At 40.9% G+C, this 72089-nt stretch overlaps 3 protein-coding genes and 2 non-coding genes across 5 annotated transcripts; 4 read left to right on the forward strand and 1 right to left on the reverse strand.

Annotated features, from left to right (window-relative positions):
- The first annotated feature begins 2104 nt into the window (after positions 1 to 2104).
- LOC142302891 (olfactory receptor 1f45-like) lies at positions 2105 to 13855 on the forward strand. Its single transcript, XM_075343997.1, has 4 exons — positions 2105 to 2206; positions 5373 to 6177; positions 13359 to 13603; positions 13847 to 13855. The coding sequence occupies exons 1-4, from the start codon at positions 2105 to 2107 to the stop codon at positions 13853 to 13855; spliced, it is 1161 nt and encodes a 386-aa protein (XP_075200112.1).
- A 10300-nt stretch (positions 13856 to 24155) lies between these two features.
- On the reverse strand, positions 24156 to 29592 carry LOC142302892 (olfactory receptor 11L1-like). Its single transcript, XM_075343998.1, has 2 exons — positions 29587 to 29592; positions 24156 to 25079 (listed from the first exon to the last, which is right to left on the reverse strand). The coding sequence occupies exons 1-2, from the start codon at positions 29590 to 29592 to the stop codon at positions 24156 to 24158; spliced, it is 930 nt and encodes a 309-aa protein (XP_075200113.1).
- Positions 29593 to 38226: 8634 nt separating this feature from the next.
- On the forward strand, positions 38227 to 56186 carry LOC142302893 (olfactory receptor 1496-like). The gene is made up of 3 exons (XM_075343999.1): positions 38227 to 38359; positions 48130 to 48251; positions 55251 to 56186. Exons 1-3 carry the CDS (start codon positions 38227 to 38229, stop codon positions 56184 to 56186), a joined length of 1191 nt encoding a protein of 396 aa, XP_075200114.1.
- TRNAS-UGA (transfer RNA serine (anticodon UGA)) lies at positions 39266 to 39348 on the forward strand. The gene has a single exon. It is a non-coding gene; the product is annotated as a tRNA-Ser (tRNA).
- Positions 41776 to 41857, forward strand: TRNAL-CAA (transfer RNA leucine (anticodon CAA)). The gene has a single exon. It is a non-coding gene; the product is annotated as a tRNA-Leu (tRNA).
- Positions 56187 to 72089: the final 15903 nt, after the last annotated feature.

The raw sequence follows: 72089 nt of genomic DNA on the forward strand, positions 1-72089 counted from the left end.
ACCCAGTGGTCACTGATGAGTGGGTTTGGGACTTTTGTGCGCTCTACTAGAAACAGTCACATGGACAATACTGATGAAGGTGGAAAAAAAGGACTATTGCCTGCAGGCAGCCTGCAACAAAGGGGTTTTTACCCTCATCCAGTACCCGAATGAGCAAAATGGAGTCTGACCTTTAGGCCTCCAATAAAGGACTGTGAAGCAATGTTTTTATATATATATATATGTATATATAGTCAGCTAAAGTTATGGTTGAGGATGACCATATTCAAGTGGAGCGGCATGTAGAAAGTGATTGCATTATCCCAACCTCTACTGTGTTTTATGCCTTGTGTATTATACATTAGTTGAATCCTATAGAGAATGTGTTAAAAAAGTGCAGTTACTCAATGCAGCAGAGCCGGGACTGTGTAGTGGCCGACGCCACCTAGCAATTGTGAATCCAATACAAACTTTATGGTTATGTAATGAGTAATATATTGCTAATATAATAATGACATGTAGTGAGGAGTATTAGCCTGATAAGCTGAAAGTGTAGGTTTTACAGATGAAGCATTGTTAGATACGTCCTGGTACAAAGGGAGCTCAGAGCAAAGGTCGGAAGAGTGACAGATTGCCAGTGGGTTTGTTATAGAAATGAGCATTGCGGAGTGCTAGTTCTGCAGTTGGGTTCAGGTGAGGAGGATGTGGCTATATAGTCAAGCCAGGCAGTGAACTTAGAGGTATTCTGGTAAGGTTCAGAGCCTGCAGCTCACCCTGATGGCTTGGAAGGTCAAAGCGACTAGAGAACCATTGGGACAGAGTCGAACAAATGTGTCAATAGTGGGGGAAAGGAGGCATGGGTGCCCGGCAGCTTGTGGACTTGTTCCAAGATAGCACGGATAGGGAGAGAGTACCCCAAAGAATCATACAGCAGAACCGTAGGAGTGAGGCCATGTCTGTCATAACAGTGAGTAGGAAAATAAACTGTTTAAGTTCTGGTTGCCAACATAACTCCTGTGTTAGCTGTTTCACTACTGCGTCTACAAGCGGGACAGGCGGTGAGGTGATGGATACCAGCCTGAAGAGAACAGTAAGTGCCATACACCCTGCAAGAAAAGATACACACACAGACTTTTTCTGGCGTAGGAGTGCAGAAACTCCATGGCTCAGCATCTGCACCTTCCTACATTTGCACAATATTTTCATATGAGTGACACACTATACTAAGGGAGATGCTGATGCTCCAAGCAGTGTAGCTTCAGAGTGCAATTAGCAGACAAACCGCCAGAGGGCAGTAGAATAGTCAGTAAACCAGGTCTGCAGCAGGAGGTATTGTCAATAGAACAGGTATATTCAAATTGTGGTCAGGTGATAGCCGAGGGTCGAAAGCCGGGAAGGCAAATATGCAACAGAGGGGAGAGACGGAGCCGAAGTTAGGAATAAGGATACAGGTCAGATGCCGGGCAGTCCAAGTACAAACAAGGGAGGAAGACAAACAGTTCATTACCAGGATAAGACAGACAGGGAAGAGTACACAGTAGACAGAAACGGGTAGTCAGGAAATGGAACAGACAGATGAATGGAGGAGAGTACGGATCAAAACAAGGTAGCTGGGAGGCAGGACAGATCACGTAACTCACCAGAGTCAGTAACACATGCTGCAGAGCATAAACTATTACTGGCGCTGAACCGAAAGTTTAGACCAGGATATAGTGTCCCGGAAAGTCAGGCAGGAAGAAGTTAACTCCTGACTTGACCAGGCTGGAGCTGGGTGAAATAATCAAACCACAGCTGTCGATAAAGACCTGGATCATGACAATGAGATATCATATACATAAAAAGCATAGAGCAGGTTGGTCCGAAAGTTATATAAACATTTTATCTGTATAGTATTGTTGAAATTGAGGCTGTTTTGGATGCTACATAAAACTATCTTGATGTGTTTTATTGTATTTATGAGAAAGCTATATGGCTGCAGTAACGTCAATGTAGTAATTCAGTTCATCTAGATTAGTGAATATGTCTAAATGAATAGTAAAAAGTGCAGATAACTTGCTTAGACAAATTAAACTATGGTCAAATAGATAATGGCAGACAGCCACTGCATTATTGAAGGAAGTGCAATATGGCGTATAATGATGGAATTTCATTTATTCAGTTAGTAAGCATTCTCTATATAAAAGAGGAAAACCTTAGTAAACAGGTCTCCTCACAACCAGCTTTTGAGGTATGTCACTTGGACATTAAAGAACAATAAAGAAATACAAAATAAGCAATAAAGAAATTACTAACTAAAGAAATGAACAATAAAGAAATGTAAAAACAAAAATATACAAAAATAAAAGCATAAATACATTTCATATGTTAACAACATTTTTTTGGTTCTTCATGTAAAACTATATAAACAAATGACGTCATTTTTCTCTCTAAATCAAATTATTAAAATGTATTAATTTTATTTTTATATGTAAGAGAACAAAGGTGACCCTGGAGACAATGGCAACAAATCTCCTAAGACTTGCGACACACCTTACCTCGTGTGATACTATCTATATAAATTTCTGCGGCAGCTCATTCACCTGCCTGACGGCCTCAGAACACGGCGATTATGCTGTTCAACATTTCAGTCATTTCCCATTGGAGCAATTCTTCACAAAAGATTCATTGAGATTAATATAAACTCTTAAAAACCAAACAATATCTAATGTAAGTATTCTAACGAAACTTGTGAATCATTGGATGCTAAATTCTACTTACGATTTGTCTCAAAATGTCTGAAATAAAACGTTTTCATCTACAAAACATATAATAATTTGATCCAAGAATTTTTTGGTTAATAAAGAATTTCAAAAAGAAAATGTGATCACTAAAAATTAACAATTTTCAATTTTTATCTTTCACAATGTAAGAAATGTAATTTTATATATTTGAGTTTTCTTTGTGCTATTGTTCATTATCGAGGAAACAGAATAAGTTTTAAATTTTGAAAGAAAGAGTATAAATTATGCAGCGACAATGATGTGTTTTATGTTTGCTTGTTTAGGTATAATTTATGTTGTGACAAGGCTGTACTTTGTTTTATTTTCTTTCTAGATTTGTTGGATCAGTTCTGTTTCGGAACCAAATATAAATGATTAACAATGGATTCAAAACTGAAGGATTTTAAGGTACAAAGAATTGTAAAAAAAACTGATGCTTTTTCCTTTTTTATTGTAGTTCTGATGTGTTTTTTTTTCTTTTAATATCCAAGAAAGGGTTTTTATCTAGCGTATCACTTCAATAGGCGGTCTTGTTGATTAAAAATTAACTTTTATTTCAAAAAGGATAAAAAGCCATCTTACGTTTGTCTGACAGACAAAAAATATTCTTTTAGATTTATATCTCAGACTACGTATTTCGACATGCTAGAGTCTTCATCATGGTCTTTAGACCATTTTAGACCATGATAAAAATGTCTAGTACGTCGAAACACGTAGTCTGAGATATACATCTCAAACAAAAGTTTTTGTCTGTCAGACATACGTAAGATGGCTTTTTATCCTTTTTGAAATAAAAGTTAATATTTAATCTACAAGACCGCCTACTGGAGTGATAGGCTGGATAAAAAACTCTTTCTTGGATATTAACCATTGAGTGTGCTTCCACTCTCCTTTTCAGTGCTGAGTCCTCCGCAGTCTGCAGCCATTTTATCAGACATTGGGGTAAGTTGGCTTTTGTTTTTTCTTTTTGTGTTTTACTTTTAATGTTACATTAGGAAATTAACTTTTAAATAAGATGGGCGAATAGTGAAATATTCTTGTTAGGATTATGCATACTGAATACCTATTACTATTCCAATAGTTGTCATGAATAGCAAACCTAGTGCAAGGCAATGAGGTACCCAAGCATTTTTCTTGAAGATTTCCCAGACAAATGCTCAGGTTCCCCATTTACTTGCATTAGATTTGCTATTTGTGACGAAGACTGGAATAATACTACAAATAACCAAAACCCGAACATTTTTCTAATTGCCCACCACTACTTATAAAGCCTACTCAATTAAGGTCTTTGTTACTTTGGCCTTTTATTCTGTTTTTGTTATAAAATAATTCATTATTAGCAGTTTTTTTTTCTTTTTTTCAATTAAAGTTGCTGGGATTTTTTATTATCATTTAAATACATGTAAAATTATTTTATTAGAATTATTTTGCTTATATGATAATACAATAGTTTGCTTAAAAATGTATTTCATTTCTACAAGAGTGACTCAAAATTATCGTTAATAGTGTTGAGCGAACCTGGACTGGAAAAATCCGGATCCGCGCGGTTTCAGCAGTTGATCCGGGTCCGACCTGACTCTCTCCTTCTCCCTTTACCTCTCCCTCTCCTTCCTTGTAAACCCGCCACTGATCCGCCGGATCCGGATTATTAGCAATCCGCTCAACTCTAATCGTTAATTGTTAGAGGAGTAAATGTGATTTGACTTGATGAATAGACTCGTGATGTGCCGTTTATTTGTGGAATTTGTAAGGGCTCAATCATCATGATTAGTCCTATGACCACAAGAATAAAAAACAAACATATGATTTAAAGGGTTATTCAGATCCGAAAGATCCGATGCAAATATGTAGTAGGTGTAATAATAATATTTATTCACTTTTATAGCACTGTTATTCCATAGCGCTTTACATAGATTGGCAACACTGTCCATATTTTGGCAAACAATCTAAATTCCCTAGCAGTATGTTTTTGAAGTGTGGGAGGAAACCCACGTAAAAATGGGAAGAACGTTCAAACTCATTGCAGATGTTGCCCCTGGTGGGATTTGAACCCAGGACCCCAGCGCTGCAAGACTGCAGTGCTAACCACTGAGCCACCACAAGACTCCAGTGCTAACCACTGAGCCACCGTGCTGAAACACCCAATCCTGGTATGTAGTAGGTGTACTAATATTATCAAATACCTCAATTTAGAAATGTAGTATAGTTCTCCTCATTAGCCATGTGCAGTGCATTGCAGCTTAGGGAGCCATAGTTACAACCATGAGCAACTAACTAGCAAACTGTCACTATATTAGTGGATGTAACCATGTATACCTAAGGTGCAATGCCCTGCACATAAGGTAAGAGACCTGGTCACATCAGAAGAGCTAGACGACATTTCTAATTGGTGTTATTGTTATTACCCCTCCTATATACTGGGATGGGCTCTTCAAGTTGGGAAAACCCCTTTAAGCCCACTCTATTAATAATTTTTGCCATTTATTAAAGTCAGGCAAACATACATGTTTCCACAATACAAATTAAGGTATATTATATAACCTACATAATGATGATAATGATGCCTAAAACATTCGTTTGAATAATTTGAGTGCCAATTAATTATATCGTAACCGCTATTTCTTCTACACACAGGACAATAATCTGACTATCGTTACAGAATTTTTCCTTTCAGGATTTCAAGTCAGCAAAAGTTTAAGAATTTTCTTGTTCAGCATATTGCTTGTGATTTACTGGGTGTCAATATGTGGGAACTTCCTGATCATAACCCTGGTGTCCACCAGCAAGAACCTCCACACCCCTATGTACTTCTTCATCTCACAACTGTCCATCACCGACATCATGGTGATCACAGATATTTTACCCAAGATACTCCACGTACAAATAAATAATGGGGCGACCATTACTTTTGCTGACTGTATCACTCAGTTTTATTTTTTAGGTGTCTCAGAAACAGTTGAATGTTTTCTTCTTGGTTTGATGTCCTATGACCGATATGTGGCCATCTGTAATCCCCTTCGTTACTCATCCATCATGACAATTGCATATTGTAAATTATGGACCGTCATCTGTTGGGTGATTGCAATTGCAATAGTTCTGATTTACATTTTATCTACAGCAAGCTTAAAATTTTGTGCCCCAAATATCATTGACCATGTCTTCTGTGACATTCTCCCCTTACTAGAACTTGCCTGTACTGACGCCTACACAGTTCACGTAGAGATTTATTTAATATGTATTCCAATTGTCTTAGTTCCAACAGTAGTCATTGTAACATCTTATACTTATATCACTAGGGAAATCTTGAGGATCTCATCCAGTATCGGTAGACAGAAAGCCTTCTCCACCTGTAGTGCCCATCTTGCTGTGGTCTCCATATTCTACTGGACAATGTCCAGTGTTTACATTTTCCCATCAAAAGGTCGTACACTCACCACAAGTAAGATCCTATCTCTGCTATATACTGTGTTTACTCCTTTGATCAACCCCATTATATACAGTCTGAGAAATAAAGATATTATAAAAGCCATAAAACAAGCCATACATAAGTGAATAGAGTAGTAAATTATCAATAATAATACATATATCACTGAGACTATGCCTGAATTTGCTCAATTGTTGTGCTTTACTTTATTATGCAATATTGAATTAAAAATTATATAATTGGAAGATTGATCATGATAGACCTTTGTCTTTTTTTTCAACTTTAAGTTATACAAAATGGTTTCATAATGGTGAGCAGAGCAGGTTCCAAGTGCACGGAAATATATTTTCACATAGTTACAATAAAGCTGCTTTTCTTGCACTCTAGCAATATCAGATCTGGTCTCCAAGTATTAAAGATTGACTGAGACACTAAGGCGGGCTTTGCACGTTGCGACATCGCAAGCCGATGCTGCGATGTCGCACGCAATAGTCCCCGCCCCTGTCGCAGGTACGATATCTTGTGATAGCTGGCGTAGCGAACATATCGCTACGCCAGCTTCACATGCACTCACTTGCCCTGCGACCGTCGCTCTGTCCAGCGACCCGCCTCCTTCCTAAGGGGGTGGGTCAGGCGGCGTCATAGCGACGTCACACAGCAGGCACCAATAGCGGTGGAGGGGCGGAGATGAGCAGGATGTAAACATCCCGCCCACCTCCTTCCTTCTGCATAGCCGGCGGCGGCAGGTAAGCTGATGTTCCTCGCTCCTGCGGCGTTATACACAGCGATGTGTGCAGCCGCAGGAGCGAGGAACTACATCGTACCTGTCGCTGCAGCATAATTATCGAAAAGTCAGAGCCTGCAACGATGATACGATAACGACGCTTTTGCGCTCGTTAGTCGTATCATCTAGCATTTACACACTACGATCTCGAAAGTGACGCCAGAAGTGCGTCACTTTTGATTTGACCCCACCGACATCGCATGTGCGATGTTGCAACGTGCAAAGCCGCCCTAAGGATTGACAAGAAATGGATTATTGCCATACATGTATATTCTGTTCCTATCTACATAGTGTTCAATGAGTGATGTATAGGAAATAGAAGCATCGGAAATGTTGATGCTTCAATGGGTCGCGGTGGTCACGGAATTGCTAGGTGTCTTCTCAGCTCTGGGATGTAGCAAAATTAGGTCAGCTCTGCCCGTAGTTTGTGCCGTAGATTGGGGATCCTATACATACACTGCTAATTAATTGAAGAATTAATTAAATTAGTTATTTATTATACAATCTGAAGAGAAAAAACTTTAACAAAAAAATCACAATATCAGGTGGAGATCAAAGAAGAAAAAAAGTCCGATCAGTAAGACCTTATTATGCGGTTTGTTAAGGAGTTAGTAAACAGAAATATAGTATGTGTTTGTGTAAATTCGATGAGTTATATTTAATTAAATACTAATTTGTGTTTATTATCTAATGGAACATCACAGTAAAAAAGGCAACACTTACCAATCCCTGATGACAAAGATAGTGTATTTCATTGTCTCACAGGCCTCAGTGGTATATGGTGGAAGAAGCAAAAGGTCCAAAATTTAGATAAAATAACCACTCACACTGGCCTTTCATTGGGGGTTGGTTAGTATATGTAGATGTGTATGATAAGGTTTGTATAGTTTGCTCATCACACAGATACAAATAGTGCACAGTGCCTGGCTTACTGGCTATTGGTCAACCCCATACTATTAGATCCCACAGCCCTGTAGTATATTATTACTATGACCAGGAATTGGTAAGTATGGCTGCCTTTTTTCTGTGGTTTTTTGGAGTTTAGATTTTGTCAGGCTGCCAGCAGGGGGAGCTGGAGTCCTGCAGGGAAAGACACTACACAGAGTTGATTGAGCAAGGAGGGGAACTCCCAGTGTGTGCTAATGCAGTGTCTGCTAGCATCAGCCGGACAGCTGAAGCTGTGGAGCATGCGGGGGATGGTCAGCCGGGTTATACACAGTACGGGCAGCAGGAAGACCAGAGGAACTAGCAGTGGAGGAGTCGAGATCATGCCAAGGTCAGTACCAGAGGAAACAACCGAGTGGGTAGGTAGGAGAGGAGGAAACAACCGGGGGCTATTGTACGAAGGAAGGAGGTGTGACAGAGGAATGGCAGAATGACTAGGGGACAGAACACAGACAGAGGCTTAGGGCACAGAGAGGGAACGGATCAGGATCACAGTTACACTCACAGGCAAAGCAGCGCTAAGCTTATAGCCGGCGCTGGTTCAACGGAGATGTTGGCTTTTAAGGCATCCAGGCTCCGGAAGTGAGGCCCGGGAGAAGGCTCCGCCCCCTAGCCATGTGGCCGGGGAGGCAAACCATGACAGATTCACGGGTGTACTTATAAAGTGATGGACAACCCTCCAGATATAATAGTATGGGCATTATTAATAAGTTTTAAGTTAGTATAGTGCACTACACATATCTGTGTTAAGGGCTGGACAAGGGCTTAAAATCTGTCCTGACACTTTGCCTGGCTCTTCCTTATTACCCTGGTGTGGTGGTAATTGGAGATAATATTTTTTGGGTTGATGTGAACTGTGAATTGACAGCTGGCATCAAGCCCAGGGGTTAGTAATGTTAAGGGGTATATCAGACACGCCCATTACTAACCCAGCAAGGGCAGAGTACAAAAGAAACTCACGCACTGGAAATAATGGTTTATTTAAGTAAAGACCGTGTCACAGTCTCTCACTGGAGGTATAAACAATGTGGTCGGATGCTGTAGGTGAAAAAACAACAGGAAGCAACCCTCCCAGGGAAAATGCTCTGTTTATGACTGGCTGTATGAGATGGAGAGACAAATAGCCCAAAATTTGACATCCATTATACCCACTACTCAAGTACTGCGCTCGTCAGATAGTTCAACCTGCTAGACTCAAGTAAAGAGCACTCAAGCGCTTTTTTCTCGTTCATCATTAATATACACAGAAAGGTTAATTCTTATCTATGTAATAAGAAGATGACAGCTGTCCGGACCTGCATTCCATCTCAAAACCGCTCCGTAGTAATATCTGGAGAATAAGATAATCCTCATTCACAAAGTGAGGCGCTATGTGCCCCCCCATGATCTCAGGGTATTCTTCTAAAAGAGGTGCTCAAACTGTTTGAAATTTGCTGAATTTGGCTGTGCATAGCCTTTTTAAAAGTTACCCACAAATGTCACAGCTGGAGCTAAAATTTAGGGCAGTCTCAGCAACACTTTTGGTATTTTCACCTTGCAGCTGTTCGCTTGTCTGGTCTACAGAGTCACCTTGACCTTCTCACTGACCTCCTCATATGCGAGGTACCAACAAGATTGAGTTCCACATTACATATACTGGGGAGACTGTGGCTATTGGGCAATCTTAGATGTGAGGGCCAAATGGAAAACGAGGCTGTCTAGGTGCCTTTTTAAAAATTGGGTGCTTTGTAGTGTATCTAGTGCAATCTTAGCCATAAAAGTCAACAGGGAAAAGAGGCTGTTTAAGGCCAGTTTTAAAAATAGTCTGCTCTGTGGTGGATCTCCTGCAATTTTGGCTGTGAGGGTCAACAGGGAAAATAGGATATTTAGGGGCACTTTTAAAAATTGGGTGTACTGTAAGGGATCTAGGACAATCCTAGCTGTGTTGCTCTGGGGGAATTCTGCCAATCTTGTCTGTTTTGGTGAACTTTGAAAGCAATCTCTGTAAGAAACTTTTTGAAAATTCTTGTCTGTGGCGGAACTTGCACCGACTGTCAGTTTGATCCAAATTCCAATAACCAACTTTTTAATTGCTACCGCTATAGTGTAAGGCACTGGAGCTTAAATTTTTATTCTGTGGGGGAACTGTGAAACAGTCAGTGAAATAATCAAATGGGCATTCTTTTTGGATACAGAACATGTAATACTGTCAACTTTTTGGGGTGTAAAAAATGTGGAGACTATCAAATAGGGGGGGAGATTGTGGGCTACTGTTAGTGGTGGAGGGGGAAAGGACATGGTCAAACTTTGTCTGCATTGTGACCAAATTAAACACCTTCCTCTGATGCATGCAGGGGACAGGTTGCTCCTTAGAATGCCACAACATCCAGCACCACCATCTGATGTTCCCTGTATTAGCAGGAGGCATCGATTCAACAACAAGTATGTATTCACATGTCTCCACGTGCTGAGTGATGTGTCTTACAAATTTATTTCCAGTTCCTTCACTTTGGCTTCCATCAGCTCCCGTCTTAAAGATGGCCCCAGTGCAGACAACAAACAAAATAGAAATAAAGTCATATTTCAATATAACTTTCTGTATTATTCAGGCACGGCTGCCTGCTTTGAACAATATTTTGTTTTCAAAAACACTAAGACAACAACATTTAAGATACATCTAAAGGCAAAGTAGCTGAGATTGGCAGAAGCAAGGCTACCTGGCGGAGCTCAAGCTCAATCCTGAATCCAACTATGAGCTTTTTAACTGCAGCAGCTATAGTGTATGAAACAGGACTTGAAAATTATGCTCTTTGGGGGAAACTTGAAAAAAAACCCCTCTTTAGAGGTGTTTTTTTTATTGTTGTTCTCTGTCGGAACTCTTCCAATCTTGACTGCATGGGAGAACAAGGAATACAGGCTGCATAGGGGCCTTTTCTTAATCTTGTTGCTCTGCTGGGGAACTCTGGCAATCCTGATTGTGTGGGTAAGCTTGGAATAAAGACTTTATAGGGGCCTCACCTTAAACTTGTTGCTCTGTCTGAGAACTCTGCCAATCTTCACTGCGTGGATAAACTCTGAAAACAAGCTATGTATGGATCTTTTGTTAAATTTGTTGCTCTATGGGAAAAATCTGACAATCTTGACTTTGTGGGTGAATTCCGAGAACAGGCTCTATATATATATATACATATATATATATATATATATATATATATATATATACAGCCAAGGACACCCCTATTAATGTTAACCTTTTTTCTTTATAACAATTTGGGTTTTTGCTATTTCAGTGTCATATATCTAATAACTGATGGACTGAGTAATATTTCTGGATTGAAATGAGGTTTATTGTACTAACAGAAAATGTGCAATCCGCATTTAAACAAAATTTGACTTGTGCAAAAGTATGGGCACCTCAACATAAAAGTGACATTAATATTTTGTAGATCCTCCTTTTGCAGAAATCCCAGCCTCTAGTGGCTTCCTGTAGCTTTTAATGAGTTCCTGGATCCTGGATGAAGGTATATTTGACCATTCCTGTTTACAAAACATTTCCAGTTCAGGTAAGTTTGATGGTCGCCGAGCATGGACAGCCGCTTCACATCATCCCACAGATGTTCAATGATATTCAGGTCTGGAGACTGGGATGGCCATTCCAAAACATTGTAATTGTTCCTCTGCATGAATGCCTGAGTAGATTAGGAGCGGTGTTTTGGATCATTGTCTTGCTAAAATAAACATCCAAAAATTCATAAACCCTATTAAAACTTAACATTTATTATTACTCGATATTTAAAAATTAATCACCACATTGCATGAATATGTGCACAGAGGAAAGAGGGAAAAATCCCTACAATATCCACTCCCTCCTGTGCTCTACCTAGCCGCGGAGGTTGGCACCCTAAATTCTGCGCAGCGGCGCCCCCGCTCTTCGACGGCTATCCCTACTATGGCCCTGTGAGTCCCTAGCCAAGACAATAAAGTGCAGTGCAAAAAATCAATTAAAGTGCAGTGCAGACCATAAAGTGATAATGTGCCAATATGGAACTCACAGTCACCCTCTAGATACACGAGGGTGTCAGCCTTCCCACAATGATTATATTCTAATAGCAGGAATATAACACTTAGCTTGTGCTGCCTCTCAAGCTGCCTCAACGCGTTTCCCCATTTTCTGGTTCATCAGGAGGCCTCCTGAATAAGCTGAGCAGCAGCACTCAATGCCAAGCAGCAGCTGCAAAAGCAATCAAGATTCTAGGGTGTATAAAAAGAGAGATTAGATCCTGCGATCCCAACGTATTATTACCCCTCTATAAATCACTTGTAAGGCCACATCTGGAATACGGGATCCAGTTTTAGGCTCCATATTTTAAAAAGGAAATTCAGAAGTTAGAGTCGGTTCAAAGGCGGCAACTAGATTATTACAAGGAATAGAAATCCTCCCATATGATGACAGGTTGAAAAAGTTAGATATATTTAGCTTAGAAAAAAGACGTCTCAGAGGAGATCTCATTTATATGTATAAATACATGTGTGGTCAATATAAAGGACTGGCACATGACTTATTTCTTCCAAAGGCAATACTAAGGACCAGGGGGCACTCACTGCGAGTGGAAGAAAAGCGATTCCAACAGCTAAATAGGAAAGGGTTCTTTACAGTTAGAGCAGTCAGACTGTGGAATACCGACCACAAGAGGTAGTAATGGCAGATACTATAACAGCTTTCAAAAAAGGGCTGGATGATTTCCTCAGTACACAACATTGCTGGTTATAAATGACTTAGTGACCAAATGTAAAACTGGTGGAGGAAGGTTGAACTAGATGGACCTAGGTCTTTTTTCAACCTTAGTAACTATGTAACTATGTAACTATGAATAATCTTTGTTTTCAGATCATTTGAGAGCTGTGTTGAGGAGCCCATGATGCCACTCTTCATAGGAGATTCAAATAGGAATTTAGTGCTTTAGTAAGTCAGTAAAAAGTAGTTAGGAGTGTTCAAATCAAGAAATTGATAAGGGTGCCCATACTTTTGCACCAGTCAAATTTTGTTTAAATGCGGATTGCCCATTTTCTGCTAGTACAATAAACCTCATTTCAATCCAGAAATATTACTGAGTCCATCAGTTATTAGATATATGACACTGAAATAGCTCTTGCAAAAACCCAAATTGTTATAAGGAAAACAGGTCAACATTAATAGGGGTGCCCAAACTTTTTCATATGACTGTATATATATATATATATATATATATATATATACAGTATAATCCATTTGTTAAACTTGTTGCTCTGTAGGGGAACTCTTCCTATCTTGGCTGTATGAGTGAATTGTAAATAACGGCTATATAGAGGACTTTTGTTAAACTTGTTGATCTGTGGGAGAGCTCTTAAATCTTGGTTGTGTGGGTAAACTAAAAATACAGGCGATATGGAGGCCTTTGGTAAAAACATGTTGCTTTAGGGAGAAACTTTTCTAATCTTTGCTGTGTAGGTGATCTTGGAAATCTGGCTATAGAGAGGCCTTTTGTTAAACTTGATCCTTCGTGGTTGAACACCTCCAATATTGGCTTTGAGGGTGAACCAGGGATAAAATATTTGGAAGTACCTTTTGTTAAACTGTTCCATTCTTGGCTGTGTGGGCTCCCACAGTACCAAGTGTGTCTAGAAGTGAATGCGCTGTCGGTTTGCCAGATTTCGGGACACAGCACCATAGCAGTCCAGCAATCTGGTAGTCAGGTCAGTCACTCCTTTTCTCAGCCAGGCTACCCTGTTGTTTTCAGTTTGACCCAGAGGCTGTAGTGATCGGTTGCATTTTCTATCACTTCAGACTCTGAATGTAGCAGAGCCAGGATTGAGGGACGTTGTGTGAATTAAGTCGGAATTTCAGGGCTGTTTTGGATATTAATTTAGGGGAGTAAAAAGGTTTGTGAATATTTTATTTCAATTAAAGCATTCTGTTTATTTCTTTTTGTCTTACAGGTTATTTAATGAGAAAAAAAAAAAAAGGGGGAAAAAAAAAGAAAAAAAAGGAGCCAGCACGATCTGAAATTGGCATGCATCATATAAAAAGTGAAAATTCACAGATTTATTCCAACTGTACTATAATAAAAAAATGAGATTTTTAGCAAATAATTGATCAATTTTTTGAGCCACCCCTGCCAACGTCACGGTAAATCTCAATAGGGGGGTCCTACTCTATATTCTGTATTTCATGTGCCATGCGGCCTCCTAGATAAAGTTAAAAGCAGAACCATAATGGAGCACACATACCTGTAACCTGTATATAGCCGCTTCCATGTTGCAAAAAAGGCAATTGTGGATAGAGACCAGCCCAGGTCCCAGCATGTGGAGCAAGCTCTACACATACCAGGACTATATCAGAACTGATCCTCCCAGTGCCAAACAGCAACCATTGATAAAGGCGGACCAGATCCAAGATGGTGCTTAATTAGCAATGCCTGTGGAAAGGGGTGAGGTAACTGAATCTGAACAGCTACCAACAGGAGGAATACATTGCAAACCAAAATCAGGCGTGCATGGTATAGTGATGGTCAGTCACCAGAATTGTAGCATAACTACGGTCAAAACAGAGAAAAAAAAGGAGCCAGCACGATCTGAAATTGGCATGCATCATATAAGAAGTGAAAATTCACAGATTTATTCCAACTGTACTATAATAAAAAAATGAGATTTTTATCAAATAATTGATCAATTTTTTGAGCCACCCCTGCCAACGTCACGGCAAATCTCAATAGGGGGGTCCTACTCTATTCTGTATTTCATGTGCCATGCGGCCTCCTAGATAAAGTTAAAAGCAGATATATATACAGGTTACAGGTATGTGTGCTCCATTATGGTTCTGCTTTTAACTTTATCTAGGAGGCCGCATGGCACATGAAATACAGAATATAGAGTAGGACCCCCCTATTGAGATTTGCCGTGACGTTGGCAGGGGTGGCTCAAAGAATTGATCAATTATTTGCTAAAAATCTCATTTATATTACAGTACAGTTGGAATAAATCTGTGAATTTGAACTTTTTATATGATGCATGCCATTTTCAGATGGTGCTGGCTCCCCTCTCTCTCTGTTTGGTTGTAGTTATGCTACAAATGTCTGGTGGCTGGTCACCACCATGCTATGCACGCCTGATCTTGGTTTGCAATATATTCCTCCTGTTGGTAGCTGTACACATTCAGTTGCCTCACCCTTTCCACAGGCATTGCTAATTAAGCACCATACTTGGATCTGGTCCGCCTTTATCAATGGTTGCTCTCTGGCACTGGGAGGGTCAGTTCTGATATAGTCCTGGTATGTGTAGAGCTTGCTCCACATGCTGGGACCTGGGCTGGTCTCTATCCACAAGTGCCTTTTTTGCAACATGGAAGCGGCTATATACAGGTTACAGGTATGTGTGCTCCATTATGGTTCTGCTTTTAACTTTATCTAGGAGGCCGCATGGCACATGAAATACAGAATATAGAGTAGGACCCCCCTATTGAGATTTCCCGTGACGTTGGCAGGGGAGGCTCAAAGAATTGATCAATTATTTGCTAAAAATCTCATTTATATTACAGTACAGTTGGAATAAATCTGCGAATTTGCACTTTTTATATGATGCATGCCATTTTCAGATCGTGCTGGCTCCCCTCTCTCCAGGTTATTTAATGAGAAGTTTCTCCCAAACTCCTTCCCATTACTAACCCATGGCATAATTCAGGTTTTGACAAATCAATCACAGCTGACATCAACCCCATATATTACCCAGATTGACACTGCACAAGGGCAATTGGGAAGAGCCACGTAAAGCTCTAGAATTGGTGCATCTAATGGATGTGCAAATTCTGGGAGGCTGTAGATGCTGTTTCTAGGCTGGGTAGAGCCAATAACCATGTCTCTGTCCACCCTGATAATACCAGCACCCATTGCTGGTTATCAAAAATGTAGAGGACCCCATGCCTTTATTTAAATATATTTATTTAAATGATTTTAAAAAAGATGTGCAATCTCTATTTTTGTTTACCTACTACGGTTAAGAAGATTGCTGGTGGTTGCAGCCTGTGGATTCTGCTTTACCTGAGATGGTTATCAAAAAAGGGTGGGAGTCCACATCATGTTTTTTTTTAAATGGTGTGCTGGCCAATCACAGCCATGCCAAAGCTTGATATGGTTGTGATAAGACCCAAAGTGCCCACACCAAAAAAGTTTGCTGATTGGCTGTTCTGTAACCTTTCAATGAGCTTTATTCCGATGACAAACCTGAAGATGAACCAGACACAAGGTAAAAGTCTGTGTTCGCGTCCAAGACACCAAGCCCAAACTTTACAGTTCAAGTTCTCTCATCTCCACTGATAGGTACATCTGCTTGTGAACTGAAAATACTGACAGGTTCCCTGTTCTCAAAATGAACAATGTCCGACTCAGGCCAGATATCTCAACCACACCGGGTAACAGCAGCTGAACATAAAACCAAATTAAATGTTTTTTTTGTTTTTTGATTTTTTTTCTAGTGCATTCACAAGCACCCCTTCCCACCCTCAAAAAAATTGTATACAGTTCATGTTTTCATATTTTTTTCCCTCCTCCTCCCTTTCCTACATTACTTCAACAGGTTAATCATGCAAACATCTCTCTCAGTTCTAAAGCCTGCTTTTCATGTAACAATTTGTCATGCGATCGCACCCGCTCCCATCGTTTTTGCGGCACGGGCAATTTGTTGCCAGTGTCGCACAAACTCCTAACCCCCCGTCACATGTACTTACCTTCCAAACGACCTCGCTGTGGGTGGCGAACATCCACTTCCTGAAGGGGGAGGGACATTCGGCGTCACAGCAACGTCACACAGCGGCTAGCCAATAGAAGTGGAGGGGCGGAGATGAGCGGGATGTAAACATAACGCCCACCTCCTTCCTTCCGCCTTGCTGGCGGAACGCAGGTAAGCTGTGTTCATTGCTCCCGGGGTGTCACAAGGAGCAATGTGTGCTGCCTCGGGAACAATGAACAACCGGATGTTCGATTTTTTGAAAATGAGCGACGTGTCAACGATGAACGAGAAGGTGAGTATTTCTGCTCGTTCACCGTCGCACGTAGCTGTCACACGCTACGATATCACTAACGAGGCCGGATGTGCGTCACTTACGACGTGACCCCGCCGACATCTCGTTAGATATATATCGTAGCGTGTAAAGCCCGCTTTAGAGGGCCATCAGGAGGTTCTCACTTTTAATTATTAGAGGGCCATGATTCAGCCCTCACTCATACATTTTGAAGGCCATCATGTGCAACCAAACATTAAGTTAAGGGAACCATCATTTCTGCTCAGGCCTATTTCACGAGCTTTATTTTTTTAACAATTCTGTGGAAGTGAAAAGTAGCAATGTCTGACTTTCACTTGTCATTTTCATAGATCTTTAATTTAATATTACTATTGTCAGATTCAGGTTATGTGACCATTTTGTTTTTTTCTTCACTAAATGAGGGGGACCAACAATTTTGACCACGTGTGTATGTGTTATTAGTCTAATTTGACAACTGTGAATGTGATATTTGCTGTCAGCTGTTAGTGGACTGCTGCCCAATTTTGCATTTTAAGTAATGTCTCTACCATTTATTTTTACTTCTATTTTGGCAACCATTGAATTATTGGGAATGAAGAAATTGCGAAAAGTGGCATGAGTGTGAAAAGAAGCAACATAACCTAATTGGGCCTATTGCAAAGGTTTAAATCTTTGCAAAGGCTGATCAATAGAGATGGGAAAATAGTGAAATATTTGGATTCAGATTCTTTGTGCTGAATAATTTCTATTATTCGAGTATTGTAACCGAATTATGAGCCTAATGCAAGTCAATAGGAGTCTCAAATAGTTTTCAGGACCTTGGATGTTGGTCTAGGAGGGCTGTAGAAATGTGGGAGATGTAAAAGTGTTAAAATTGAATTGCAACAGGATGAGGAAGGTGTCTGGATGCATTTATCACTCACATTTGGTTTCTAGGAATAATGTTGTCAGAGGACTATGGGGATTAAAGCAGAGAATTATACTTTTCCCGCAACTGACACACTGCTTCCTGGTCCGATCATTATAGTTCATGAGTATGCACTGCTTCTCCTCCCTGGCCTCTCTACAAGTGTCTGTGATTGGTTGCAATCCTGCTTCTCCCGCCCTCAGTGCTGACTGCTATAATTGATTGCACTCACACTAGCTGTCTGGGTCTCCAAAGTGGAGTATAAAAATAAATAAATAAGTAGAAACAAAACAATGGTGTAGAGTCCCTCGTTATTTTGATGCCAAGTGCAGATAAAGCAGATGGCTACAGGCTGCAGCCTTCAGCTGTGTGAGCTATCTTGGCTGTATATCAAAACACTAGGGACCCCATGAATTAAGTAGAAATTAAAAAAACATTGTGAGGTTGCCCCCCAATTTTGATAGCCCGGCAAGATAAAGCAGTCAGCTGGGTTCTAGTATTCTCATGCTAGAGAGGCATGGTTTTTGGACCCTTCCCAGCCTACAAATAGTAGCCCGCAGCTGCCTCAGTATTGGCACATCCCTTAGATGCACCAATTTTGGCACTTTACTTGGCTCATCCCAATTGTAACTGCACTAGGTTAATCAGGAAAATACAGCTTCCACAAAGCCCTGGATAAGTAATAAGGAGGAGTCTATGAGATTCCCTATTACTAACCCAGTAGGCCAAATGAAATAAAGCCAAAACACAGAAAAAAATATTTATTTAAAGAAAACAAAAAACACCCACTCTTTTTCTCCAATTTATTAACCCTCAAAAGACCCCTGCATCTCTGACGTAATCCCCAGACACAAGGTCCAACAATGATCTCCACTCTGCTACATGTAAGGTCACAGTGCATGGTCACTTTAGAAAACATAGTTATAGGGTATTGGTGTGCACTCAGCTAGAGTATGGTTTCATTAGAGGTGCTAGTGTGGGGTCAATAGTCCCAGAACGTATTATATAATAGACACTGCACTCTCTTGTTGATAAAATGAAGACAAAAAGTTTTGCATTGCAAAAAAGTGATTATTTATTTGATGGCGACAAAAGATGGTGGACGTTTCGGCCCAATGGCCTTTATCATGTATAGTCGCTCCACAAGAGGGCTGTTTCAGAATAGAAGAAATAAATGGAGCAGGATGGAAGGAGTACCCCCAAGAATAGTTTATGATACAAGATTTTCCAGAGGATGAAGTCTAGAAGCAGGTTAGATTTCCTTTGGCTGGAAGGATTTTGTGTACATGTATTCCAATGGAAGAGATTTCAAACTTTTATCTTTATATATTCATGTGGATTACATAGACGTTTGGGTGGTTGTCAGAGAACATGTATATAAACATCATCTGATAAAGGCTCCTGCAGACTTCTCTCATGTGGAGGAGGAGGTTTTAGACATTGGTGGGGTGGATATTTTCCTTCTGCACGCCACCTTCCCAGGATCTGGCCGTCAGCCTTTAGAAAACATGACACTTCACTGAAGCCTCCAGTATACGCTGACTGAGCCATGAATGTGAGACCGGTGATGTGACTAAGTTCACCTGACGTCACAACTGGTGTTCCTGCTATGACCTCAGGTGAACTCAGTGACTTCACCTCAGGTGAACTCATTGAAGTCAATGCTAGATTACCTGATTAGACAATGTATGCACTTTGAGTATTTGGTTGTGTGAAGCCCAGGTAGTCGCCTCAGGGACATCAATCCACCTTCAGGGACACCACAGGGTCTTCTTCTGTATATATGGCAACAGGTATGTAGTTTTTGTTTGCATGTATCGTGACGCCACTCACGGCTTGCGGTCAGGGATATGGGTGACCCCCACTGCAGGTTTAACGAGCATCTGGGGCTGATGGAGTCTGCAGTCGGATGGTGTCTCCTCCCGTGAGTGAGGCAGGCTCCAGGGGCTCGGGTGTGTAGGGTAGTGGGTCCAAGAATAATCCAGTCAGAGTCCAAAATGTCTTTCAACTGATCTTTACTCACTTTAGTGGTTTTGTGAGGTACCCGGGCGATGCTGTGATTAACCAGGTTGAAACCATTAACTCTCCTTCCTTGCACTTCTCTGTTCGGATAACCCATGACTTGAAGTGCCGTGGGGTTCATCCAGGGAGTCACTACTTCCTTTTCTCCCTTTTTCGCCTATTTGCCGGCAGCATGGACCAAGTGGGATGGCTCCAGGCTCAATCCCCTTATGGCCCCCTGTGTTGCTGCTGAGGCTCGGACTCTAGATGGTTGGTGCGGGACTTGTAATTTCCCTCACCGGCAGGTTTAGCAGATCAATACATAGATGTCTACTCTAGGGACCTGCACCCCATGCGTGCCTAATCACCAGCAGTCCCCGTACTCGACTGACTCTCTCCCTGTCTTTCTGACTGACTGACTGGTAACCGTTCTCGCTAATAGCTACTTCACGTTCAGGGTCTAACCAGTGTGAGCACGGGTCTCTGTCTCCTAGCAACCGCCTCTCACCACTACCAGAATGGCTTGCTCCACTCCTTTCCTGATAGCCTCTGCATCTTTAGCTCTCAGCCCCTCAACTACACCCCTTGACAAGAATAGAAGGCCAGACCCCTCCAGGAACTGCCCAGGCGTCCCATCTAATGGTGTGGGAGACCTGGTTGCTATGTGTACGTGCGTACACACCTCATTTCGGCCATTAGGATTACCTGGAAGTACTGTCCCAACATGGGTGCAGTACTCAGTGGTGCCTGACCAAGTCAGGGGCGTCACAGTTGCATACATTTTTGCACCAAATCTGCATCTACTAACAAAAAAATGCACCAAAAGTCCATAAAAAATACATGTGGTTTTGGCACATCTTTATGGCCAGGAGATGCAAATTTGGTGTAGAAATGCCTCCAACCAAATACTCAATGTGCAGACATCGCCGAATCCGGTAATCTGGAATTGGCTTCAATGACTTCACCTGAGGTGAAGTCACTGAGTTCAATGAGGCCATCAGAGGTCAGTTCATCTGAGGTAACACCTAGGGTACCGCAAAATCCACTAGCTGTGACCTCAGGTGAACTGAGTGCTGTCACCACAAGGGTTGAGCGGATCCGAACTGTAAAAGTCCAGATCCACGCGGCTGCGGGCTGAGACTACCAGCCCCCAGCCGGCTTTATTATGGCTGGTTATTAAAATTAGGGCTGACCGCACGTAATTTTTTTTTAAATTATTTATTTTATTATTATTAATAATATTATTAATAATAATAATAATAATAATAATAATAAGCTGCATCACCGGCACAGCTGCACACACTTTCGACAGGAGCGTGCATGTGTTTCTGTGTACATGCACGTTCATGCTCAGAGAGCGCAGGCTGTGCCGGCTGATGTCATGTGACTGTCAGACTTGTATGAGTCTGACATCGCATCACTGGCACAGCCGTGTACACTTCTGACAGGAGCGTGCATGTCTTTGTGTACATGCACACTCATGTTCAGAGAGTGCAGGTTGTGCCGGCTGATGTCATGTCAGATTTCTATGAGTCTGACAGCGCATCACCGGCACAGCTGAACACTTCTGACAGGAGCGTGCATGTGCTCCAGAAACACATGCACGTTCCTGTCAGAAGTGTGCGGCTGTGCCGGTCATGCGCTGTTAGACTCGTACAAGTCTGGCATGACATCATACTGACCCACAGACACTTGCACTGCTTTCCCCGCCTACTGGCCATCTTGCCGCCTGTGATTGGTTGCTGACAGCTGCTACTCTGCCACTCAGGGTGGGGGCGCATCTGCACCCAATTACACACGCCGGTGGGCGGGCAGAACAATGAATATTGAATTGTCAGCTCCGGAAGGGAAAAACGTGACCCAATGGAGTTTGCTGCCATGACACATCCTCAGATGAGTATACTGCGCGCGCTCCTACCCCTGTATCCCCTCCACAAATGTTTTTAATCTTCGGACTCTGGTCCCCATAGACTTATATGTGCACTGGAATCTGGAGCGAATCTGGATTTATTTTTCAATCTGGCAGTGATCCACCGGTCCCGGATTTTGGCGGATTCGATCAACTCTAGTCACTACTCACAGCAGTGGCTCAACCAGCAACCAGTGTGTCCAATAGGTTGCAGTGATCAGTCACATTTTCTAATGTAACCGCGCACTGAGAGCTCAGGATGTGAAAGAGCCAATATCATTAAGGGACGTCGTGTCTGTGAATTTTGTTGGTCCTGCAAGGGTGTTTTGAGGGTTAATAAATTGGAGAAAGAGGGTTGTTTGTTATAAAGGATTTTTCTCTGTGTTTATTTTTTTTATTTACAGGGTTGGTAATGGGGAGATCACATAGACGTATCTTCATTGCGAATCTTGGGCATGATGATAGCTGTGATTTTTTTTAAAAAATTACAGCTGTCATTAACCCTTTATATTCCTTCGATTGTCATCACACTATGGCAATTGGGAGGAGCCATGCAAAGTGCCAAAATTATGAGGCAACTGTGGGCTGCTATTTTTAGGCAGAAGAGGGTTCAATAATATGATCCTCTCTGCCCTGAGAATACCAGGCCCCAAACATGTGGGGAGGGGACTCGAAACTCACAAGGTGAATACCAAAATTCTCGACGAATAGTGAGTATCGCTAACACTTTTAATATTCTTGCGAGTAACGAATTGTACTGAATATATTTGCTCATCACTACTGATCAATAATTAAATGAAAAATACATATGGCATTATCTCATACTCTTTTTGATTACAGCAATAGGAAACACGTGATGAAACTGAAATTGACAACTTACCAAACAAAAAATAACCAATCATGCCCTCACACATTTCCAGGTTAATAAAAATGTTACTGGTATTTAAAATTGGAAAAATGTATTAAAACATTTTTTTTTATAAAGATTTACATTTTTATAACCTCTAAAATATAAAAACTAAACTAAACAATTTTGATGTCTCCACAATAGTGCTGATCTTAAAGAAGCAGTCCCCTCAAAATTTTTATTCTCCTAATGTATTACAATCAACAAATTATATAGCCCTCTGTAGACAAAATTGATTTTTTTACCTTTTTACCCAGTAAATTCTTCTTTTTTCCAATAGGTCTATGTCATCACGTGATTAAAAACAGACTCCCTGAATCTTGCTAAGCTCTATTAAGACGCAGGAAGTCTCCTTTCCCCACTTGAGTCATCATTAGAACTACAAAATATTTTCACTGGCCAAGATTTGCATTTTTAACGGGGACTCATGCAAGGAAAAGAGATTTTCTGTTTCTAGACTGAGCTTAGATGGATTCAGTTAGTCTGTGATGTCATAGAAATAATTAAAAATAATACAATAATTAACTGAATAGAAAGTTAAAATGAGCAATTGTGAGTACACAGTGTTATATAATATGATGATTGCAATATATTAACCTCTTCATGACACATGACGTATTGGGTATGATAACAAGTGATTAAAAAGTAGCATCTGCGCAAAAATAGTACTATTAAAAACAACAAAAAATAAGCGATCACTGAGCCACAGATCCCGAAAAATAAGAATTCTACAAATAAAAGAAAATGGCACAAAAATTGCGCTTTTTTTGGACAAACTTGTGAATTTTTTTAACCCCTTAGATAAAAGTAAACCTATAGTGGTGTCTATAAACTCATACCGACCTGAGGCATCATACCAACACATCAGTTTTGCCATATAGTGAACATGGTGAATAAAAGATCCCAAAAACAATAGGACAGTTACACTTTTTCAATTTTTTCGCAATTGGAATTTTTTTTGCCGTTTTCCAGTACACTATATGGTAAAACTAATGACTTCATTCAAAAGTACAACTCCTCTCGCAAAAAATAGGCTCTTGTATGGCAAAATTGACATAAAAGTAAAAAAGTTACGGATCTTGGAACAAGGGGAGGAAAAAAAAACAAAAACGGAAAAACAGAAAACCGCCCGGGGGTGAAGGGGTTAAGATGATAAAAGTCTGTGATGGGAGCATTTCTTTAACAATCAGACTGCAAGGTCATATTAATCATTATTTACATATTAACCAACAAGCAAGTTTAGACAAAACTTAAAACAATGGTAAAACTGTATTTTTACATTGTCAAAAAAAAATCCCTCATATGGCTACATTGACTGACAAAATAAAAAAATGGAGGGAGGAATAATACCAAAGTGCAAAAACAAAAATTGGTTGCAGCAGAAAAGGTAATAATACCCCTGCAAATTCTGTTTATCAATAAAGTGCAATTAGAAAATGCAATGTGCCTAATTTATTAAGTCTTCTATAACAAAAGTGCACATTTTGGAACTTTTTGTTGACAAATAGATTAGAATTTTTTTCTCATTTTTTCCTGAATAGCTTTCTTAATATCCTTATTTCTAAAACTGTAAATAATTGGATTGATTAACGGAGTAAATACAGTATACAGCAGAGATGTGATTTTATTAATCTCTGCTGTTTGTCCACTTGTTGGGAAAATATACACACAGAACAGAGACAAATAGAATATGGAGACCACGGTGAGGTGGGAGCTGCAGGTGGAGAAGGCTTTCTGTCTACTGATATTAGATGAAATCCGCAAGATGGCATGGATAATCTTCATATAACATACAACAATTATAATGCTGGGAATACCCAGAAATGGAAAACTTAGTAAACATATTTGTAGTTTTAAAGGAAATGTGTCCGAACAGGAAATTTCTTGTAAAGGAACAAGATCACAAAAGAAATAGTCAATGATATTCATCCCACAGAACTTTAGCCTTGATGCTGCTAATGTATCAATGAATGAAGTGAATAAACTGAAGAACCAAAAGGTTATGGCCAACCTCTTACATTGTACAATTGTCATTATGGAGGTGTAACGAAGAGGGTTGCAGATGGCCACGTACCTGTCGTAGGACATCACCGCGAGAAGAAGACATTCAAATAATTCTGTAACGCAGTAGATAAAAAACTGGCTCATGCAGCCCAAAAAAGTAATAGATCCTCCATTATTCAGTAGAATATAAAACGTGTTGGGGGCAATATCAGACGATAACAAGATGTCACTGATGGACAGTTGTGAGATGAAGAAGTACATCGGAGTGTGGAGGTTCTTACTGGAGGACACCAGGGAGATGATCAGGAGATTCCCACATACTGTGACCCAGTAAACTAAAAGAAGCAGAGTGAAAACTGAAACTCTTAATTGTACTGTGCCTTGGAAACCCAAGAGGATAAATTCTGTGACATCTGTCAGATTGGTAACCTGCAGCAAGAAGAAACATATACGAAAGTATAAATCTAAAGGCCCCGTTACACACAACGACGTATCTAACGATATATCGTCGGGGTCACGGATTCCGTGACGCACATCCGGCATCGTTAGCGATGTCGTCGTGTGTAACAGCTCCGAGCGAGTGTTAGCGATCAAAAATACTCACCTTATCGTTGATCGTTGACACGTCATTCATTTTCCTAAAATCGTTGCTGTTGCAAGATGCTGGTTGTTCGTCGTTCCTGCGGCAGCACACATCACTACGTGTGACACCACAGGAACGAGGAACCTCACCTTAACTGCGGCCGCCCGCAATGAGGAAGAAAGGAGGTGGACGGGATGTTCGGCCACTCATCTCCACCCCTCCGCTTCTATTGGGCGGCCGCTTAGTGACGCCGCTGTGACACAGAAAGAATCTCCCCCTCAGAAAGGAGGTGGTTCGCCAGCAACAGCGATGTTGCTAGGCAGGTAAGTACGTGTGATGGGTGTAAGCGATTTTGTGCTCCACGGGCAGTGATTTGCCCGTAATGCACAAATGAAGGGGGCGGGTGCTTTCACCAGTGATATTGCTGCGTGTAAAGCCCCCTGAACTCCAGTAATGAAGTAAATTTACTATCTGCCAATATAGTCTGTGATTTTATTGTGAGCCTGCGTTTGGAAAGGTTCTGGAGTGAGTGTATATTAAATACTCTAAAAGTAATCCAAGACAATTGGTTTTATGATAAAACTAGTTTGGTAAACTTTATGAGTGTTTCTAGGTCCACGCTGTATAATTAAAGCATCAACAGAAATAAAAAAGTATATGGCTTTTGGAATGTAGACACTAATGGTGGGCAAGCATGCTCACCACTGCTTGGTATTTGATCAAGCTTCAAGAAGCTCTAGTATGCTTAGTATTCGGCCGAGTATCACAGATGCTCAGATGTCTCACTATTTTCATCAGGTGGTATCACAAAGGTGATATCACCTGATGAAGATAGCTCTGTTCATCGAAATGCGTTGTGGCCAGTTAGAGGGATAAGAAAAGGTTTGTTAATCCATTAATTTATCTACAAAGATTTTTTTACCCTAGCACTCCATATGACCATTAAAATTCTTCACCATTATACTCCTATCCCTCCTGAGGGATTAGCGGCAAGAGCAGCTCCGAGTATCGTCCTAGTTTTTCTGTAGTTTGCTGGAGGACCTGCAGTTACCCAGTAACGCTAGGACCTATAGTGACACGTTTCCAGTAGAGTCCAGTCACATGAAACTACCTGGAAGTACTGTGCACGTGGCAGCAATGGAGGTCAGCGATGCCTGGATCCCTCCAGCCAGAATATCTACACAAAACAAGCCTGAACTGGGGTTGTGCAGGGGGGCAGAACCACAATAGGTGAGTGGCCACTTGGCCCAGAATTTTCATCCCACTATACCACCAGGTATTTTAACAGCACGCTCCCTTTGTTTATTTCCTAGCTCATGAACAATCCGACACAGATGGCTCCAATCACTGAATGATCTGAGCCGGTACCTCAGTGAAAGCTACTTGCAGTCTCTGAATGGTTTTCATTGAGTTTAAAAACTATGTGTTCAGATGCTGTGTGTACAAATAAAAACCCGCCAACCCTTAGCCGGAAATATGGGGTTTATGGTTGGCTGTATGTGAGTGGAGAGCCAAATTGCCAAATACTTGACTTCTATTAATGCTCATTACTGAAGTCGAGCCCAGCAGCGCATGCAACCTGCTCAATTCAAGTAAAGAGCTCTTGAGCATTTCAGTGCTCGCTCATCCTTAATAAGGACATAAAATCTAGTTTTTTAAAGCATGATTATTGCGCAAGAGCTGCAAAGCATAAAGGCCGCTTTACACGCTGCGATGTCGTGACCGATATTGCTAGCGTGGGTACCCGCCCCCATTGGTTGTGCGACACGGGCAAATCGCTGCCCGTGGCGCACAACATCGCGCGGACCTATCACACTACTTACCTGCCCTGCAACGTCGCTGTGACCAGCGAACCGCCTCCTTTCTAAGGGGGCAGTTCGTTCGGCATCACAGCAGCATCACTGAACCACCGCCCAATAGAATCGGAGGGGCGGAGATGAGCGGGGCGAACATCCCGCTCACCTCCTTCCTTCCGCATTGCGGGCGGGAGGCAGGTAAGAAGAGGTTCCTCGTTCCTGCGGTATCACACGGAGCGATATGTGCTGCCGCAGCAACGAGGAACTACATCGTTACTGCAGCAGCAACGATATTCGAGAATGGACCCCCATGTCACTGATGAGCGATTTTGCATGTTTTTGCGACGATGCAAAATTGCTCATATGTGTCACACGCAACGGCATCGCTAAAGCGACCGGATGTGCGTTACAAATTCCGTGACCCCAACGAAATCGCTTGAACAATATTGCAGCGTGTAGAGCGGCCTTAAAAGAACTTTAAATATTGGATATATCCATGGAATATAGATTATTTTTTTATGATGTATGATATATAATTGCTTTTTTGCTGTCTATTAAACTAATTAATGAATTTTTAAATGTACAGCTAACCGCCCCCAAAAAACATGTATATGAATACAAAAAATACAAGCTTATATATTCTGGCCAAATTATGACCGATACCTCACATTTATTATCATAATTTTTATCATTTTTTTATCGCACATTTTCCGCAGGATGCAGTCGGCCCCCTGGGATGTCTGTCCATTGTGCTAGTGCACCTTTTAGGTGCTGGGCAGCCCGCCTGATCTAATAGAAGGATGTGATAAATAGGCTTTGCCTGGACACTGTGCATTGCACGTATCTGTGTGACTGACGCCCTATATTAGATCTTATTAGTGTGCAGTTTTATACCGGCACCCCCCCCTCTCCTCCTGACATATTAGGCTGGGGGTGCTTGTTTTGTAGGCACTCTGCACCTGTGAAATTCCAACCTTCATCATGGGGGGGCCGTATGCATGTTGCATGTGCTTTTGCCATTATTTGACCATTTTTTTTGCTGGTGGCTTTATTTCTGGTGAGTTTTATTCTGTGAACTTATTTTGATTATGTCGTTTGGTGAGCTTTAGGTCTATAGCAAAATATTTCCGGAAAAAAATGGGCGGTGTTTTTTTTTTTTCTAATTCTCCGTGAATAAAACAGCTCATTATAATGAATGAAAGCCTAATTTGTGATGAACAAACACTTCCAGCAGCATGCACAAAACAGATACTCTCTTAGATGCAAGCACAGTGCAATACTCACCACAGGGATTTTTACATCGATTTCCAAGCCCGAACCTCGAGCTTCGTGCCTGAGGTTCGATCATCTCTACTGGTGGACCCATCTGTGCAGAGAGAACTGTGGTGAACCTATCTAGGATAATTAAACCTTGTTGGATCTATCCTGGCTGAGAAGATCCTGTTGAACCCATTTAGGTGGAGAAGAACCTGGTGGACCTATCTAAGCTTACACAAGATTGATTTTCCTACAGAAAGTTCATCCATTAAGTCGCCATGGCTCAAGATCAAGCTGAAGGCTCCTAAAAACGAATTGAATTGCTATGTTTTATTGACAACCATTTTTTGCAGTTCTGCCTCTGTAAGTGGGAAAGCATTTTACCATTTTTTTGAATAGGAATAACATGAACATCCCTCAACTGTAAAGAGTTGAATATTTGTTCACAAAAAATAATAAATAATAAATAATATTTTGGGCCTCTTAGGCTTTGGCTGCGCTGTGAGTTTTTGTTGCATTTTTGATTGATTTTAACTATTTAGCTGCAGTTCAAACCAATACATTGAGTTTTAAGTAAATGATTAAACTGCTGCTATCACTTAATTGTTAATATCAGTAAGAATTGCTACCACTGCCAAAAGTTACAGTATAGCCCAGGAATTACTAGTTTTGGTTAGATGGTTTATCTAGTATAAATGCAGATTTTATCATTAATTATTAGGGATGATTGAATACCATAAATATTCGGCTTCGCGAATATTTGCCGAATAGGTCGTCGCTATTCGAATATCCGCAAATATTCGATGTGCAATGTAAGTCTATGAGAAACCCAAATAACAACTATTCGTAACTATTTGGTCTTCCCATAGACTTACAATGTACATCGAATATTCGCATAGTGGCGACCTAGTCGTTGGATATTCGTGACGCCGAATATTTGAGGTATTCGATCATCCCTATTAATTATATATTTTCACAAACATAAATATGCATAAGTGTATTACTATGAAGAGGTATATAGATTTGTTTATGGCTGCAGATAAAATCAAACAGACATAAATAACTTTGTTACCTATAATGAAAATGATCAATATAAATAGCTCCATTAAAGATGTAAAAAAGATCATGAAAAGCTCGAAAATAAGGTAATGTTGGGACATTTTAATGAATTTATTCTGTGCTTCATTTTTTTTGTATATTACATATGGTTGAGTTTGAGATTATTCCCGGTGTCCTTTCTTGGGGATTCCCTCTTGTACTTACACCAGATATTTCCATGTCCCTGGTTTCTTAGAATTACCTTCATTCTTGAGATAAGAAGAGATAAATCACAATCTTCATCAGTTTAATCAATTCAAAGATAATGTGATATAAATACATACATCATTCTTTATCCACAGGGCAGACACATGATGTGACTCCTCCAGCATTTTATACAGTATATATATATATATCTTGTGGTGTTCAGGAGGTGATAGAGATATATTGTCTCCCATGTCTCCAGAGATCAAGTCCAAAGAGAAAACTAAAAATAAAATAACAGTCAGAAGATGATTCCTGGGAGGATGGAAAAAATAAAGAATAAAGTGTTTGTTTTATTTCTACGAAAATACACCAGGTTTCTGGATTAAGTATTGTTAAACTTAAAGACAAATTATAATTTTAGTTATTTCATAAATTAATCATATACGATAAGCTTTGTAATAGCTCTCATCAGAGAAATCTTCTTATTTCTCTTCCAGCATAGAGATGAGCGACCCTGTTCGATAAAGGTTCACCAATTTCAAATTCGGTACTAGCCTTAGCTTGTTCGTTTTGGCTCGGCAAACCCGAGTCCCTCCCCCAAAGTTGGTAATGTTTGTTTCTGTCCATTTGCCACCCCCCAATGCTGACCGTGTTTCCAAAAATACTTTATTAATAGCATTTCCTGTTTTTGGATACGAATGCGCTGCTGTTTGATGTGGGGATGAGCAAAATCAGTGGAGGAGGCGGGGACTCTGAACGGGGAGAAGGCTTTTTGGTGCAGTGCCATGTTTTTTTTTCATAACTTTATTTGTGGAAGGTTCCTGCAGCCAATCACGGTGCAGCAAACATTCTCAAGGTGGAGACAGAAGGGCTTCTGTGATTGGGCTTCATTTTCTGAATACTGTTCATCAGGGAAAGTGCTGCTGCTAAACAATGAGATTAGGAGTTTAATGCTAGACGGTTTAGCTAGATAGGCCAGCGATAGATTAGAATAAGGATGTGCACTGTAGGGAGAGTTGTTCTTGTGCCACAAATCGGCATATTAAATCATAGAAATAGGGATTGGAGGTACTCGTAGTCCCTGAAAAACAGTTGCCAGTGAGGCATCCAAATAGGTATTGCTGCCTGCTCCAAATTACTAAGGCTACCACATTTATAAGTATTGTTAGTGCAGTATATACACACTGCATCTTGCTAATTTAAATTGCCTTTAGTAAATTTTAGAAACATCGCTCTGGGTATAACCATGTATTATTGGTGGATCTAAAAACTTGTTAGTGCAATATCCAAAAAGAATTTATTGCCACTTTTCTGGGTCTGCTTTAAATTATGCACTGAAATAAATTTATAGGCATTGGTAGTGGTGCGTGCTGAAGAATCGCTATTGAACAAAACTGTACTACTAACTTAATAATTTATCTTGTGTGTCAGGTGACTGACAAGTGTGGGCATAGGGTTTGCGAAATATGTGTTTTAAAGAGGAAGAGTACATTAACCATGAGTGATAAATCATGACAAGGTTGTCGTAGAAAGAGGAATAGGTGGCATGTTGGAGGTGTATGTCTGGGAAGCTCTATTAGTCAAAGGTCTAGTGAGCAAACACCAGCTTATCCAATCCCAAGATAACTGAGAGCAACTTCCGTTAGTGGACAGCCTTCTCCACTTAATTTCTTTGGCAGATGCACATTGCTTTAACTTTAAAATGAGGCTTATAAACAGCAGGTGCTAGAGTGGATGGCAAATCCTGAATCAAGTGGCCTCTACTCCTCTTCCACCACCTCATCATCACACACACTTCCTACCTCAGAGGTGCCATCCCAATTCCACTTGTTTGCACCTGCATCACAAATGTCAAACCAGCAAACTGACTGTGGGGAACCACACATGGGCGAGTCTGGAAAGCTGTTCACACATTCTATTCAATGGACATCACAGCTCGGCTCAAAAGATTCCCTGACTCTTATGGAGGAAAGCATCTGCACCGATGCCCAAAATCTTTGTGAGTTGGATCCTGGCTCGGACAAAGTAAGGCCCCAGCAGGATTCTGACCCTCATTAACTAAGGTTAAGCCCCGGGGATGGAGGTTATGATGACACTCAGATACCTAAGGCGCATGCATATTGTGCTGTGATGTCAGGTAAGGAAGAGGAGAAGGGGGACAACATAGAGTATGATGATGAAGTTGGAGATCCCATTTATTCTTAACCCACAGGCTCGCAGCTGAGTAGCTCAGCAAATGACAAAGAGGAGGAGGAGAAAGATGAGGATGTTACAGTGTGATTCCTACTCTAACACGTAGTGATGCAACCATGAGAAGCACTTCATTCTCAGCCACAACTCTGGCTGTGGCCAGCAACGGTTGCAGGTCTGCAGTTCGCAGGAAGGTTTGCCTAGCCTGGGCCTTTTTTGAGACTTAAAAAGATTACCTAACTTCTGCTATCTGCCAGTGTTGTAAATAACATCTGAGTAGAGCGGGAAATTGTAATAATTTGACTACTACATGCATGAACAATCACATGGTGAACTGTGGGAATCTCACTGTACCAAAACGTGGACTAATTGGCCTACCCAGCCACCGGTTGCCAAATTAACATTGTCTGCCACTTCTTCCTCCTCCTGCATCAGTGGCAAAAGTATTATAACACAGGTATTCGACCACAGAACCTCCTCTTGTGTACCTGCTACAGGGGGGGTGAGTGAGAAACTGTCAGGTGTTCCAGGAGTGACCCAGCCTGTTATTTTGATTCATATGAGACACCAAGCACAGCACTTGGTTCTCAACCCACATTCCATCTCCCATTAGACCACCCTCAAAGTCCACCGCTCGGTCGTGTACAACTTCCTCCATCCTCCCTCAGCACAGCAGTCAGCCCTCGGTCCTGCAGCGTTGGTCATGTAGAAGAGCATTTCCTCCCACACTTGCCAAAGCAAAGTCTTTGAAGTTGACCATATCGAAACTCTTGGCGACAGAAATGCTGCCTTTCCGGCTGAACTCCAAGACATCAAGCCAGCGGAACACAAAGCCAATTCTAATGTTGTTTGTTACTGATGTATTCCCATGCAACCCTTTCTACCCAAACAATTGTATGCGGTGCTTCATTTCTTCATTTTCATGATGCAACCCTCACTAATAATTTTTACAGGATGTGTATGTATGTGTATGTATGATTCTGTTACATATATATACAGAATATCACAAAAGTGAATACACCCCTCCCATGTTTAAACATTTCATTACATTTTCAATAGAACAACACTTAAGACATGACAGCATAACAGTGACCCAAAACACACATAATTACATTGGATTTCAAGTCCAAAGCTTAAACCACTCAGCCATCACAGCCAGCCTGATTAAAATGTAATCAGATGTTTTCCAAAGTTATTTCTAGAGTAAAGGGGGCTTTACACGCTACAAATTCGTTAATGTTTTATCGTCGGGGTCACGTCGTTAGTGACGCACATCCAGCGTCATTAAAGATATCCAAAAAGTATTTTTTATTAAACAGTCACAAACATTTTAAAAAGGGGTGCACAAGTACACTCCTAATCCTGGTAACAAGAGGTAAGAGGACATAGAAAAACCTCACAAACGTGGGGACCGAGGCCAGAAATAAGTATAAGAGCTTGTGTCTGGGGGATCATAAGGCAAAACCGCCTATCTAGTAACACATGGTATATATATATATACCCAGATACAAGCAGTAAATCTCCCCTCTCTTTGCCTCACCTACGGGTGTGCGTAGTAGAGTCTCCCAGAGTGCTCAAATGAGCAGAGAAGGAGACATCGTTATATAAATTACATACCGGAGGTTGAGGTAAGAAGGGAGCCGGTCCAGGGTCCACGCCCGACGCGCGTTTCGGGTACCTTTTTCAGGGGCACCTGTGAGGTTTTTCTATGTTCTCTTACCTCTTGTTACCAGGATTAGGAGTGTATTTGTGCACCCCTTTTTAAAATGTTTGTGACTGTTTAATAAAAAATACTTTTTGGATAGAAATTACTCCACTGTGTGGCATCACATTTTTTTAAAGTTTATATTGGAGTTTCCTACTACTTAAAAATCCTATTATGGGGACTATTATGGTCAGATAATATCTGCTCAACATGTGTAACTATAGTGATATAAATCCCCTACTGTCTATGAAAATAGTTTCAGTCATTAACGATATCGCAGCGTGTGACACTTACTGTATGTGCGATCTAAAATGATCGCAAAAGCGGCCAAAATCATTTGGCGCGGAGAGGTCGTCGCAATACAAAAAATCGTTTACCTCTCATTAGCGATGTTGTTCCTCGTTATTGCGGCAGCACACATCACTGTGTGTGACACCGCAGGAGCGAGGAACATCTCCTTACCTGCCTCCACCGGCAATAAGGAAGGAAGGAGGTGGGCGGGATGTTTACGTCCCGCTCATCTCCACCCCTGCGCTTCTATTGGCCGCCTGCCGTGTGATGTCGCTGTGATGCCGCACGACCCGCCCCCTTAAAAAGGAGGCGGTTAGCCGGCCAGAGTGACATCGCAGGGCAGGTAAGCTGTGTGATGGGGGTGCGCGATTTTGTGTGCGACGGGGAGCGATATACCTGTGTCGCACAAACGATGGGGGCGGGTACGCACGCTAGCGATATCGGTACCAATATTGCTATCGAGTAAAGCCCCCTTAAGACCTGAAAAAAAGTTTTGGGCAAAGATCTGTTGAATTTTTATTAAAAACATGGTCATAGGGAAGAAATCCTGCTTGACTTACTGAAAGCGTAAGGCAGGATCTCAGCTCAATATGAAGAAGCAGATAATAGCTTCATATCCTGGGTCAAAAAGAGATGTGGTTTTCTAGATGTATTTTACTGTTGTATTTGTGATTTCATAAAGAATGCAACCAGGGAATTATTTGGATCATTTTTTCTTTTTCACAAATTTTTCTATGCTATAATTTCTCTAAATTTTCATCAAATATGTCCCAACATTTCAAAGGTAAAACCCTACACTCTGAACATGATTTGAATCAATGTAAGGATTTCAAGTCCAACATCCATGTGGCGACCAAAACACTTTCCCTTAGTCAATGGTTCTCCAACATCTTTTGGGACCAAAGCTTATATGCTTGTGTTTGAATGTGTGAATAGACTTTTGATGGCTGACAGTGGTATGAGGTACAGTAGAGCAAATTCAGCAATATTGACTTTTTTCATCAGAGATTTCAGAGGGGAACATTGATATTGTAAATGTCCTGGGAAACATCAAGTACTATTTATTTTAATTTTCATAATATTTTGACACAGTCAAAAAAAGGCATTTTTTTTGGAATGTGATTGACTTCCAGAACAAGAACCATGTGATCATAGTATCATAGTATCATAGTTTTTAAGGTTGAAGGGAGACTCTAAAGCGGGCTTTACACGCAACGACATCGCTCAAGTGATCTCGGTGGGGTCACGGAATTTGTGACGCACATCCGGCTGCATTAGCGATGCCATTGCGTGTGACACCGATGAGCGATTTTGCATCATCACAAAAACATGCAAAATCGCTCATCAGTGACATGGGGCTCCAATCTCAAATATCGTTACTGCAGCAGTAACGAAGTTGTTCCTCGTTCCTGCGGTAGCACACATCACTCCGTGTGACACTGCAGGAATGAATAACCTCACCTTACCTGCGTCCCGGCCACAATGCGGAAAGAAGGAGGTGGGTGGGATGTTCGTCCCGCTCATCTCTGCCCCTCCCCTTCTATTGTTCGGCGGTTCAGTGATGCTGCTGTGACATCGCTATGACGCTGAACGAACCGCCCCCTTAGAAAGGAGGCGGTTCACCGGTCACAGCAACGTCGCAGGGAAAGTAAGTCCGTGTGACGGGTCCAGGCGATGTTGTGCGACACGGGCAGAGATTGTCGCACAACCGATGGGGGCGGGTACGCACACTGGCGATATCGGTACCGATATCGAAGTGTGTAAAGCGGCCTCTAGTCCATCTACTTCAACCCGTAGCCTAACATGTTGATCCAGAGGAAGGCAAAAAAAAAAAAAAACCCAATGTGGCAAACAAGCTCCAATGGGAAAAAAATTCCTTCCTGACTCCACATACGGCAATCAGACTAGTTCCCTGGATCAACACCCTGTCATAAAATCTAATATACATAACTGGTAATATTAAATTTTTCAAGAAAGGCGTCCAGGCTCTGATTAAATGTTAGTAGTGAATCACTCATTACAACATCATGCGGCAGAGAGTTCCATAGTCTCACTGCTCGTACAGTAAAGAATCCTCGTCTGTGATTATGATTAAACCTTCTTTCCTTAAGACGTAGCGGATGCCCCCGTGTTCCAGTCGCAGGCCTAGGTGTAAAAAGATCTTTGGAAAGGTCTCTGTACTGTCCCCTCATATATTTATACATTGTGATTAGATCCCCCCTAAGCCTTCGTTTTTCCAAACTAAATAACCCAAAGTTTAATAACCTGTCTTGGTATTGCAGCCCCCCCATTCCTCTAATAATCTTGGTGGCTCTTCTCTGCACCCTCTCCAGTTCAGCTATGTCCTTCTTATATATCGGTGACCAGAATTGTACACAGTATTCTAAGTGCGGTCGCACTAGTGACTTGTACAGAGGTAGAACTATATTTTTTCATGAACACTTATACCTCTTTTAATACATCCCATTATTTTATTAGCCCTGGCAGCAGCTGCCTGACACTGTCCACTAAAGTGAAGTTTACCATCCACCCATACACCCAAGTCTTTTTCTGTGTCTTTTTTACCCAATGTTCTACAATTAAGTACATAATTATAAATTTTATTTCCTCTACCCAAGTGCATGACCTTACATTTATCTACATTAAACTTCAATTGCCACTTCTCAGCCCAATCCTCCAATTTACAAAAATCTCCCTGTAATATAAAATTATCCTCCTCTGTATTGATTACCCTGTAGAGTTTAGTATCATCTGCAAATATTGAAATTCTACTCCGCATGCCCCCAACAAGGTCATTTATAAATATGTTGAAAAGAAGCAGGCCCAATACTGACCCCTGTGGTACCCCACTATGAACTGAGGCCCAGTCCGAGTACGTACCATTAATAACCACCCTTTGTTTCCTATCACTGAGCCAGTTTTTAACCCAGTTACACATATTTTCCCCTATCCCCATTATTCTCATTTTATGTACCAACCTTTTGTGTGGCGTCCGTATCAAAAGCTTTTGAAAAGTCCATATACACAACATCCACTGCATTTCCCTTGTCCAGGCTTGAACTTACCTCTTCATAGAAGCTGATCAAATTAGTTTCACATGATCGATCCCTCATAAACCCATGTTGATACTCTGTCATAAAGTTATTTTTCTTGAGATACTCCAGTATAGCATCTCTCAAGAAACCCTCAAGGATTTTACCAACCGTAGAGGTTAAACTTACCAGCCTATAATTTCCTGGCTCAGTTTTTGGCCCCTTTTTGATATTGGCACCACATTTTGCTATGCGCCAGTCCTGCGGTACTGACCCTGTTATTAAGGAATCTGTGAAGATTAAAAATAATGGTCTATCTCTCACAGAACTCAATTCCTGTAGTACTCTGGGGTGTATGCCATCCGTGCCCGGAGATTTGTCAACCTTAGTGATTTTGAAGCGGCGGCGTACTTCCTGCTGGGTTAAGCAGGTAATACTCAAATGTGAATTTATGGTATTACTGGTCAGGTCATCTGCCATGGCATTTTCTTGTATAAGAACCGTAGAAAAAAAGTCATTCAGCAGGTTGGCTTTACCCTCGACCCCCTCCACCATTTCAACAAGACTATTTTTAAGGGGGCCAACACTATCGCTTTTCAGTTTTTTACTGTTTATGTAGTTAAAGAATATTTTAGGATTATTTTTACTTTCTCTCGCAATGAGTCTTTCTGTCTCAAACTTAGCTAACTTAATTTGCTTTTTACATATTTTTTTAAATTTTCTATAATTATATAATGCCTCATCACTACCTACCCTCTTTAATTCTTTTAAGGCTTTCTGATTTTCTTTTATTGCTTCCCTTACAGCTCTATTTATCCATAGGGGTTTCCTCCTATTTCTAGCATGTTTGTTCCCATAGGGTATATTTTCTGCACAAGCCCTATTCAGGATGCTCATAAATGTCTCCCATTTGCTTTGTGTACTTTTATTACTTAGCACATCATCCCAGTTTATTGCACTAAGATCATCTCTCAACTGTTTAAAATTTGCTTTCCTGAAGTTTAGTGTCCTTGTAGCCCCTCTACTATACATCTTACGTATGATCTTAGGTAAATGAGAAGAAGGATGTTAAAGAATTGTCTCCTAGGGTAGACAGAGATGAGTAAGCTACGATGACCTGACTGCCTGAATGCTGTTCGGCCATGTTCCGCATATTGGCAATCATTTTTTTCTTTTTCCCAATTTTTTCTATGCTACGTATGATTTCACTGCATTTTCATTAAATATGTCAAAACATTTCAAAGGTAAAACCCTACATTCTGATCATAATTTGAACTAATGTGAGGATTTCAAGTAAAACATCCATGTGGCCATCAAAACACTTGCCCTTAGTCATTGGTTCTTAAACATCTTTTGAGAACCACAGTTTATATGCTTGTGATTGAATGTGGGGATAGACTTTTGATGCCTGACAAGGTTTGGGGTAAAGTATATTCAGCAATTGAGACATGTCTCATCAGAGCTTCCAGAGAGGAACATGGATATTCTCAATGTCCTGGGAAACATCCAGTACTATTTATTTCGGTTTTCATACTGTTTTGACACACTCATAAGGAAGGCATTTTTGTGGAATGGGATTGACTTCCAGAACAAGAACCATGTGATCTTAGGTCAGAGAGAAGAAGGACAGAAAAAGACTGTCCCTTAGGGCAGAAAGAGAAGTGTAAGCTTCGATGAGCTGACTGCACGATTGCTGTTTGGCTATGTTCTGCACATCAGCAATCCTACAGAGGGTTCTACAGAGTTTCCTGAACTGGTTACTTTCTGTAAGGCAATTTGCAGGCAAGGAAGCCTCCCCACAGCTTTCTCAACAAATAGAAGACCCATCTTATTTCGAAGACTCTGCCAATAAACTGCAGTTCTGAAAAAATGTCAATGAAATCAGCATTCAACTTTGATCTGGGTTGGCCCACTGGTTAAATCATTGGTCTTCTATATAAAATATAGTTGCACCGCACTGGTTAAAATCTTGTCTGTTGTGTTTCACTTGGAGTACCATTTGAAAAAGCGTAAAATTCTGCTTCCGTACATAAAATGGGCCAACCAATTTAAAAATGGGTAAACTCTTCATTTTCTCATATTGGAGTCTATTTCTTTTTATAATTGAAACTACATGGTATGGAATCTTCAATGTAAGTTACTTGATGTTTCCCAGGACAATGGTGATATCTTTCACCCCTCTCAGGAAATTTTCATCAGACCTGTCTATGTTTCTAATTATGCTAATTATATATGATAAATATATCTTGTTGCATTCTGTTTGAAACCACAAATAGAACCGTAAAATATATCTAGTAGACCACATCTCATTGTGCCCCAGGATATACTGTAACACTTTTATAATTTTCTTCATGTTGACCTGAGATCACACCTTTCTCTTTCAGTAAGTCAAGCAATTTTCTTTCCTGTGACCATTTTGTCAAAAAATCAAGGTGAACTTTGCAAAAAAATCTTCTTTCAGGCCTGACTCTTAAGTGAACTATGCAAAAACATCTGATAAGTTTTTGTACAGGTTGGCTCTGATGGCCGAGTGGTTAAAGTGTTGGACTTGAAATCCAATGGGGTTTTCCTTGCACAGGTTCAAATCCTGTTCACAGTGATGTAATTTATACTTATTAAAAAGAGATATTTAAATTCCTTTAGAAGGAAATCTCTATAATACTATGGTTGAGATACGTCCAATATCATTGTGTAAATTATTTACTGCCATCTACAATACAAATGTCTTTCTCATTAGACTCAAAAAAGTAGATATATGAAATAAGTGATGTTCTGTATATCTCATGGCGCTGACCATTTCTTTCCATGTTCCAAGAAACCTCAGATTACATCTGTCTCTGTCTCTATTTAAACTTGTTGCCAATAAAAGCATACTTTACAGCATTGTGAGGAAATTGAAGATACAATTAAAGTTTTGTTAAAAAAAAAGAGAGAAAAAGTGTAAAAATATAAACCACACAGATTAATGCCCAAGTTGTTTGCTGCTTCTAGTGCATAAGTCAACTGTAGAATTAGAGACATTTATTTCGGAAGGAAATTAATTCTTGCTTTCTTGTGTGTAAAATACATCGTTGTGACCGGGATTTTAACCTGTGCAGGGAAAACCCTATGGATTTCAAGTCCAACGCCTTAACCACTCAGCCATCACAGCCAATCTGAGCATTAAATAAGTAGATGTTTTTGCAAAGTTCATTCTAGCGCAAGACCTGATAAAAGGTTTTGGGCTAAGTTCTACTGAATCTCTATTTACAACACGGTCATAGGGAAGAAATTCTGCTTGACTTACTGATAAAGTAAGGCGCTATTTAAGGTCAATATGAAGAAGCAGATAAAAGCTTCATATCCAGGGGGACAAAGAAATATGGTCTGCTAGATATATATTACTGTTGTATTTGTGAATTCATAAAGAATGCAACCAGGGAAATAATTTGAATCATTTTTTTTCTTTTTCCCAACTTTTCTATGCTATAATTTCACTACAGTTTCATAAAATATGTCCCAACATTTGAAAGGTAAAACTCTACACTCTGAACATGATTTGAACCAATGTGAGGATTTCAAGTCCAACATCCATGTGGCCACCAAAACACTTGCCCTTAGTCAATGGCTCTCTACCATCATTTGAGAACCACAGTTTATATGCTTGTGCTTGAATGTGGGAATGGAATTTTGATTGCTACCACATAGTTTCAGGTAGAGAAAATTCAACCATCGAGTCAGGTTTTATCAGAGCTTCCAGAGGGGAACATTGATATTGTCAATATCGTGAGAAAGATCCAGTACTATTTATTTTAATTTTCATACTGTTATGGCACAGTCATAAAGAAGGAATTTTTGTGGAATGTGATTGACTTTCAGAACAAGAACCGTGTGAACTTACGTCAATGAGAAGAAGTATGTGAAAGGATTGTCCGCTAGGACAGACAGAGACTTGTAAGCTCTGATTACTTAACTGCTGTTCGGCCAAGTTCTACAAATCGACAATACTACAGAGGGTTCTACAGAGTTTCCTCAACCAGTGACTTTCTGTAAGGCAATTTGCAGGCAAGGAAGCCTCCCCACAGCTTCCTCAGCAAATAGAAGACCCATCTTACTTCCAAGACTCTGTCGATAAACTGTAGTTCTGAGGAAATGTCAAAGAAATTAGCAGTCTACTGTCATCTAGGTTGGCCCACAGGTTAAATCATTGGTATTCTATCCAATAAAGATTCACTGCAAAGGTTAAAATCTTGTCTGTTGTGCTTCACTTGGACTAACTTCTGAAAAAGCATAAAATTCTATTTCCATTTATAAAATGGGCAAACCATTTTAAAAATGGGTGAACCCTTCCTTTTCTAATCTTTGAGTCTAAATTTGTCCCATAATTGAACCTACACAGTATGAAAATGTAAATGTATATTACTTGATGTTTCCCAGCACATTGGTGATATCCTTTATATCTCTAAGGATCAGACGTGTCTCTGTTTCTGAATATGCTCTGCTCCAAACCTTTTTTGGCAAATCCAAAGTCCATTCCCACGTTCAAGCACAAGCATAAAAACTGTGATTCCCAATAGACATTGGATAACCATCAGTAAAGGTATAAGCTTTGATGGTTACATGGATATTAAACTTGAAATCCTCTTTACGGATCAACTTATGTTCAGAGTGCAGGGTTTTACCTCTGAAAAGATGGGACTTAGCTCATGAAAGTTTAGTGAAATAAAAATATAGATAAAGTTGGTGAAAAAGAAAAAAATATATATACAGAGAAATTCCCTGGTTGTATTCTGCTTGACACCACAAAAAGAACAGTAAAAAATATCTAGTAGACCACATCTCCGTATGCTCCAAGATATAAACTATTTATCATTTTCTTCATGCTGATCTGAGATCACAACTTTCTCTTTCAGTAAGTCAAGCTAGATTTCTTTACTATGACCATGTTGTCAATAAAGATGCAGATGAACTTAGCCTAAAACTTTCTTTCAGGCGTGATGCCTGTGTCAACTTTGCAAAAACATTTCATAAGTAGTGCATAAAGGTGGCTGTGATGGCCGAGTGGTTAAGGTGTTGGACTCAAAATCCAATGGGGTCTCCCTGCACAGGTTCAAATCCTGTTCACAGCGATGTAAATTATGAAGCTTAAAGAGATGCTTAACCCCTTTACGACCGCCGATACGCCTTTTAACGGCGGTAAATAAGGGTACTTTTTCCGATCCGCCGCTTTTTAACGGCGGTCGGAAAAAAGGGTCTAGCGCCCCCCAGAGTCAGAAAATTTCCGGGGTCTCAGCTGCCGGGGGTAGCTGAGACCCTGGAGATCATGATTCGGGCCGGTTTTTCCGGTCCCCAGTCACGTGATTACCGGTATACACCGTATACCGATCATCAAGTTATAGTAAATGACCGTGCCGGTAAAAAATGATTTATCTCCCATCTGGCATGATCAAACATGCCAGATGGGAGATAAATCTTTTCCCCGGTTCCCTCCGGTCCCCCGGTGTCCCCAAAGTGCCCCCCCCGACCCCCAACCCCCTCCCGAAAATCCAAGATGGCCGCGCGCACCGGCGATCACAGCAGCGCGCCGGCCGCATTTCCACTGTTCCTATGGTTTCTGTCGTATGTGCCATAACACATACGACAGAAACCTGCTCCCCAGGCCCTGCCGGGATCCCCCCTACCCCCCCCTGGTGTTCCCCGGTGTCCCCCGGTGTCATACATACCTGTCGCAGCTCTGATCCCCCGCGGCCCCCTCCTCCGGCTCCTTCTCTGCAGACTCCGGTCACATGAGCAGAGCGCAGCTGTCAGCTTCCTGTGTTCAGGACGCTGGCTGCTCGCACTCTGCAGCTGTGACCCAGGGAGGGTGGGTGCAGATTCTTTGCACCCACTCTCCTCAAATGGAGGGTCTGCCCTCCTAGAAAATGGGGGATACGTTCCCTGAACGTGTCCCCCATATTCTAGAAGGTCCAGAGGCGACGTGGGACGTCCAAATGGATTATTGTGGATTTTTTTTTTTTCTTTTCAATAAATTGGTCAATCAGGGAATGTTTGGGGGAGTGTTTTTTCAAATAAATTTTTTTTTGTTGTCAATTTTTTTTTTATTACTGTCAATTAGTTATGTCGGGTATCTGATAGACGCCGTGACATAACTAATTGCTGGGCTTGATGCCAGGTGACATTACACACCTGGTATCAACCCCATTCATTACCCCGTTAGCCAACGCACCAGGGCGCGGGATGAGCTGGGGCGAAGCGCCAGAATTGGCGCATCTAATGGATGCGCCACTTCTGGGGCGGCTGCGGCCTGCTATTTTTAGGCTGGGAAGAGTCCAATAACCGTGGCTCTTCCCATCCTGAGAATACCAGACCCCAGCTGTCAGCTTCACCTTGGCTGGTGATCTAATTTGGGGGGACCCCACGTTTGTTTTTTTTTTTTAATTATTTATTTATAAATAATTAAAAAAAAAAAACAGCTTGGGGAGCCCTCCAAATTGATCACCAGACAAGATGAAGCTGTCAGCTGTGGTTTGCAGGCTACAGCTGTCTGCTTTACCCTAGCTGGCTATCAAAAATAGGGGGGACTCCACGTCATTTATTTTAATTCTTTTTTTTTTTTTTGGGCTAAATACAAGGCTAGGCATCCTTTAGTGTCACATGAAAGGCACTAAAGGGCGCCAGCTTAGAATATGCAGGGGGGTGGGACGTTATATATGTTTGACATCTATCCATTCATCCATTGTAGCATTTTATGCTGTGTGCCCACAATCAGGGTTTGCAACGTTTTGGGCGCAGAGTGTTTTCCCTGCGTCCATAACGCTGCGTTGTGCAGTAGAAGCACAGTGGCAGGATTTTTAGAAATCCCGTGCCCACTGTGTTTCTTTTCTCCGCAGCATAAATCGACCTGTGGCGCAGCTTCCTGAGCCTCAGGATGTCAATTTATGCTGCGGAGATGAGTGTTCTTTGCAGGTAGAATAGAACTAAAGTCCACAGCAGCCTGAACCCAAATCGTGGGCATGGGCAGCTGCGTTCTCCCGTGGACAACACTCACATTTCTGCAGGAGGCTGACACTGGGTACTAGACGCCGTGTCGCTGGATCATGGCCACATAGCCTAAAGGCTACTTTACACGCTGCGATATCGGTCCCGATATCGCTAGCATGGGTACCCGCCCCCATCTGTTGTGCGACACGGGCAATCGCTGCCCGTGCCGCACAACATCGCGCAGATGCGTCACACATACTTACCTGCCCGGCGACGTCGCTGTGACCGGCAAACCGCCTCCTTTCTAAGGGGGCGGTCCGTGTGGCGTCACAGTGACGTCACTGAGCGGCCGCCCAATAGAAGCGGAGGGGCGGAGATGAGTGGCCGGAACATCCCGCCCACCTCCTTCCTTCCTCATAGCGGCCGGGAGGCAGGTAAGGGGAGCTTCCTCGTTCCTGCGGCGTCACACATAGCGATGTGTGCTGCCGCAGGAGCGACGAACTACATCGTTACTGCTGCAGTAACGATAATCGAGAATGGACCCCCATGTCACCGATGAGCGATTTTGCACGTTTTTGCAACGATGCAAAATCGCTCATCGGTGTCACACGCAGCAACATCGCTAATGCGGCCGGATGTGCGTCACCAATTCCGTGACCCTAACGACTCCGCATTAGCGATGTCGCAGCGTGTAAAGCCCCCTTAACAGTGAGAAATTTTTTGCTACAGCAACAGTTTTGTGAAGTACCTGTGGATTCAAAATGTTTACTATACTCCTGAATAAAATCCTTGAGGGGTCCAGTTTCCAAAATGAGGTCACTTGTGGGGGGTTTCTGATGTATAGGTGCCCAAGGGGCCCTGCTAATGTGACATGGTGCGCGCAATTTACTTCAACTTTTCCAAAATTCAAATGGTGCTCCTTCCATTCCAAGCCCTCCCATTTATCCAAACAAAGGTTTTTGGCCACATGTGTGGTATCCCTGCGCTCACAAGAAATTAGATAACAACCTGTGGGGTACACGTTTTGTTGTTGCCTCTTGAAAAAGTGAAAAATGTGTCGCTAAATCAACATTTTTGTGAAAAAAATGAAAATTTCAATATGGCAACCTAAGCTTATCAAATTCTGTGAAGTATTCGTGGATTCAAAATGCTCAATATACACCTAGATTAAAGCCTTGAGGGGTCTTATTTCCAGAATGGGGTCACTTGTGGGGGACCTCCACTGCTTAGGCACCTCAGGGGTTCTCCTAATGCAACATGGCGTCCGCTATTGATTCCAGCCAATTTTGCAGTCAAATTGCACTCCTTCTCTTCTGAGCCCTGTAGTGTGCCCAAACAGTTGATTTCCACCACATATAAGATATCAACAAACTCAGGAGAAATTGCGCAATAAATTTCATGGTGATTTTTTTCCTGTTACCCTTGTGAAAAAAAAAGCTACCTGGTTGAAGTAACAATTTTGTGGTAAAATTTTATTTTTTTATTTTCATGGCTCAACGTTATAAACTTCTGTAAAGCACCTGGAGGTTCAGGGTACTCACCAAACATCAAGATAAATTCCTTGAGGGGCCTAGTTTCCAATATGGGGTCACTTGTGGTGTTTTTTTGCTGTTTACGTACCTTAGGGGTCCTCCAAATGCGACATGGTGCCCGCAATCTTTTTCAGCCAAATTTCCTTTCCAAAATTCAAATATTGCTCCTTCCGTTCCAAGCCCTCCCATTTCTCCAAACAAAGGTTTCAGACCACAAGTGAGGTATCACCGCGCTCATAAAAAAGTGGGTAACAAACATTGGGGTCACATTTTTGGAATTACCTCTTGAAAAAGTGAAAAAATTGATGCTAAAGCAACATTTTTGAGAAAAAAATGAAAATTTTCAATGTGACAACGTAACGTTATCAAAATCTGTGAAGTACCTGTGGATCCAAAATTCTCACTATACCCCTAGATAGAAGCCTTAAGGGGTCTAGTTTCCAAAATGGTGTCACTTGTAAGGGGTTTCTGCTGTTTAGGTACCTTGGTGGACATGTAAATGCAACATGGTGCCCGCAATCTATTTCAGCCAAATTTGCTTTCCAAAATTCAAATATTGCTCCTTCTGTTCCGAGCCCTCCCATTTGTCCAAACAAAGGTTTCTGACCACATGTGGGGTATTGGCGCGTTCATAAGAAAGTGGGTAACACGTTTTGGGGTTCATTTTGTTGTGTTATTTCTTCTAAAAGTGAATAAATTTGGGGTAGAGCAACATTTTAGGTAAAATTTTATTTTTTGCTTTTTTTCATTCCACTTTGCTTTAGTTCCTGTGAAGCACCTGAAGGGTTAATAAACTTCTTGGATGTGGTTTTGAGTACTTTGAGGCGTGCTGTTTTGAGAATGGTGTCACTTTTAGGTATTTTCTGTCACTTAGGCCTCTCAAAGTCACTTCAAATGTGATGTGGTCCCTAAAAAAATGGTTTTGTGAATTTTGTTGAAAAAATGGGAAATTGCTGATGAACTTTGACCCCTTCTAACTTCCTAACCCCAAAACATTTTGTTTCAGAAATTGCGCTAATGTAAAGTAGACATGTGGGAAATGTTATTTATTAACGGTTTTGTGTGACATAACTCTCTGGGTTAAGGGCATAAAAATTAAAAGTTTGAAAATTGCAAAATTTTCAAAATTTTCATCAAATTTCCGATTTTTTCACAAATAAAAGCAAAAAATATCGTTCTAAATTTATAACTATCATGAAGTACAATATGTCACGAAAAAACAATGTCAGAATCACCGGGATCCGTTGAAGCGTTCCAGAGTTATGACCTCATAAAGTGACACTGGTCAGAATTGCAAAAAATGGCCTGGTCATCAAGTACAAAACTGGCTTCGTCCTTAAGGGGTTAAGTTTCTTCATGAGGAAATCTCTATAATTCTACAGTTGAGATATGTCCAAAACCATTCTGTAAATAATTAACTGCCATCTAAAAAAAAGATTGTATCTCCTATTGCACTAAAAAAGTAAGATACATGAAATAAGTGGTGTTCTTATATATCTCATGACGCTGACCATTTCTTTCCTTGTTCCAAAAAACCTCAGATTACACCTGTCTCTGTCTCTACAGAAATCCTTCTTGGAAAAGCAGCTTTTGGATAGAAGAGACCAAGATTGAGATTTTTGGAAAGGTCATCATTCTACTGATTACTGAAAACAGAATGAGGTCTACAAAAAGAAAAGAATACAGTACCTACAGTGATATATGGTGGGCATTGAGAGGTGTTTTGTGGTTGTTTTTCAGCCTTTAGCACTGCTGTCCTTGACTGGGCAAGGCACCGTGACATCTGAAGATTGCCAAAGGTGTTTGGGTGAAAATGTAGTGTCCACTGTTGGAAAGCTGGGTATACTTCCTAGATCATTGGTCTTCCCAATGACCCCAAAAATACTTCTAGAAGCCCCCAGCAATGGATGTTATCAAAGCACTGAAGAGTTCTGAAGTGGCAGCAATGATTCCGGATCTAAATCCCATTGAACACATGTGGAGAGATTCTGTATTTAAATTGCTGTTGGGAGAAGACACTTCAAATATGAGAGACCTGGAGCAGTTTATAAAGAAGAGTCCAAAATGCCAGGCAAGATGTATAAGAAAAGTGTTGATGTTTACAGTAAGCAATTGATTGCAGTTATTTTTACAAAACGGCGTGCAAACAAATATTAAGATGAGGGTGCTATTAATTTCATCCGGTCCATTTTTTGTTCTTTTTGTGAAATGATGTCCAATTTCCCTTTTTTCCTCTATTTTTTTTGTGTACTTCTAATATACACAAAGGAAATAAATGTGTAGAATAAAACATGTGTAATTGCAATAATTTTCTGGGAGAAATACTTTACTTTCTGGAACAATTTCAAGGGTGCCAACACTTTTGGCAATGACTGTATATATGATTTATAATGCACTCATATAAAAAATGTTAGTGCTACCATAAACCTATGGTGACTATATCAGTTATGGGTTAATGATCAGAATTGTAATGTTTCATTATATACACTGTAAATATGGTTATGATAACATTATTTGTTGTGGGGTTTTTTGCAGAATGCTGGTTTTGATTCAGTCTTTCAATCAGTATGCTGGCATTATTCTGCTACCTTGCTCTCATAGTATTTTACCTTACATAGTGATATTATTGGTAATATTGGTCATATAGTACATTTTTATTTTCTTCATTGTTAGTAAGGTTCATATTTGTAATAGAGATTCCCACTAGGAAATTTGGCATGGGGGGGGACTTGAATTTTTGTGATTTTCAACACCATTGGTGAATTTTAGTTCTAGTTTGGCCCTGGTTAATGGGATCCCATCAAGCATCCCAATACCATTTTTTAATACACTTTTAAGTCATAGAACTACTGTGATTTCATCACTTGATATGTCATTTTTGAAATAAGGCTTGGAATTTAAAACTAAAAACTTTTCAGACATTGCTAAGCTGGACATGTCTATGTATAACTGCAATCCATCTAGTGCCATCTTCAAGTTGAAAATAGTTTTTCATGTTGAGATCTTCCATGTAAGTATGTTTTCATTTCTGATAAAATAATAGGGTAAGTCATCAATGTACCTGCCACCATAGTTAGGGCTCATAAACACAGCATGTCATCTTTTTTATTTCTCTTGATGTTAAACATTTTTGTTTCTACATTAAAGAGGAAGCCCAACCCCAAAATGCATTTTTGTAGCTAATCTAAGCTGTAATGTTATATATAACACCCCTTTTGTTTCTATCCTTCGTTCCTCCTGAATTTCCCTTAGCTCCCTGCAGTCACTTTACCTGTGACTCTACCAAACTTGGCATCCCCTATTTTTTTATTGAACCTCATGGCAAGATCTGGGCTTGACCAGCCTCAGTGTTCAGCCCTCCCTATGCCCACCTTCTGCACAATCATTGGCTGTTTGTAATATGCCTCCGCACCACCTTGTGCACCATCATTGGCTGTCAGTAATGTGCCCCAGCAATGCCTTCTGCACACCCACTGCATACTTTTTGACTGTTGGTAAATTGCTCCCGTGCTGCTATTTTCACAATCATTGGCTGTCAGTAATGTGCCCCAGCCATGCCTTCTGCCCACCAACTTCATACTTATTGACTCTTGGTAATCTGCTCCTGCGCTGCTATTTTCACAATCATTGGCTGTCAGTAATGTGCCCCAGCCATGCCTTCTGCACACCCACTGCATACTCATTGACTCTTGGTAATCTGTTCCTGTGCTGCTCTTTGCACAATCATTGACTGTCAGTAGTGTGCCCCAGCAATGCCTTCTGCACACCCACTGCATACTTATGGGCTGTTGGTAATCTGCTCCCGCGCTGCTCTTTGCACAATCATTGGCTGTCAGTAATGTGCCCCAGCGATGCCTTCTGCACACCCACTGCATACTTATGGGCTGTTGGTAATCTGCTCCTGCGCTGCACTTTGCACACTCATTGGCTGTCAGAAAATTGCCACAGCCTTGCCCTCTACGATCACTCCAGTATTGGGCAGTGACAGCAGTGACCCTGTCCCTTTTATCTGTGAAAAGCAGCATAATCACTACACTCCACACCCCATCTGTAGTATTAATACATTTGTTACATGTTCCCTACATTATCACTGTTAATGCCAGTTTTAAAGAATTGTGCCCATGCTGTGTCTGGTGGTGAGAATGAATCTCTGGTAGTTTGTAATATAAATGAAGAAAGTAATCCAGCTGAGTGCTCACGGTGATTTATTCAGTGCAATACAGACAATGCACAGAGACGTTAACGCATTTCTGGCTTGACGCCCTTAATCATGATGATGATTAATGATTAAAGGCGTCAAGCCAGAAATGCGTTAATGTCTCTGTGCATTGTCTGTATTGCACTGAATAAATCACCGTGAGCACTCAGCTGGATTACTTTCTTCATTTATTGCTGTGCGGCCAGGGCAGGGCCGATATCCGAGTCTGAGGCACGGTGAAACCAGGTGAGCTGGATCTTTATACAAGTTTGTAATATAGATTGAATGTGGGAGCTTTATACATACATGTAAAAAAATTGTGTGCCCTGGACAACCGCAGGTTCAAATCCACTAAGTGGACTAACAAATACAGTGAAAATTAAAAAAATTATTGATTTAAAAAAATATGAAAAAGATCTAAAAAAAAATAAACATTTGAGTCAACCATTTGTACTCCATTAAAAATAAGAATGTTAAAAAAAAATACACATTTGTGTATTGCAACACATCATAAAAGTTTGATTTATCAAAATAAAAAATTGGTCAATCTGACTGGTAAAGGCCCTGTTACACGCATCGATTTATCGTGTGATCGCATGAGCGATCGCACCCGGCCTCATCGTTTGTGCGTCACGGGAAATTTGTTTCCCGTGTCGCACAAAGTTGGTCACCCCTGTCAAATATACTTACCTCATGAACGACCTCGCTGTGGGTGGCGAAAAACCTCTTCCTGAAGGGGGAGGGATGTTCGGCGTCACAGCGACGTCACACAGCGGCCGGCCAATAGAAGTGGAGGAGCGAAGATGAGCGGGATGTAAACATCCCGCCTACCTCCTTCCTTCCTCGTTGCCGGCTCGACGTAGGTAAGCTGTGTTCATCGTTCACGAGGTGTCACATTGAGCGATGTGTGCTGCCTCAGGAACGACAAACAACCTGCATTCAGGAATGTGACCAATATTTTTAAAATGAACGACGTGTCAACGAGCAACAATAAGGTGAGTATTTTTGCTCGTTAACAATCGCTCGTAGCTGTCACACGCTACGATATGTCAAACAATGCCGGATGTGCGTCACGGAATCCGTGACCCCGACGACATATCACCCAATATATCGTAGCGGGTAACGGGGCCTTAATCCTGCTTTTACACGGGACGACCGATTGTGCAATTTCACAATCGATCGTACCCGCCCCCATTGTTTGTGCGTCATGGGCAAATCGCTGCCCGTGTCGCACAAAGTCGTGAAACCCTCGTCACACGTACTTACCTGCTGAGCGACCTTGCTGTGGGCGGCGAACGTCCACTTCCTGAATGGGGAGGGACGTTCGGCGTCACAGCGATGTCACACAGCCACCGGCCAATAGAAGCAGAGGGGCGGAGATGAGCGGGATGTAAACATCCCGCCCACCTTCTTCCTTCCGCATAGCCGGCGGGAGCTGTGGGACGCAGGTAAGCAGAGTTCATCACTCCCATGGTGTCACAGGGAGCGACGTGTGCTGCCCCGGCAACGATGAACAACTGGCACAAGTAAAAATAAACAATATTATGAAACTGAGCGACGAGTACTTGACTCACGATTTGTGAGCGATACTGCGTCGCTCAGAGGTTTCACACGAGACAACGTTGTGTACGATGCCGGATGTGCATCACAAAAAACGTGACCCCGACGATGCATCGCACGATCGGTCATCTCGTGTAAAACTACCTTTAGGCCCAATAACCAAAAAAGAATTCAAACATCAAAATTGTGGGAGTTTTTCAATCTCTGCAAAGAGCGATGAAAATGTCATATCTAATTCAAAGTAATATCAGTAAAAATGCTGTCTCAAGCTGAAAAAAAGGAGTTCTCACATCTTCATATACTGAAAAATGAAAAGACAATGGATATGGGAAAATGGTGACAAAATATAATTTTTTCTTAACACATTCTTAATAATTTATTTTTTTATTTATAAAAAAAGTGGATGTTTGGTTCTGCTGTAATTGCACTGATGAGAATCATGATGCCAGGTCATTTTTACCACCCAATAAACTCCAGAAACACAAATTCCAAAACAAAATGTCAGATTTACCTATTTTTCCTAAAACTTGGAATTTTTTTCCAATAAGGTAAAATGAATGATGTCATTCACAAGTAGAACTCGTCTTTCAATACAAGCCTCATACGACTATGGGTGCAGAAATCTTAAAAATATATGAAGCTTGAGGCAAGGGGTGGAAACAATGCAAAAATAGAAATTGGGTGGGGTCTGTTGTGATGTTACGACCAGTCTCTTCCCAGGAAGACTAGTCGGGGTGTGACAAGCTCCTCCAGAATAAGAAGAGAGAGGGTCACATGACCAAGTGAGGTATCTAGGCAACAGTGCAGAATCCTGACAGTGAGTTAATTACAAACTGTCAGCATTCTGCAGAGTATATACACACATTAAATATTAAAAAATGGCCCAGAACAATCCCTTTAAGGTGATATATACTTATACAACAATATAAATTCTTCTAAATAAAAAGAGGCATTCATTATTTTGGGATTCTCATCAGTTGCTGGTGACTTACAGATATATTTTTAATATTTCCTCAGAGACTGGAACGCTGGAGAATAAGACAAAGTGGGGAGTTATTCTACCTGGCTCCTAGTCTTCCTATTCTACATAAATATTCACAGATAATGATCCACATTTATGCATCTGGTGTTCCCGCTAAGCTGACTGCGCTGCTCCCTCTCCAGAAAAGATAGGAAAATAACCTGAACATGAGTGTCACAGACAAAGAAATAGCTGATGTAAGAAACGATTTTATAACAATGGAGATTAAAGAGGTTTTCCCTCAAATAAAGTTAATTGCAAAGTTGATTTTAATCAATAGATCATCAAATAATAATAATTTATACAATTTGGATGTGTTTAAAAAAATGACCATTACACAGTAGATAGCAGGGATACACATATGATTATCTCAGCACAGGAACATTCTTTTTAAATACATCCAATAATATAAATTAAAATTATTATTATTATTATAATTATTATTATTATTATTATTATTATTATTATTATTATTATTATTATTATTATTATTATTATTATTATTATTATATCAATTGATTAAAATTAACTTTAAAATTAGCTTTGTTCATAGGAAAACCCCTTTAAGGATTATATGAAGTGTCTGATATATTTACCCAAAATAGGATATGAGAAATAAGCAAAGAATTTTTTTTATATCTCTAAATAGCTTTATCTTTACGTTTTATATTTTATATTAATAATTTTAATATGCTGTAGCTTCATAAAACTAAAAAAACACAGTAAAGACAATGTAGACGTATTTATATAATTAGCTAATGCGTCAAATATATCTCTAGTTTTATATCATGGCTTAAAGTTTACCCCAATTACACTGTTCTACATGTTTTCAAGAGTTATTAGATTGAGTTATGAAATGATTAGAGATGATCAAATACTTTGAATATTTTTGCGAATATTCAATGAGCAATGTAAGTCTATGGGAAACCCAAATAACAACTATTCGGTACTATTCGGGCTTCCCATAGACTAACATTGCGCATCGAATAGTCGAATAGCGGCGAGGTATTTGGAAAATATTCGCGAAGCCGAATATTTGAGGTATTCGATCATCCCTAGAAATGATCCATTTCTTAATGATTTTGACCTTCTGAATTGAAATCTGACAATGAAAATTTTTAGTTGACTCTTGTTTCTATATTAGCAAAGAGTTTTCCTTTTACTGCTACACATAGTTAATGCATACAAATTTCAGTACTTAAAAATATTATTTTTTGCAAATAAAAAGTAGAATATATTTATGCCAATTTTCTGATATTTATTTAGAGGAAAGTTATCAACAATTCAGATACTTGTAACATGACTAAATACTATTGTGAATGTTAAGTATATAGGGATGATTGAATACTTCGATTATTTGGCTTCGCGAATATTTTCCAAATATCTCGCCACTATTTGATGCGCAATCTAAGTCTATGGGAAGACCGAATAGTTCCGAATAGTTGTTATTCGGGTTTCCCATTGACTTACATTGCACATCGAATATTCGCGAATAGTTGAATAGCGGCGAGGTATTCAGAAAATATTCGCAAAGCCGAATAATCGAAGTATTCGATCATCCCTACTTAATAAGTAATTCTTGAAAATGGTCTACAAAAGGTCCTCCTCATTTAGATAGAACTCTTTTTTGCTTCTTTCTTTAACACCCTTATAGATCATCTCTTACAATTATCCTGCAGTTATCCACAGGCATTGAGGGATTCTATTTGGCTTGATAACTTTACTCCATTGACGCAATATCTTAAAGAATTCGCTCACCGTGCTCGTCGCTCACTTCTACTTGGTTTGTTGGGCATAAATCTAGATGAGAAAGTAAGAAATTAATCTTTAAGGACATGTTACAGCTTATGTTTTCAGGGGATTTTTCACCAGCTATTCATAATTATCTGCTCTTGAGTTTCCCAAAATAATTAGTTACCGCTAATGCGAATACCACCCATGTAGCCTTTTACTTTCTCTGCAACAAACAGAATAACTCCACCTCATAGGTGAGGACAGAGCTGGTTGCGCAGTGGTGTACTGGACTGAGGGCTATTGTAGGTTGTAGGCTTGTTGGAAGAGGTGGGTCTTGAGGTTCCTCTTGAAGCTTTCCACGGTAGGGGAGAGTCTGATGTGTTGAGGTAGAGCATTCCAGAGTATGGGGGAGGCACGGGAACAATCTTGTAGATGGAAACTCCATTCCTAATGGGGGTAAAAGAAAAAGGAAAGCACACCAATTTTTTTCTAACCTTTCTGCATTCCTAATGGGGGCACCATACAGAAATAGCAATTAGTAGTATGGTCGATTGGCACTCTCCAGTTAACTGTGAGTGCAAAATGCATACATAGCCTCTTCCCATGCAACTACTGGGTAAGATGAGATTTACATCTATTGCAGCATATATGTTGAGCCCAACTTTTGTCATATTCTCCTATTCTATTGGAGAAAAGCCATTAATATTGATTGTTCACTTAAATCAGATTTGTTGCAGTATATTCTGTAAATATTTTCTAGATACTCTATAAATATATTTTTTTTCTTTTTGTCACAAAAATATCTAATACATACTTCTTTTAAATATATCTCTGCAAGATAATATAACATTTTGTATAGATAATTAATTCCTATTTTATATTTTTTATGATCAGTATAGATGGGAGAGCGCGCTAGACCTGCTTGGTACTCGATGGAGCATTAAGGAGCTTTGGTGCGCTGAGTGCTCAGTTGAGTATCGTGGGTGATCGGATGTGTCCTTCGTGAAAAAGAACACCAAGCACAGTCTCTCTTTAGGAAATGATGGGAGCTTGCGCCTCATGGAGAGTCATTTGCAGTCTCTTAATGGCTCTTACTGAGGGTAAAAAAAAAACATTTTTGGATGAATTTAAAAAAAAAAAATCAAAAAACCCACACCCTTCCTTCCTAATAAATTCTCTGGTCATGGCTAGCTGTATATGGGCGGAGCATAGAACCGGCCAATCATTGACCTCAATTTTGCTTGTTACTTAAGATGAGTATGTCTGAGTTACTGATCTGCTCGACTAAAGTAAGGAGCATGCGAGCATCACAGTGATCACTCACCATTACAAGCACCGAGCGCCGAGCATTGTATCGCTCACCCATCACTAGGTATCAGCTCTAATTTGCATTAGAATGATGAAAAGATATAACTCTACAACCTGTCATATCAATTTTCAATGAAGATATATTGAACCACTCTAAACCTCCTTTCTGATTGTTTTTTAAATTACAGCTATTTTCTCTAAAGGAGAACAATCAGACGGTGGTGACAGAGTTCTTCCTAATAGGATTTCAAGTCGATCAAGAACTCAGAATTTTACTGTTCTCTCTGTTTCTTGTAGTTTATTGCCTGATAATATATGGCAACATCCTCATCATCATCCTGGTGTCCACCAGCAAGAACCTCCACACTCCGATGTACTTCTTCATCTCACAACTGTCCATCAGTGACATCTTGTTGACTGCAGATATCATACCCAACATGCTCCACATCCTACTGAATAATGGGGGGATTATTACTTTTACTGGTTGCATCACTCAGCTATATTTCTTTTGTGGTTCAGAAGCAGCTGAATGTTTCCTCCTGACAGCAATGTCTTACGACAGATATGTGGCCATCTGTAATCCCCTTCATTATCCTGCTATCATGACTAGTGAACACTGTGAGACACTGATTGCCTTCTGTTGGTTGTTTGGACTTTCTTTTATTCTTGTTGACTCCATATCAACAGCAAAACTACATTTTTGTGGCTTAAACATCATTGACCATTTTTTCTGTGACCTTGTTCCTTTACTAGGACTTGCTTGTTCTGACACATTTATTGTCGATTTAGAGATTTGTTTGCTAAGTATTCCAATTATTATAATCCCAGCCACAATCATTGTAATGTCTTATACTTATATAGTGTCAGCAGTCTTAAGGATCCCATCCAGCACCAGAAGACAGAAAGCCTTCTCCACCTGCAGCTCCCACCTCACCGTGGTCTCCATATTCTACTGGACCATGTTTAGTGTTTATATTTTCCCAACAAAAGGCCGAACAGTCACCATAAGTAAGGTCTTATCACTGCTATATACAGTGTTTACTCCATTTGCCAATCCCATAATATACAGTTTGAAAAATGAACACATTAAGAAAGCCATAAGAAGACAATTTAGAAGCATGTGATCAGAGAAACATCCACATTATTCTCTACACATAATTTACTTGCACTATCTAAATAGACACATCTGAAGGTTTTTTTCTCACTATCTGACATGAAATCAGAATAAACCTTTTCTGTTTTAGGTCAATTAGGAACCAAAGTTATTTATATTTGCCAAATGCCAGAATAATGAGAGAAAAAGGGAGAGAATGTTTTAATGTATTTTTATTCATTACTACAAAGTGAAAAGTTTACATACATTTCATTAGTATTTAGTACTATTGCTCTTACACTGTGTGACTTGGGTCAAGCATTTTGGATCTCCTTCCACAAGCTTCTTCAATAGTTGGAAGGAATTTGGGCCCATTCCCCCATACAAAACTGGTATAACAGAGCCATATTTGCAGGTCGCCTTCCTCGCACCAGCCTTTTCACCTTTGTCCATAAATTGTCAATAGGATTGAGATCAAGGCTTTGTGATGGCCACTCCAAAACATTGACTTTTTTAACCTTAAGCCACTTTATAATTAGTTTGGCAGAAGCTTCAGGTCATTGTTCACTTTGAAGACCCATTTCTGCTCAAGCTTTATGTTCCTGGCTGATGTCTTGAGAGGTTTCTTCAGTATTGCCACATAATCTTCTTTCCTGATGATGCCATTTATTTTGTGAAATGCACCAGTCCCTCCTGCAGCAAAACAACCCCACAACATAATGCTGCCACCCCCCTGTGTCACAGTTGGGATGGTGTTCTTAGCCTTCAAAGCTTCTCCCTTTTTCCTCCAAATATAATGATGGTCATTATGGCCAAACAGTTCATTTTTAGTTTTTTCAGACCACAGGAAATGTCTCCAAAAACTAGTCTTTGTTCCTGTGTGCATTTCCAAACATCAATATAGCTTTTTAAGTTTATTTTGAACTAATGGCTACTTCCTGGCACAGTAGCCTTAAAGAACATGTTGATACAGTACTCGTTTTACTGTGGATAATGACACAATCTTACCAGATTCCTCCAGCATCTTCACAAGGTTTTTGCTTTTGTTTTTCGGTTGGTATGCGCATGTCTAATCAAAGCACGTTCATCTCTGGTACACAAAACGCATCTCCTTCCTGAGCGGTACGATGGCTGGACATTCCCATGTTGCTTGTACTTTTTAAAAATTTTTTGTATAGATGAACAAGGCACTTTCAGGTATCAGGAAATTGCTCCCAAGGATGAACCAGACTTGTGCAAGTCCATAATTCTCTTCCTGAGATCTTGGCTGATTTCTTTTGACTTTCCCATGATACTACACAAAGAAGCCATGGTTTCTGGTGTGCATTAAAATACATCCACAGGTGTGTTTCTAATTAATTCAGATGTTGCCAATAAACCTATCAGAAGTTTCCAAAAACATGCCATCATCCTTTGGGTTGTGCCTTGATGTTTAAAGGCATAGTACTCTTAGGGGCACTTTGCACACTGCGACATCGCAGGCCGATGCTGCGATGCCGAGTGCGATAGTGCACGCCCCCGTCGCAGCAGCGATATGTGGTGATAGCTGGCGTAGCGAAAATTATCGCTACGGCAGCTTCACACACACACTCACCTGCCGTGCGACATCCCTGTGGCCGGCGACCCGCCTCCTTGTTAAGGGGGCGGGTCGTGCGGCGTCACTGCGACGTCACACGGTAGGCGACCAATCGGAGCGGAGAGGCGGAGATGAGCAGGATGTAAACATCCTGCCCACCTCCTTCCTTCCGCATATCCTACGGAAGCCGCAGTGACGCCGGTAGGAGATGTTCCTCGCTCCTGCGGCTTCACACACAGCGATGTATGCTGCCGCAGGAGCGAGGAACAACATCGGACCATCGCGTCGGCGTAATTATGAATTACGCCGACGCTGTACCGATGATACGATTACGACGCTTTTGCGCTCGTTAATCGTATCATCCAGGCTTTACACACTGCGATGTCGCATGCGATGCCGGAAGTGCGTCATTTTCAATTTGACCCCACCGACATCGCACCTGCGATGTCGCAGTGTGCAAAGCCCGCCTTAGTGTATGGAAACTTTTGACTTTGCAAAAAATGTCTTAAAACATTCTCTCTCTTTCATTATTCTGGCATTTGGCAAATGTAAATATTTTTTTTCCTAATTGACCTAAAACAGGAAAGACTTATTCTGATTTCATGTCAGATACTGAGAAAAATATGCATAATGAATAGTGTATGTAAACTTCTGGTTTCAACTATATATGCTTTATAGTGGAGATACCCTGTTACAAAAGTTTTGAACGTTTATTTGATAAATACGATATCTGTCTCAATTAGCCATAAGTGAAACAATGCACAATGATTAACCAGAATTTTAATCTTTCATGATTTGTTTCTTGTGGATTTCATAAAAATGACTTCCAGCTGGCCTCCATTTTTCTGATTTCTGAAAACTAAGAAGGGGTTAACCCTACTGCTCTGTTTGGATCTACTATACTCTTATAATATTCCGGTCATCTTTGACCGGACATATTAAAGTCTTGATTTTTAGCTAATTTAAGTGTTTTATGTAAATACCTGTTGCATTATTTTACTGTAAGTGAACATGGTTGTTCATAAAAAAATGAAATAAAAAACGTAATTTTATTTCTTCGTGTCAAAAAATGTTACATGGCCTTATTACAATTTTCATGCAAGATGAAGCAAGTGCTGGGCATTATTTCAACAAGCAGGCAGTGACCATTGTCTTACATCATGACACAGTAATCAGCCAATAACTGAGAAAAAAAAAAAAAATCCTGCTTTATACTTTACAACCTAATCAAAAGAATTGAAAAACTTGAGAATAAAAGAATAGTTTATCTGCTACATTCCTGTAAATATAAGTTTTCAGAGTTCTGATGTCTATACATGCGCTCTCACTGTGTTCTCTCTGGGTTCTCTCCAGCTGTACTGAAAGTGGAGTAACTGTATATACTAGTATTCTAATTGTCTACTGATAAGATCAGAGAAAAGACCATCATTTAGCATAAGATAGGCCACAGTAAAGGCCCCTTTACACGCTGCGACATCGCTAGCGAGATAGCGTCGGGGTCACGGAATTCGTGACGCACATCCGTTCTTGTTAGCAACGTCGTTGCGTGTAACACGTACGAGTGACCGCTAATGATCAAAAATACTCACCACATCGTTGATCCTTGACACGTAGTTAACTTCCATAATATCGTTGCTCGATCAGGACGCAGGTTGTTCGTTGTTCCTGAGGCAGCACACATCGCTACGTGTGACACCCCAGGAATGATAAACAACAGCGGATCTGTGTCCTCCGGTAACGAGCCACTAGGATTGATGATGTCCGGGTTTTGGCCGTTACAGCCGGAAGGAAGACTTCTGAAAGCCAGGGAAGGAGTCTTGCGAGGATAATTTGCATATTCCCAGTGCCTTCTGGGATAAGTGAAGAGTCACCGCGAGCTCAAGGAGAACCGGGTTTTGGCCGTTACAGCCGGAAGGAAGACTTCTGAAAGCCAGGGAAGGAGTCTTGCGAGGATAATTTGCATATTCCCAGTGCCTTCTGGGATAAGTGAAGAGTCACCGTGAGCTCAAGGAGAACCGGGTTTTGGCCGTTACAGCCGGAAGGAAGACTTCTGAAAGCCAGGGAAGGAGTCTTGCGAGGATAATTTGCATATTCCCAGTGCCTTCTGGGATAAGTGAAGAGTCACCGCGAGCTCAAGGAGAACCGGGTTTTGGAATTTTAGCCTGTCTTCTTCATTGTGAGCGTGAGTGAGCAAAGTGTGAGCAAAAGTAAGTGTGAGTAGAATTGTTTGTATTTAGTTGTTTAATTACTTAACATTTGTTTAGTGCTATCCCCATTAGAAAATGTGCTCCACTATTGCTAATGTGATCCAGTGTACATCTTGTCTCATGTATGCAGTCCTTGAAAAGCCGTTCAAGGGTGCATACTGTTGTTCGAGATGTGCGCAAGTTGCACGTTTGGAAGCCCAGATACTGGATCTAAATGAGCAGCTGGCAACTCTGAGATGCATTAGCAATATGGAAAGGAGTCTGCTGCTCACTTAGCAGCAGCTTGCTGGGTCAGATGCGGGGGAGGATCGTAGTAGGGAGCGGCAGGATGGTGAGGTAGGTAGCTGGGTGACAGTTAGAAAGGGGGGTAAAGGGAAAAGTGCTAGGAAGGCTAGTCCTGAACTGACACACCCCAATAGGTTTGCAAACTTGGCAGATGAGGGGGATGTCATTACAGGGGTAGCATGGCTGCAGCAAGGCATGACCTCTGAACGCCAGAGGAGTGTCTGCTCCAGTAAGGGGGGGAATAGGAGTGCAGGGCAGGCAAGACAGGTACTGGTAGTGGGGGACTCAATTATTAGGGGGACAGATAGGGCAATCTGTCACAAAGACAGGGATCGCCGAACAGTGTGTTGTCTTCCTGGCGCTCAAGTTCGGCACATCGCTGATCGGGTTGACAGATTACTGGGAGGGGCTGGGGAGGACCCAGCGGTCATTGTACACATTGGCACAAATGACAAAGTTAGAGGTAGGTGGAAGGTCCTTAAAGATGATTTCAGGGAATTAGGTTGTAAGCTTAAAGCATGGACCTCAAAGGTGGTATTTTCGGAAATACTACCTGTGCCACGAGCCACACCAGAGAGGCAAAGAGAGATCAGGGAGGTTAACAGGTGGCTCAGGAATTGGTGTAGGAAAGAGGGTTTTGGGTTCCTGGAGAATTGGGCCGACTTTTCAGTTGGCTACAGATTCTATGCTAGGGATGGGCTGCATCTTAATGGGGAGGGTGCAGCTCTGCTGGGGCAGAAAATGGCTAGAAGGTTGGAGGAGTGTTTAAACTAGGAATGGGGGGCGAGGGTATTCACTTTATAGAAGGGGAATGTAGTGCAGATAGTGACCAGGGCACAAGTAATGAAATTGGGGGTGGTACGGGGGGAAGGGTTAGGACAGTCAATACAGTAAGCAGGAATATAGGTACAGAGTCATACGTAACGTGCATGTACACTAATGCCCGAAGCCTCACAAATAAGGTGGAGGAATTAGAATTAATATTGTTGGAAGAAAATTATGATATAGTGGGGATATCAGAGACATGGCTGGATGAGAGCTATGACTGGGCTGTTAATCTACAGGGTTATAGCCTATTCAGGAATGACCGTACAAATAAGCGAGGGGGAGGTGTGTGTCTATATGTAAAATCATCCTTAAAACCCATCCTGCGTGACAACATATGTGAGGGTACTGAGAATGTAGAGTCCCTATGGGTGGAAATAAGGGGGGGGAGAATGAATAATAAAATACTGATAGGGGTGTGTTATAAGACGCCGAATATTATGGAAGAGGTAGAGAATCTCCTCATAAAGCAAATTGATAAAGCAGCGAGTCTCGGAGAGGTAATTATTATGGGGGACTTTAACTATCCTGATATAAATTGGGGAACAGAAACTTGCAGTTCCAGCAAAGGAAATAGATTTTTGATAACAATGAAAGATAATTACCTTTCACAAATGGTACAGGACCCCACAAGAGGGGGAGCACTACTAGACCTTGTACTAACCAATAGGCCAGACCGCATATCAAATATACAAGTTGGGGGTTACTTGGGGAATAGTGATCACAAAATAATAAGTTTTCATGTATTCTTTAGTAAGATGTCTAGTAGAGGGGCTACAAGGACACTAAACTTCAGGAAAGCAAATTTTAAACGGTTGAGAGATGATCTTAGTGCAATAAACTGGGATGATGTACTAAGTAATAAAAGTACACAAAGCAAATGGGAGACTTTTATGAGCATCCTGAATAGGGCTTGTGCAGAAAATATACCCTATGGGAACAAACATGCTAGAAATAGGAGGAAACCCCTATGGCTAAATAGAGCTGTAAGGGAAGCAATAAAAGAAAAACAGAAAGCCTTAAAAGAATTAAAGAGGGTAGGTAGTGATGAGGCATTATATAATTATAGAAAATTAAATAAAATATGTAAAAAGCAAATTAAGTTAGCTAAGTTTGAGACAGAGAGACTCATTGCGAGAGAAAGTAAAAATAATCCTAAAATATTCTTTAACTACATAAACAGTAAAAAACTGAAAAGCGATAGTGTTGGCCCCCTTAAAAATAGTCTTGGTGAAATGGTGGAAGGGGATGAGGGTAAAGCCAACCTGCTGAATGACTTTTTTTCTACGGTTTTTATACAAGAAAATGCCATGGCAGATGACATGACCAGTGATACCATAAATTCACCCTTGAATATTACCTGCTTAACCCAGCAGGAAGTACGCCGCCGCCTCGAAATCACTAAGGTTGACAAATCTCCGGGCCCGGATGGCATACACCCCAGAGTACTACAGGAATTGAGTTCTGTGATAGATAGACCATTATTTTTAATCTTCTCAGATTCCTTAATAACAGGGTCGGTACCGCAGGACTGGCGCATAGCAAATGTGGTGCCAATATTCAAAAAGGGGACAAAAACTGAGCCGGGAAATTATAGGCCGGTAAGTTTAACCTCTACGGTTGGTAAAATCCTTGAGGGTTTCTTGAGAGATGCTATACTGGAGTATCTCAAGAAAAATAACCTTATGACAGAGTATCAACATGGGTTTATGAGGGATCGATCCTGTCAAACTAATTTGATCAGCTTCTATGAAGAGGTAAGTTCAAGCCTGGACCAGGGAAATGCAGTGGATGTTGTGTATATGGAATTTTCAAAAGCTTTTGATACGGTGCCACACAAAAGGTTGGTACATAAAATGAGAATAATGGGGATAGGGGAAAATATGTGTAACTGGGTTAAAAACTGGCTCAGTGATAGGAAACAAAGGGTGGTTATTAATGGTACGTACTCGGACTGGGTCTCAGTTCATAGTGGGGTACCACAGGGGTCAGTATTGGGCCCGCTTCTTTTCAACATATTTATAAATGACCTTGTTGGGGGCATGCGGAGTAGAATTTCAATATTTGCAGATGATACTAAACTCTGCAGGGTAATCAATACAGAGGAGGATAATTTTATATTACAGGGAGATTTATGTAAATTGGAGGATTGGGCTGAGAAGTGGCAATTGAAGTTTAATGTAGATAAATGTAAGGTCATGCACTTGGGTAGAGGAAATAACATTTATGATTATGTACTTAATTGTAGAACACTGGGTAAAACAGACACAGAAAAAGACTTGGGTGTATGGGTGGATGGTAAACTTCACTTTAGTGGACAGTGTCAGGCAGCTGCTGCCAGGGCTAATAAAATAATGGGATGTATTAAAAGAGGTATAAGTGTTCATGAAAAAAATATAGTTCTACCTCTGTACAAGTCACTAGTGCGACCGCACTTAGAATACTGTGTACAATTCTGGTCACCGATATATAAGAAGGACATAGCTGAACTGGAGAGGGTGCAGAGAAGAGCCACCAAGATTATTAGAGGAATGGGTGGGCTGCAATACCAAGACAGGTTATTAAACTTGGGGTTATTTAGTCTGGAAAAACGAAGGCTTAGGGGGGATCTAATCACAATGTATAAATATATGAGTAGACAGTACAGAGACCTTTCCAAAGATCTTTTTACACCTATGCCTGCGACTGGAACACGGGGGCATCCGCTACGTCTTGAGGAAAGAAGGTTTAATCATAATCACAGACGAGGATTCTTTACTGTACGAGCAGTGAGACTATGGAACTCTCTGCCGCATGATGTTGTAATGAGTGATTCACTACTAACATTTAAGCAGAGCCTCGATGCCTTTCTTGAAAAATGTAATATTACCAGTTATGTATATTAGATTTTATGGCAGGGTATTGATCCAGGGAACTAGTCTGATTGCCGGATGTGGAGTCAGGAAGTAAATTTTTTCCCCATTGGAACTTGTTTGCCACATTGGGGTTTTTTTTGCCTTCCTCTGGATCAACATGTTAGGCTACGGGTTGAACTAGATGGACTTAGAGTCTCCCTTCAACCTTAAAAACTATGATACTATGATACTATGATACTATGATGTCAGAGGGAGGATTTCACATAAATGAACCTACAATGCAGCCATCTCTATGTCCTGTATTCTAGAGGGAGAGGAAAAGAGGATTTTTTTTCTTCTAATAAAGTTACTAAAAATAATAAAAAAAAATAGAATAATGTAATTTTATTGCACTTTTTTATAAAATAATAAACATCACAAATCAGCAAATAAAAGGGACATATTTGGTGTCCCTGTAATCGTAATGTCCTGAACAACACAGCAATCAGGATTATTTATGGGGATCGGTAAATGGCGGGAAAAAAAAGGCGCAATTTATTATTTTTCTTTATTAAAACCCATAAAAAATGTAATAAAAATGGATCACTGAGGCCGTGTTCACACATAGCGTAAATGCTGCATTTTTTCTGCAGGTGTCCGCGCCACGAGTGCAATAACAATGGTCTCTGATTATTGCGTGTTTGCGGTATTTTTTATACATTGTCCCCCTTATTTGATACATATTTGTTGCTGATGTGAATCCTGAAGCTTATAAAGAAAGAAACACCAAATCCGCACCGTTAAGCGGCGTCTTTCCACGCACCAGGGGCGGAGATTTCAGGACGTCTCATCCACTTTGCTTGGACAATTAGTCCATATTCACATGTAGTATAAATGCTGCATATTTTTCTGCTGTTTTTTTGCACATTTATTCTGCTGTGTTTAATTGTCCAAGTAAAGTGGATGTGGTTCCATGAAAAGACGCCGCTGAATTCTGCGGTTTTCGGGGGGGGGGTTTCTCTGGAGGTTTCTATGTGGAGCTTAAAAAAATGCAGGAAAAAGCTTCTCTGTACGATAAAAACACTTAAAAACACAGATTCACATCTGAACCAAAAACGCATTAAATAATGGAGAAAAGGCAGAAAAAATGCAGCAAAAATGGAAAAAACAGAGAAGATTGTTATTGTGTAGTTTGGTGGAGACAGAAACAAAAATAAACAGAATTTATGCAACGTGTGAACACGGATTGATAGGCACAAATAAGCAACATGTCATATAGTGACACATAGAAATATAAAAAAATTCTGACTGCTATGAATATGAATGAACAGTCCGGGGCATCTGCTGAATGACCCTTACTTCCAAATGGGTGTGGCTAGGGGTGTGGCTAGGGGCGTGGTCAAAATTTGCCGCGGCGCGTCGCATGCTTTGTCCCTCTTTCCTTTCTTGAAAACTTGGGAGGTATGCATATAGACACTTTGAGCTATGGGATTAACTAGTTTAGCACTTTGCTTATTTATTGGGACTGTGAAATATCAACTTTGGTGCAATATAAATATAATCACGTTGTGGTTGTGTCTGACTGGGGATGGTGCAAAATTGAGACTATGCACAGTAATCAGTTTTAGTGGGTGCATAGGCCAAGGGCAGGTGCAAGAGTAATTGTTTTTGCCAAATTAACTAAGAGAATTTGGTTACTGTATATTTTTTGCTGTGATTTCATATATTATTGTACTGTTTTTGCCCTATTATAAATGTATTTTATGACATGATCTTTACTTTATGCATAGGTATTATTTCAGCATTAGCATTAATATAACTTTATGCACCACCCATTTGTTTAATTTTTGCCCATTTGCATCTCTTTGATTTGACCAATTGTTTTTTCATTACACCGTGACTCATGTTATTGCTGTGACATTGCTGTAGATTGATCTTCCCCCCCTTTTTATTGTTGTTACCACACTGCCGGGTCCCTCCCACATCTTTGTATCAGAATTTTTTTTTCATTTTGAAGTACCATAATTTAATAAATATATGTTTTTTTATTGATGATCATGGTATGACATTCTTTGTTTTTCATCATGGCCCAGATAAGTAATTAAGAAAGAGCAAAGGGAACAAAAATAAAAAGCAGAGAGGAAGGCGCAAAGAGCAGAATGAGAAAAGAGCAGACAGCAAAGAAACAGAAAGAAAGAGCAGCCAGGAAAGAGCAGAAAGCAAAAGAGGAAGGAGCAGAGAGCAGAGCTAATAGAAATATAAAAAAAAAACCAGAAAGGAAGGAACAGAGAGCAGAAGAGGAAAGAGCAGAGAGAAAATCAAACAAAAAGAAAAGGCAGAGAGGAAGAAACAAAGATCAGAGCAAACAGAAGAACCAGAGATGAATAAACAAAGCAAACAAGCAGAGTGGGAAAAAAAGGGAGCAGAGCAAACAGAAAGATACAGCAGAGAGGAATGAACCGAGTAGAGAGCAAACAAAAGAAGTAAGGTGCAGAGTAAAAAGAAAGAAAAAGCAGGGAGGAAGGAACAAAGATCATGGCAAACAGAAGAAGCAGAGTGGAAAAAAACAGGGCATAGAGCACACAGAAAGATACAGCAGAGGGAAATGAACAGAGAGCAGAGCAAACAGAAGAAGCAGAGAGCATAGCAAACAGACATAAAAAGTAGAGAGCAAGAAACAAAGATCAGCACAAACAGAAGAAGCAGAGATTAAGGTACAAAGAAAACAGAAGAAGCAGATTGGAAGAAATATGAAGCAGAAAACCCCCCCAGAAAGATACAGCAGAGAGGAATGAACAGAGAACAGAGCAAACAGAAGGATACAGCAGAGAAAAATGAACAGAGAGCAAAGCAAACAGAATACATAGAGAGCAGAGCGAACAGACATAAAAAGTAGAGAGGAAGGAACAAAGATCGGCAAAAACAAAAGAAGCAGAGATTAAGGTACAAAGCAAACAGAAGAAGGAGATTGTATGAAACATGGAGCAGAAAAAACCCCAGAAACAGCAGAGAGGAATAAACAGAGAACAGAGCAAACAGAAGGATACAGCAGAGAGAAGTGAACAGAACGCAGAGCAAACAGAAGAAGTAGAGAGTAGAGCAAACAGACAGAAAAAGCAGAGAGTGGCGTCCCACTAAGCGACATCGCTAGCGACATCGCTGCTGAGTCACGGTTTTTGTGACACAACAGCAATCTTGCTAGTGATGTCGCTGTGTGTGACATCCAGCAATGACCTGGCCCCTGCTGTGAGGTCGCCGGTCGTTGCTGAATATCCTGGACCATTTTTTGGTCATTGTTCTCCCACTGTGAAGCATATATCGCTGTGTTTGACAGCGGGAGCCAGCGATCTGAATGTGCAGGGAGCAGGCAGCTGGCTTCTGGCAGCCTGCGGTAAGCTGGTAACCAAAGTACATATCGGGTGTCCAAGCAAGGCGCTTTGCTTAGTAACTCGATGTGTGTCATGGTTATGTGTGCAGGGAGCTGGCTTCTGGCAGCTGTGGACGCTGCTAACCAAGGTACGTATCGGGTATCCAAGCAAAGCGCTTTGCTTGTTAACCCGATGTGTACCATGGTTGCAAAGCACAGCGTCGTTACACAGATTGCTGGTGGCTGATCTCTGATCGCTGTGGAGATCTGCCTGATTGACAGCTCACCAGCGGCCATGTAGCGACGCACCAACAATCCCTGCCGGGTCAGATCGCTGGTGGGATCGATGGTTGTGTCGCTTTGTGTGATGGTACCCTAAAGCTGGTGTCACACACAGCGACAACGACGTCGCTGCTACGTCACCATTTTCTGTGACGTTGCAGCGACGTCCCGTCGCTGTCGCTGTGTGTGACATCCAGCAACGACCTGGCCCCTGCTGTGAGGTCGCCGGTCGTTGCTGAATGTCCAGCTTCATTTTTTGGTCATCACTCTCCCGCTGTGACACACACATCGCTGTGTGTGACAGCGAGAGAGCGACGAAATGAAGCGAGCAGGGAGCAGGAGCCGGCGTCTGGCAGCTGCGGTAAGCTGTAACCAGCGTAAACATCGGGTAACCAAGGGAAGACCTTTCCCGGTTACCCGATATTTACCTTCGTTACCAGCCTCCGCTCTTGCTGCCAGTGCCGGCTCCTGCTGTGTGCACATGTGGCTGCAGTACACATCGGGTTAATTAACCCGATGTATACTGTAGCAAAGAGAGCAAGGAGCCAGCGCTAAGCAGTGCGCGCGGCTCCCTGCTCTCTGCACTGTGACATGTAGCTGCAGCACACATCGGGTTAATTAACCCGATGTGTACTGTACCTAGGAGAGCAATGAGCCAGCGCTAAGCGTGGCTCCCTGCTCTCTGCACATGTAGCACAGCGACGTTATGATCGCTGCTGCGTCGCTGTGTTTGACAGCTAAGCAGCGATCATAACAGCGACTTACAAGGTCGCTGTTACGTCACCGAAAATAGTGACGTAACAGCGACGTCATTGTCGCTGTCGCTTAGTGTGAACCCAGCTTTAGAAACAAAGATCAGAGCAAACAAAAGAAGCAGAGATAAGGGAACAAAGCAAATATTAGAAGCAGAGTGGAATAAAATGGGAGCAGAGTGAACAGAAAGAAAAAGGATGACAGAGACGAAGGATGACAACAAACAAGCTGCAGAGTGGAAGGAAGAGAGAGCAGAGCAAACAGAAAGAAAAAAATATAGAGAAAGGGATCTGAAAAACAGAGGCTGGAGGTGTAACAGATCATAACGCATGAAGAAAGAAGGCAGAAACCATTAACATTATCATCTCTCATAGCCCAAAAACAACAGGGTAGAAAGTCCATGTACTTCTTTCAGGCATACAGTTAGGTCCAGAAATATTTGGACAGTGACACAAGTTTTGTTATTTTAGCTGTTTACAAAAACATGTTCAGAAATACAATTATATATATAATATGGGCTGAAAGTGCACACTCCCAGCTGCAATATGAGAGTTTTCACATCCAAATCGGAGAAAGGGTTTAGGAATCATAGCTCTGTAATGCATAGCCTCCTCTTTCTCAAGGCACCAAAAGTAATTGGACAAGGGACTCTAAGGGCTGCAATTAACTCTGAAGGCGTCTCCCTCGTTAACCTGTAATCAATGAAGTAGTTAAAAGGTCTGGGGTTGATTACAGGTGTGGGGTTTTGCATTTGGAAGCTGTTGCTGTGACCAGACAACATGCGGTCTAAGGAACTCTCAATTGAGGTGAAGCAGAACATCCTGAGACTGAAAAAAAAAAGAAAAAATCCATCAGAGAGATAGCAGACATGCTTGGAGTAGCAAAATCAACAGTCGGGTACATTCTGAGAAAAAAGGAATTGACTGGTGAGCTTGGGAACTCAAAAAGGCCTGGGCGTCCACGGATGACAACAGTGGTGGATGATCGCCGCATACTTTCTTTAGTGAAGAAGAACCCGTTCACAACATCAACTGAAGTCCAGAACACTCTCAGTGAAGTAGGTGTATCTGTCTCTAAGTCAACAGTAAAGAGAAGACTCCATGAAAGTAAATACAAAGGGTTCACATCTAGATGCAAACCATTCATCAATTCCAAAAATAGACAGGAGAACACCAATAGTTAGAGGACAAAATCCATACCACATAAGATTCATGAAAATAAGAATGTATATAAAGATAATACTAAAACATAGTCAAATGTGGGGATATAGGATCAATGAAGACCATTCGGATATAGAATATATTAAACCAAAAAAGAGAACCGAACAACAAGGTCTTAAATAAGTTATATCTTTATTATCAAAATTAAAATTATACATAAAACACACACACACACGGCTGTTGACTGGAAAAAGGCGTCAAGGAAAACCTGCATAGTATATATGAATAATATCAATCGAAAAGCAAGTGTATGGCAGTAGGGATAGTGTGAGGGAATTCAGGGATAATAATGAATAATGGATTATAATTACTGCCAAAAACTACCAAAAACTAGCAGGCACTGAAATATAGCTAAAATTGGTGCCACATAATTGTGATAGGCAAATTGCAGCTAATGGCAAATAAATTGAATAAATAGGTACTAACCGATAGCCTCAATAAGGCAGGAAAATATAAAGGAGAGACACATGGCTCAGGGGATTTTAGACCCGTAAATAATTAATCCTAGGGAGTTGTCAGAATCGACACACTTCAATCACTAAATAGTGGTGTATTCCCCAGGAATTTGTAGAGCACAGACTCTTCACAATATACAATGCCTGCCCTAGCAAGAGGCCATCAGGTACCGCAAACGGTGCCACATAAATGGGATGTAATCACCAAAGGTATAGCTGGTAGTAGGCAGATAAATAAGTGAGGAAAATATCATTCCAAATTACCACTAACACTAAAACCACCAGCCACAAAAAAGCAGGTAGAGTAGAGAGAGTGAGACACAGCTCACAGATTTTAGACCAGTAGGGGAAAGGTATAGAGTAAATAATCCTAATCCTAAAGAGGTGTCAGAATCGGCACACTCTAATCACACAAATAGTGATATATTCACCTGGGGTTTGTGGAGCACAGTCTCCTCTCAGTGTACGGCGCCTGCCCCGACGCGCGCACGTTTCGTAGCGACTTCTTCAGGGGGTGGAGTCATAAAGGATTGCCTCGGATTAAATGTACACTAACAACCTATCAGCGCAAGGGATGAACGCATGCGTCGTTCAACGCATATGTCATTAATCACGCCGTACACTGAGAGGAGACTGTGCTCCACAAACCCCAGGTGAATATATCACTATTTGTGTGATTAGAGTGTGCCGATTCTGACACCTCTTTAGGATTAGGATTATTTACTCTATACCTTTCCCCTACTGGTCTAAAATCTGTGAGCTGTGTCTCACTCTCTCTACTCTACCTGCTTTTTTGTGGCTGGCGGTTTTAGTGTTAGTGGTAATTTGGAATGATATTTTCCTCACTTATTTATCTGCCTACTACCAGCTATACCTTTGGTGATTACATCCCATTTATGTGGCACCGTTTGCGGTACCTGATGGCCTCTTGCTAGGGCAGGCATTGTATATTGTGAAGAGTCTGTGCTCTACAAATTCCTGGGGAATACACCACTATTTAGTGATTGAAGTGTGTCGATTCTGACAACTCCCTAGGATTAATTATTTACGGGTCTAAAATCCCCTGAGCCATGTGTCTCTCCTTTATATTTTCCTGCCTTATTGAGGCTATCGGTTAGTACCTATTTATTCAATTTATTTGCCATTAGCTGCAATTTGCCTATCACAATTATGTGGCACCAATTTTAGCTATATTTCAGTGCCTGCTAGTTTTTGGTAGTTTTTGGCAATAATTATAATCCATTATTCATTATTATCCCTGAATTCCCTCACACTATCCCTACTGCCATACACTTGCTTTTCGATTGATATTATTCATATATACTATGCAGGTTTTCCTTGACGCCTTTTTCCAGTCAACAGCCGTGTGTGTGTGTGTTTTATGTAAGTAAAATATATCTTTGTACCGTGTTAGCCAGTAGAGATAAAAAAAATTTTTGTTTAAAAGAACTGAGAGTCCTATCAACCACTGAGGACTCTCAGTTCTTTTAAACAAAAATTTTTTTTGTGTTTTATGTATAATTTTAATTTTGATAATAAAGATATAACTTATTTAAGACCTTGTTGTTCGGTTCTCTTTTTTGGTTTAACAAAAATAGACAGGCCAGAGTTAAATTTGCTGAAAAACACCTCATGAAGCCAGCTCAGTTCTGGAAAAGTATTCTATGGACAGAGGAGACAAAGATCAACCTGTACCAGAATGATGGGAAGAAAAAAGTTTGGAGAAGAAAGGGAACGGCACATGATCCAAGGCACACCACATCCTCTGTAAAACATGGTGGATGCAACGTGATGGCATGGGCACGCATGGCTTTCAATGGCACTGGGTCACTTGTGTTTATTGATGACATAACAGCAGACAAGAGTAGCCGGATGAATTCTGAAGTGTACCGGGATATACTTTCAGCCCAGATTCAGCCAAATGCCGCAAAGTTGATCGGATGGCGCTTCATAGTACAGATGAACAATGACCCCAAGCATACAGCCAAAGCTACCCAGGAGTTCATGAGTGCAAAAAAGTGGAACATTCTGCAATGGCCAAGTCAATCACCAGATCTTAACCCAATTGAGCATGCATTTCACTTGCTCAAATTCAGACTTAAGACGGAAAGACCCACAAACAAGCAAGAC

Source organism: Anomaloglossus baeobatrachus, chromosome 4, assembly GCF_048569485.1.
Source record: "Anomaloglossus baeobatrachus isolate aAnoBae1 chromosome 4, aAnoBae1.hap1, whole genome shotgun sequence".
NCBI classification, from domain to species: domain Eukaryota; kingdom Metazoa; phylum Chordata; class Amphibia; order Anura; family Aromobatidae; genus Anomaloglossus; species Anomaloglossus baeobatrachus.

Bases quoted from the DNA above. Each gene is read 5' to 3' on its own strand.
- LOC142302891 (XM_075343997.1), top strand. From the start codon at position 2,105: ATGGCGTATAATGATGGAATTTCATTTATTCAGTTAGTAAGCATTCTC. The intron at 2,207-5,372 runs GTATGTCACTTG...TTCTACACACAG, and splicing joins CCTCACAACCAGCTTTTGAG to GACAATAATCTGACTATCGT. The intron at 6,178-13,358 runs GTAAGATCCTAT...TTTGCTGTGTAG, and splicing joins AGGTCGTACACTCACCACAA to GTGATCTTGGAAATCTGGCT.
- LOC142302893 (XM_075343999.1), top strand. From the start codon at position 38,227: ATGGATATTCTCAATGTCCTGGGAAACATCCAGTACTATTTATTTCGG. The intron at 38,360-48,129 runs GTCAGAGAGAAG...TTTTGAAATAAG, and splicing joins CAAGAACCATGTGATCTTAG to GCTTGGAATTTAAAACTAAA. The intron at 48,252-55,250 runs GTAAGTATGTTT...TTTAAATTACAG, and splicing joins TTCATGTTGAGATCTTCCAT to CTATTTTCTCTAAAGGAGAA.